Here is a 70,176-nt window from a genome sequence, read left to right as displayed (position 1 = left end):
CCATGCCACCCCCACGGCCTCCGAAACCTGGACAGATGGAGCCACGATGGGGCAGCCCACCCCAGCGACCCCAGCCCAGTGAAAGCTTAGGGTTGGCCCCCATGGCAGCCACCATTCCCCGGAGAAACACACTGCCAGCAGTGGAGAACAGCAGGCTGCACCGAGGTGAATTTGGGAACCGGGAGCAGGGTTGGCTTTCTCTTATCTTGAAACCTTGGACAAGGAGGTCCAACTGAGTCGCAACAGAGCCAGGGCAGATGTTGACAAAAGCCAATATGGGAGGCTAAACACAAAGAATCTTTCTCTGGCAAGGTTCTGGCCCTGCTTTTGATATGCAATAGGCTCATGGCATGGAGAGGCACCCCAGGGCTCTGCTCATCCAAGCTGCTCAGCAGGGTGTTATGCTTTGAACTAAAACCCCAAACCTGCTTGTACATGCAGTCCTTCACCAAGATTAGCCATTTTTAGCTTGCTTGTGGTTCAGTTCATAACCAGGGCTACCAGAGCAACACCACTTCAGCCTGGAGGTGTCTCTTCATTTTGCTCACCAGACAGGGAAGTAGTTTTGCATATCGCCCAGACCCAATACCCCCAGTGAGGAAGAGATGCCCTTTCCATTAGCCACCCATGGAAAGTGGAAACTTCTTTCCACCTCATGGGTGGGCCATGGATGAGTGTACCCTTTCTGAACTTTAGTCCTAGTCTTGCAGGGATCAGAGGAGTCTTGGAAAGAACAGTTTCTGCATCTCCTAACCTAGCCCAGTTCATGTAATCATTGGTGGTTCTCAAGCAGATGAGATAGTGCAAAGTAATTTAGAAGGGGAAGTTGGAAAGAAAACGTACAATAAATGATACACACAGCTTCCAGAATTGCATTTTTTATTTTCTTCTACCTAAATACAAACATTTAGACTGAGATCAGAGCCACACTCTACAACATGTAGACAGTAGGTATTCCAGTGCTTAGCACCCCATCTTCAGCCCATCCTCCCTTTAGCAGAAGCTGCCAGCCCTAATGTCTGCCAACGGAGCTGCAACAAAGCTCTCCCTTAACCCAGTTTTGTCTCCATGATCTACCTTTCCTGACATCTTCACCTCTGAGATTCTGCAGTGCTTTGACAGAACCAGGTTAGGTGCGGGCAGCACGGTGATTTGTTGGAGATGATAAATGGGAGAGAGTGCATCAGAGATTCAAAGGATCTGGGATGGCCTTCAAGTCACATCATCACACCAGTGTCTCTTGCCATGATCAGCAGAAATAGATACTGCCTTGCAGGGCCAAGTTGATTGGCAGCTGTGCTGGGATGCTTTGTACATTTGTGGTTGTCTTGCAGCTTCTTCTTGTGAGACGTACGACTACCCCCAGCACGGGGGCAGCAGTGCCATGCAGTCGGTGGAGTCCATGAATGATGGGTACAACTCCTACCTGGTGAGTTGGCTGTTGGGTTGGCCGTTGCTCTATAAGCACTGTTTGGGCCTTTATAGGTTAAGACAGTTCCAGGTGGAGCCTCACAGAAAGGCTTTGTGATCCTAAACCATGGTGACCAGGAGTTAGGCTTCTTCCTGAAAGCCAGGGGTGCTGCTGAGCTGCGTTTTGACACATTGCCAGAGCAGTCTCTTTCGTGATCTTTCTAAAACTTCCTGAGCTGGAAATTAGAGCAGTCTTTCATGTTTTGTTTTAGCCATGGTCAAAGCCCGGGGAAAAATAACTTCCCAGGTTGTTTGCTTTTGCAGATCACTGTGATCGTGAAAGTGCATGCTTGGGTGATGCAAGCCTTTCCCTAAATTTGGGATTCTGCAGTATCTTGAAAGCAGGGAAGGTAGGCCCTCGGTGCAAACTGATGGCCAAGGAGGAGAAAGGCTGTTCATTCCCTCTGTGCTGAGTTGTTAAGGCTGGTCCCACTGATGACTGGGGTGTTTGATGATAATGAAATGAAGGGGTTTGAAGGGTCTCTGAGTGGTGCCTGTTGCTCACAATGTGCTCCCACTTGTCCCACAGCAGGCCAAGGCTGTGGTGGCCCGTTCCCACAGTGCCGACTCCGAGGACAACTACGTCCCCATGAACCCTGGTTCCTCACCCCTGATCCACACTGAGAAAGCCAACGACAACGCCCAAAATCTCTACATCCCCATGAGCCCTGGGCCGCATCACTTCGACCTGGTGGGATTATCCTCAGCCACCCTCCCCATGCATAAAGGAGGGGCCATGGCCCAGTGCCACAGGAGGCTGAGTGAAATCCAGCCCCCACCAGTCAACCGCAACCTCAAACCCGACCGGAAAGGTAAGAATGGATGTTTGTGGGCAAAGCTTTCCCTGAACCCTTCTGGCTACATCTGTCTTCTTGTGCACACTCAACAAAGTCCTTTGCGAGGTCTCATTTGCTACCAGCAGCACAGTCAGATCTTTGGATCTCCCCTTTCCCCATTCCATTCCTCTTTCAAGGGGACTGTGGTGCAACGAAGCTCAAAATACCCATCTCACACCCTTCCTGGCCTTTAAAGGAGATGCACGTGGCAAGCACAACTCTTTCGCTGGCAGCTCTTTCTACACTCCACCCCAAAACCTTCGGGTGGTGGTGGAGTTACCATCCCTGGAGGTGTTGAAGAAACATTTAGATGTGTCATTTAGGGACATGGTTTAGTGGGCAATATTGGTGGTAAACAGACTAGACAATCTTAGAGGTCTTTTCTAACCTTCATAATTCAGTGATTCTATTCAGATCACTCACATTTCTCTTACTGTTTCCTACTGATGAGTTCTCAGCAGCTCTTCCCTCAGGGCTTTACCTGCACCCATATCACCACCTTGACCCTTGCTCAGCCCATTCAGGGTATTTTGGTCCCAGCTCAGGAGGAGGGCTCCCATCATTAGAATGTCAGCACCTAACTCAACCAGCACGCTAGATGAGGGCTGGGACCGCAGCACAGCATTCTTTTCTTCCACTTAATAACCCACCCATGATGAGGAAAGCTTTCAGGTTACTCTGTAGATTTCCTTTTCGAATGTCTGTGGGCAAGTGCTCTAGCCAGAAGTTGATCAGTGCTGGTGTTTTCCAGCTGTGTTGAGGCATCAGAACTCCCTTATGAGACACATTCCCCTTTTGGGGCCATCCATCCAGCTCTGAGCTGTGAGTTAGAGGGAGCAACTGACCTTTTCTCCCTGGTCTCAGCATAAATGACAGCAGAGGTCTTTGATTTGTCATCAGCAAGGAGGACTAATGTGCGAAATGGGAAACAACGAGTAAATTTTAGGAGATTATCCCCTCTCATGTTGGTTATGATCTGAATAAAAACTTTTATCCCAGCAAAGCCATCACCACTGGACCTGAGGAACAACACTGTCATCGATGAGCTTCCCTTCAAATCACCAGTGACAAAATCCTGGTCCAGACCAAGGTGAGTAGTGGTTGGGTATGGTGCATACTCAAGTTTCCCCAAAAGATGGGTGATCTTTCATCTTTATTTTTCCTTTGTTGATTTTAGAAACAGTGGCTGCAGAGCTGGGTCATGTCTTGAAAATAGACAAGCAGCTGTATTAAGCTGAAAGTCCACAGTGCACAACATCTTCATCCATCAGGGATCAGTAGGAGCTATCTGAGAAGAGGATTAAAATTGGGAATTTATTGAGTAATTATTTCCTAAAATCTCCTGCCACACCAGCTGATTTGGGGCTTGGGGATTTCTTTGGTCACATCATGGCCAAACTTTGGGACAGATTGAGGAAGAGGAGCTTCTCTCTTGGAGTCCTTGTGAACTCCATCCAAGTGTTGGGAGAGCCAGAGCCACATTCCCCACATCACAGCCAGTGACAGGAAGACAAATGGGTTTAGGTTAGGATTTCACATGAAAGCCCAGAATGTGGCTAATTAAGATCCCTTGGAAACATTTTGGGATCTGACATTGCCACCACAGCTCTGTGGCTCTGATGCAAGACCTGCAGTCCATCATGACTTGTGACATGGCCAAGCAACCCCAGCTCAACTGCAGTAGGGGCACAGAACCAATTTCAGATCCAGCTCATCCCCAGAAATTCTGCTTTGGTCTAAAAATGCAGGGTGAGACACACAGGGTTTGACTCAGTTGTGTTTTGATTGCCTTGAAAGCAAAGTCTAGCCTGGAGGAAGTCTGCAAAATGAAACCAAAGCACTTCATAGCAAAGTCTGCCAGCCAGAAATAACAGGATTCGCACAGCTCCAGTTCTGCTGCTAATTCTCAGTCTGATGTTGTCCAATGAAAGGAAGAAGCCAGGTTTGGCTGTTATGACTCTTGTAATAAATTGGATTGTGTGGAGACTGACTGCAGGGCATGAGCACTGTGTGCTGAAATCACTGCACCAGGAAACAGCACACAGACTTTGACTGACAAGATGCCTGACCCCGTAGAAGCTAATGGATTTTTCCCTTATCAGTTAATCATATGACCCTGCCTTTACTGCAAAGCAACAAATAGCTTTTTAAGACACGGGCTTCAGTGCCAGATGCTGATTGCATTATGTTATTCTCCATAATTAGATCTGGCCAATTGAAAACAAGGCAACGCCTTGCAGATTTTTTTCAGTCAAAAAATTCAGATGGGGCCCTGTATGGTCCTAAAGCCTGGAGCTGAAAAGGGGCTAGAGATGAGAAGCCTGCTGAGGATCTCCAGGGAGGCTGCCTGTGCATCCTCCCCAGTGAAATACTTCCCATGAGATGAAAGAGTTTATGGAGCCTGATTTGTGCAGCTGATTGCAGGAGAGTTATGGATGTATTCAGAGAGGTGGGGATGCCCCGTCCTCGGAGACATACAAGGTCAGGCTGAACTGGGCTCTGAGCATCTGATGGAGCTCTGGGTGTCCCTGTTCGTTGCAGGGGAGTTGGACCAGATGGCCTTTAATGGTCCTTTCCAACTCAAATGATTCTGTGATTCCCTGATATTTAAAAAGTTCTAGGAAGGGAAAAAAACAAGAAGATCAAACCCAGTGTTGAGTTGACCCATGGGACAGTCAGATTGGAAGACCCCCAATACGCCCAGCTCTTCTCCATCACCCACTGTGAGCCCTGGAAGAGAAGAGGTGCAGCTCTCTTCCACCTCTCCCCAGCCATGCTCCTGCAGCCATCATTAACACGTTGAACCTTGTCCTTACAGCCAGACCTTCAACGCCGGCTCTTTGCAATACTGTCGACCTGTCTCCTCCCAGAGCATCACCAGCACTGACTCAGGAGACAGTGAGGAGAACTACGTGGCAATGGTAAGGGCCTCCAGCTAGGATACGTGGTCCTGGCAGGACAGGACCATTCCCCAGTGCTGCAAACACATTCCTAGCTCATGACGTGGAAGCACCACAATGATTCCGATAGCATCATGATGGATGTAGTGTGCATCCTTACATAATCCCCACATGCACAAAACAGTGGCTTTTGTTCCTGATCTGATACATCCTACTGGGGTTTTAACTCCATATGAGAGCAGGAACACGCATTACCTACTCTGCAAGGAATTAAGAGGGGATAAAAACATCTAGGGCGTATTTTCCTAATTGAGTTCATTTTTTTTTTCAGGGTTTTTTTCCCCACTCACGTCATATTTGTGCGGAGGGCAGGGGCTATCAGAGCACAGCAGGGAGCGGCACTGCTCACAGGGAGGGGCTTTGTCTCTCTTAGCAAAGCTGCTGACTTGAAGCATATTTTTAAGGCTGTTGTAACTGAGGGGGCTGAGCAGAGATCCCAGCACTGTGTCCACTGAGGAGTGGCTCCCAGGAAATGCTGGAGCTGACTGTCTCATGTCTGGCACGTGAATAAAGTCAGCGTGGGGCAGCAGAACTGCCGTGATGCAACAAATCCACAGCACACATTTATATTTATTATCCCATACGTAACCCAGTCCCCAGCAGTTCTGCAGTTCTGGTTGCTGTAAGCAATGAGGGAGCATCTTCAATTTAGGACCTCTTTTGGAAGTGCCACTGAGGCATTTCTTTGCCAAATTTGTGTTAATTCCTTTATAATTATTATTATTTCTTCCCATTTTAATGCTTGTTATCTCTCCTGTCTCTTCCCTGCATTAGCAAAACCCCATTTCTGCTTCTCCTGTTCCTAGTGGCACCAACAGCCCAGCGCCTAAAAAGAGTTCGGGTAGTGTGGATTATCTGGCCCTGGACTTCCAGCCAAGCTCACCAGGGCCACACAGAAAGGTACTGGGGATTTTCTAAACTTCTGATTAAAAGCAATGCTAAGATTTTTCTGTGTCTCTGTAAGAATTCTTGAGATCTTACAAGAAAATGAGCAAGATGTGACCCACGCTCCAGAGTTGGTGAGAAGGCAGAAAACTGGGTGCTGGTTTGACCATCCCATCATCCCATCACACTGTGGTCTCGTGCAAGAAAGCTGCAGAACAGACCAAAATCTCTCACCCTAAACCATTCAGAGGGAGGGTGATGGTCTATTTGGGAGGATGGGAGTTGATGGCTGCTGATGGATAACCAGCCGGTGGCTGTCTTTCTCCTCCCCACAGCCCTCCACCTCATCGGTTGCCTCAGATGAGAAGGTTGACTATGTGCAAGTGGACAAGGAGAAGACACAGGCGCTGCAGAGCACCATGCAGGAGTGGACTGATGTGCGGCAGTCCTCAGAGGCCACCAAGAGCACCAAGCAATAGTGACAGGGCAGATACCTAACAGGCAAATGTCCCAGGGGTTCTTCCAGCTTGGGGCACCACCAGACTTCCAGCTCCATTTGGACTGGATTTCTCTAAAACTGCTGTCTGTGGAGGGGAGGGGTTCTTTATTATCGTTTTCTTTTAAGACAAAAGAAACTTAATTGCAGAGGAAGACTTGGCAGATACTGTTTGCCAGTGATAAAGGTCAACTATGTTAGTTGGCTGGGTTTGTGCTTTAGCTGCTGAATGCACCATCCAGGAACTTTGACGTAGCAATACCAGGTTCCACCTTACACATTTGTTGCTTAGAGTTATTAAAGCCACCTTTTATATGCTAATATCATCTTTCCCCTTCTTCTTCCATACAACGCCCATAAACCATGCCATTTAGGCTTGGCAGCATCTCTTCCAGGACATCATTCCCTAGCACCAGATCTCTCCTCTTTATGGTTGCCCTCTTGTCTGCCTCCTCTCAATCCCAAAACTGAGCAAAGACCATTCCTCTTTGACTTTATTTTCATCATGCCATCTGTTGTAAATAGTAATGTGTCCAAAACCTCTGATAGTTTTTCTCATAGTGGGACAGTCTCTGTGTTTCTGGTAGTGATTTGTAATTGTGACAAGCTCAAAGAGCTTCCAGACTGCCTTGTTGAGCTGGCTTTGCAGTCCAGGACTTGCCCCACCATGCATACATACACCAGCATGTGTTCACAGACATTTGCATGCATGCAGGAACACCCAGGTGTGATGGAGTGTCTTTTGTGGTTGACTCTCAAAGTCAGTGGGTTGGAGAGGTTGGCTTTGGATGGCAGAATGTCAGTCTTTCTGAAGCCAATTGCCTGTGAATCTGGCCCTAGAAACCAAAATCGACCTTTTGTGGCACGAAAATAAGCCTAGTGAAGATGAGTCCCCATCATGAGAAGCTCTGTATGAGGCATCCAGAAAGGCTATGGGATCCCTGTGTACCTGGGCTGATGTGAAGTTGAGTGATAAGTGGGAGGCAGGAGGAGATGTAGGGACCAGGAGAAGGCAGGTGCTGTACCTCAGAGGTCAGACTTGGGTGAAGTGCCCCTGTGGGCTGTAACTTGGGGGAAAGGAGTGGAATAACTGAAATGTTGGTCAGTGGTGAGGCCTTAGGCTTGGAAAGATGCTGATCAGAAGAAGCAGGACAGGGTGTTTCAGTATTAAATTTATCGCAGCATACAGCTGGTTCATGCTGGAAACAAAGGGTTGGTCTAAATATTTTTCTCCATCTTTGGTGATACCTCTTTGATACAAACAGGACTTTGTGATGGTAATGATCCCAGGCTCTGATAGTGGATGGGAAGCTGCTGTTCCACTGCCTGCATCTTTGACACATCCAGGCTTTGGGATTGCTCCCCAAGCAGCTGCCGCACACAGAGAGTAGAGAAGGAAGAGGCAGCTTATTGCAAAGATAATAACTCATGATCTCATGAAAACAGGAAGAACTAATGATTGCCATGGAGCTGCCTGATTGCCAGACAGCAAGCACTGACACAGATAAACAGACCGACTGCAAATTGAGAGCTAAACAAAAGGCACATTAGAAGGATTAGGTAATAGCATTTGCTAAACAGCTTGAGTTATTCTTTCTTCAAGATGAACCCCTCCCAGCAGCAGGGGCTCTACTTCCCACAACCACCACCAAGAAAAGCAATCATTTCTATTAATTATTGATGCTTAAGCATTAACACATTTGTTTAATCTTGGCCTGAGTTTGGAAAGGTCCAGATGCATCTCACATGGGTATAGGATGCCAGACCCTTAAAGGCTAGGCTCTGCCTGGTAAAATAAGCCTCCAGTTTCCAACACCAGTTGATATTTTCCTCTGCCTTGCCATGAAATGGGAGGATATCAAGGGAAAAGCTCTGATGACCCTTTTAAGACATTGCAGTGTTGGGCTTTTACAAGAATAATGGAGCAAATATCCTCATGCTTATGGTAAAAATAATGATCATCTAGGAGAGAGATGAGAGAAGTCCCAAAGGGGAAGATTAACACAGCCAGATGCTTTGTGAAGACCAGGGCCTGTGCCTCTCATTGAAGACTTGCACGCTTGCATGGTGAGATAATGAAATGAAGAGCAGAGTGCAGTGCTTCATCTTTCTATAGCCCCTTTCATCACCACTTCTCAGGGGAGACAAAACATTGGGTCTGGTCCAGAGCCCACTGAAGTCACTGTAAAGACTCCCATGGAGCTCAGTGAGCTCATTAAGAGGATATGGGGAGATCTTCTGGTCTTGGGTGCCTGAGACACGAAGGAAAAGCCAGTCCCATGGATCTGGTGTGCAGTGACCTGGCTGGAAGTGAGCTCTGCACAGTGCTGAAAGGCAAGGAACTTGGCTTTCCTATTTCATCCTCCAACCTGCCATATACAAAGGAAGATCAGGTTGAGGAGGAGGGGTTATGACGTACACTGAATGTACTTCCCTGTCAAAATCACGCTGTTTGCCTCCTAAAATGCAGCCATCTCTGGGTGGATTGCAGCTGAAACTTCAGAAATAGCCCTTCATGTTGCTTAGGATCTCTTGCAATTACGATTTAGATGAAACTGAGCCAGCTTCAGGCCAAAAAAATCTTGAGCCGCGCCAAAAGCATAAAAAAATCAAGTTGTAATTTGCATTCAGATCTTTTTCTTCACTTTTCTGACCCAGTGCATTAGATATGTATCCAGCTGTTTGGAGCTTGGTCAGAAATTTGTGTCTTCTACCTCATGTGAGGCTGGGAGATGGGGAGCTCAGCAAATCTTTCTGATGGTGCAGTTGTTTGAGAAGCAAACCAGGGTTGGGATGCAATTTTGCACTGGGACTAGGTGCATCTAGTGCCCACTTCCATGTTTAATCCGAGGTGTTAAGATTAGGAAAGCATAATCAGTACTAAACAGTACTGTAGAAAATAATCCTTTTTCTCCACGTCCCACAGATGCTGACATTTCTTCATGGGCAGACCAAAAGCAGCTATTTCACAACTGCTGCTTACTATCCCTACCTTGCTTTGAGGTCTTTATTTCTCCTGAAACAGAAATACTCCTACATTTTTTTCCTGCTGAGCATCGAGCAAGTGGCTCCTCCATACTAAGCAGCAACTCCTTGATTCCATCCATGCCTTGCCGTGTCGACGTGGCTGTGCCTGCCCCTGTGTAATCAATTGCTGTGGTGGAAATCATCATCCCTGCCTATTGCTGAGCTGATTACAGCAGTCCCTGATGATTAATGTTTGAGCAGTATTTAGTCTTAGACTGTATTGAAAAGCAGCTGGCTTAATTACACGGACTGCCAAGAACTTTGTCCCGAAGGCACTGAGTTTATCACATCCACTCTATACTTGGATGCTGAAGTACGACAGATTCTTTTGTTAGCAATAGGCATTTTAGGAAGCTGAGAACACTGCTAATGATTCATTTTAATTGCTGGCAAAAGATTTGACTTGAGTCCTTACGTCAGAGCCTCCTCTTCAGCTATACAATCTCATTTATGACAAGGGATGTGCTTTTATGCGTGTGTGTGCTCATGGAGGAGAGTTGACCGTAGGACAGGCATCATGATCTCAGTTTTTGGTTTTATGAAGTATCAGAGCCATGTCAGAAATCTTCCCAAGATTTAAAGCTACTAATTTGGTGGGTTTAGGGGCAGAAATTTCCAAAAACTGTGTATTTCTTTCTGTGAGTTTGCAACTGCTGTTCACAACCCCTCTGTCTCGTGAGATATACGAGTTGTCTTTGAACTGATTTGCAATGACTTGACATTTGAGTGTTCAGTGAGAAATAAATTTCCATCTCTAAATGGATGCCAGGATGAAATCTAGTTTCAAATATAAGAAAATATGTGTGTGTGCAGACTGTGCTGGGACAAAGCTGACTGACTGGCAGATGGGGCTACATCTGAAGCTGGCACCAGAAGGTGGCCAAGGCTTGGGTTGACTGGGAGATAACTGGGATGAGTTTGGAGCCAGGGCCACCAGCCACTGAAGAGGGTTGTACATGGGTTGAGAGGAGAGAAGGTAGGGGTGTTTGCCAGCAAGATTTGAGTCTTGGTCTCCAAAACTTCATTTGGCACGAGTCTCGTGTCAGATCAGCAGAGACCTGTGGGTTGTGAAGAGTTTTTCTCAGTAAAAGCCATGGGGAGCCATAAAAGCTCCCCTCCCACCACTCTCAGGAATTATTCAGGGCACTTCACCCTTGGGGGAGTCATCCTGCCCGACATTCAGGAATCCCAATCAGAATCACAACAAAAAGTGTGGTGGGGACCCAGCTGTGCTGGTGGACACCTGGTTCTGGGGATCCCTTGGTTCAATCATTGGGAAGCGATGCTGTGGCTTGACAGCACGTGAAGAGGATGTGCTGTCTCTGTCCTTGGAGACCAGAATGGATCAAGTCCTGAACAAATGGGTTGGACCTGACAGCTGCCCTTGCTCGAAGCAGGGAGTGGAACTGGAGATATCCATTCCCCTTGATTTACCTTGAGACCCTACTGCTGGAGCAGGGGCTCCTACATGTAAGGGAAAAGGAAAAACACCTAAATGCTATAGCATCCTCAACAGGGCCAGGACCTCTTCTCTGGGCATGAGTGACCTCAGTCCCTAAGGTCATATACAATGGTGAAGTGGCCTAACCCACACTGAGGCCATCCCTTGCACCTGGGATAAGGTTGACTAGATCAGGCCAAGTCATCTAGGATATGGATACACAGTCTGAGCCACTGGAAAACAGCTTGAAGCCAAAATTTGACATTGACATTGACCCTCCTGAGCCCCACCTGCATCCCTGCATCCCAGGATCCCACTCCCTTGAGTGTACAAGAAAGAGTTGGCTCCATCTGGCCACCCATGGTGCATTGGCTTGGATAGAGTTGATTGTTTTTGTAGTACCTTGAGTAGTTTTTCTTTCATAGTACCTGGAATGGTGCTATGCTCTTGATTCATGATGAAAACAGTATTGATAACACACTGATGCTGTTATCAGATGTTGCAGAGCAGTGCTTGCTCAGAGTTGAGGAGGACTTTTCAGCTGCTTGTGCTGCCTTACCAGTGAGGAACATGGAGGTGTACAAGAAGCTGGGAGGGGACACAGATGGGACAACTGGCCCAGAGTGGCCAAAGGGACTTTGCATACAGTATGATGCCATGCCCAGCAATAAAGCTTGGGGAGAAATTTGAATTTTCCAGAGCTGCCATTGCTCAGGGACCAGCTGGGCATTGGTCAGTTGATGGTGAGCAGCTGCATCATGCAAATTTTCTTCTCATCCTTTTTCAAAAAACTTGTTCAACTGTCTTTCACTTCTAACTTTTGCCCTTTCAATTATCTTTCTCCTTTCCACTGAGAATGAGTGAATGAGCAACTGTGTGGTGCTTAAATGCCTGCCAAGGTTAAACCATCACATGGGCTCTGATGGGAAGATGTTTAGATAAACTGAGTGCTGACAAGGGGACCCAGAGAGGGTTTGGCTCTCCTCCATGGGGATCTCCAGAAGCCCTTGGATGTAGGGCTGGACACCCTTTTCTGGGTGTCTCTGCTGGGGTAGGGATGGGCCAGAGGTACACAGAGACTCCTCCAGCACCATGATTCTAATACTGTGATTCTGTGAAATAGCTCCACAGGTCCTGGCTGATCTCCTTAGTCTAGGAAGGGAAGAAGTGGGTGTTTCTCTTAAGTCGTATTTATATTGCACTGACATTTCCCCAGGTGGCGATATTGCTTTTCCATGTAAAAGTTGATAGCTCCACTGTGTATCATACTGGAGGAATACTGTCAGTATGAGACCAGTGCAGTTGGACTGTGCCTATTAGAGAAGCCCTATTTGCAATGGGAAGGGCAAAAAAAAGAGCCTAACTCCAGTCAGATCTGGAGCCAAAGGACATGCATGGCTACCAAAAAGCCAAGCAAATCTGAGAGACCACTCCAGCAGCAAATCGCAAGGCGGAGGCAGGGCTGTGTACACTTATGAGTTCTGCACAGTCTGAAGCAGTCCATCCCTCTGTCCGCTCGTCCTTAGTGTCCAATCCTTGTTCACAGCTCCTTGAGAAGTGCTGTTAATCAGATTCCTGCCTCAGTGGTTTCTCTTGGAGAAGAGCCAATATGTAGCAAGGTGTCACCAGCCAACTTACCCTGAGCCTTGCTTAACACGCTGTGCCCAAATTTCAACATGTTCTGGAGCAGGAGCTGGGCCCCGTGGCTCCATCTCTTGAGCTGAAATTGCTTCTTGATGGGCTTGCTTGCAATCAGCAGACTCTTAATTTTCAATGCTGGCTATTTCTAAGATAACATGTGCATTTGTAGGCCACTGGATTGACTAGAAGGGCCATCCTTTTATTGTTGTCTTTCAGGTGACGCCGCATTTTATCTTCAGGTGGGCCCAGGAGGTTCATTTTAAACTAACTCCCACTTTCAGGCTGTAAAATGAAGATTACAATCTTAGTACTTATTTCCCCATCTCACAGGAGCATGGTGAGGTTTAATTAGTTGACATCACAATTGCCACGTCCAGCATCATACATGACGTTGCTCTGCAAAACTCACTGAGAACCTCATGTATAATTGCCAATGGGAAAAGGAACACTTGCTGGGGCTTTCTTCTGAGTGAGGGAATGGGAGAAAGAAACATTTGCACAGTTTTGGTGTTGTGCTCCCTCACAGTCCCCAAAAATACCACATTTAATTTGGGAGCCCATAGGACGCAGTGCCTGAAAGCATCGTGGAGAAAAGGGCTCCAAGGGAAACACGTTGATGAATCCCATAGGGCTAGGGCAAACCTTTAGCATTAGTGATGTCCCACTCAGCTCTTGGTGAAGTCAGCAGTGACTTTGAGCATCATTGGGTGGGAGTGGACCCAGCCAAAGTAGAATAGTTTTTGCCATTTGTATCTTAACCTGCAGCAAGGGCAGGTCAAAGCCCTGGCTTTGAAGCAGGGATGTGTTGTGTGTTTCAAAGCCTATGACTGTTCTGAAAATGGAGGATTGCTTTTTCATTTTGTAGAAGGAAGGACAAGAGTAATCTGTGGCAAACTGTACAGTACATGTCTTCTTGTGGTGTCGCTGTTGGAATGGTTATGAAGTTTTCAAATCACTGTGGACAGCTAATCACTTAAGTTAATTAATTTATTCTTTACGGTTTGTTGTCGTCTTTTTTTTTTTTTTAATGTAATTGGAAACAATTATTTATCCTGTAAATCAGTCTTGAGTGAAACCTAGATAATTCCTTTTTTTTTTTTGCTGTTAATAAACATGGTACATGACTGATGTGAAAGTGATCTCGTTTTTAAGTACTGTATATGCAGGGGAAAAGAAGCAAGAAAATAAAAGAATGATAATAAAATGATGTCTCTCATTGCTGACTGCCAGCACGGCTATGGAGTGGGATGGAAGTGGGATTGGTTTCAAGCTACGGCAGGGGAAATTCAGGCTGGACATGAGGAAGTATTACTTTTCAGAAAGGGTGGTCAGGCACTGGAATGGATGCCCAGGGAGGTGGTGGAGTCACCGACCCTGGGGGTGTTCAAGGAAAGGCTGGATGTTGTGTTGAGGGACATGGTTTAGTAGGAGCTATTGGGAATAGGTGAACGGTTGGACTGGATGAGCTTTTAGGTCTTTTCCAACCTTAGTGATTCTATGATTCTATGATTCTATGATTCTATGAAGGAGGAAACTGGATCAGTTTGAATTATGCAACACTTTGAAGCTCTCAAAACATTCTTCAGGTCATGTTTCTATGTATTTCCCACAGCTACACGTGTCCACTCTGTGAAGTGATGGACATGAGAATGAAGCTAGGGATTTTCATGATAAGAGAAACCCACGGAGATGTTTTTGGTTAATAAAGTGAATTACAACTACATCTATGCCTGCTTCAGGGGAACACTTTAGCACCTCACAGCCATGTATGCTCCATTTTTCTCAGCCCTCACTGATAAAGACTTTTTCCTTACATCTCACCTGAATCCACCCGCTTTGACCTTGAAACCATTTCCCCTTGTTCTGTCATCACAGACCCTGCCCAAAAGTCTGTCCCCATCTTTCCTGTAGCTCCTCTTTAGATACTGAAAGGCTGCTCTCAGGTCACCTCCCAGCCTCCTCCAGGCTGCACAGCCTCAGCTCTCAGCCTGTCCTCGTAGGAGGGATGTTCCATCCCTTGGATTATTTTTGTGGCCCTCCTCTGGATGCACTCCAACAGCTCCATGTCTCTCCTGTTCTGAGGACTCCACATCTGGACGCAGTACTCCAGCTGAGGCCTCGTCAGCACAGAATAGAGGGGCAGGATCACCTCCCTCGCCCTGCTGGCCATGCTGTCTTGGATGCAGCCCAGCATACGGTTGGCTTTCTGGGCTGCAAGGACACAGTGCTGGCTTCCAATCCAGCTTCCAATCCACCAGTACCCCTGGGTCCTTTTCTGCAGGGCTGCGCTCAATCCTTTCATCCCCCACCTTGTACTGGTAGCAGGGGTTGCCTCAACCCAGGTTCAAGATCTTGCATTTCGAGTTGTTCTGAACAACCTCAGGATGTTCAACTGCTCATCTTTTTCTAGTCCCTCTGGACAGCATTTCATCCCTCTGGTGCGTCAACCACACACCCCACAGCTTGGTGTCATCAGCAAATTTGTTGAGGGTGCCCTTGGCCCCGTTGTCAATGTCACTGATGAAGATACTAAAGAGTTTTGGTCCCAGCACTGACTCCTGAGGGTCACCACTCATCACCAACCTCCATCCAAACATGGAGTCATTGACCACCACTCTCTGGACTCAATCCTGCAGCCAGTTCCTCATGCACTGAACAGTTACCAAACCCATGTCTATCCAATTTGGAGAGAAGAATGTAGTGGGCTGCCATGTAAAAGGCCTTAATGAAGTCCAGATAGATGACACCACTGGCTCTTCCGCTGTCTGTTGATGCAGTAACACCATCATAGAAGTCCAGTAGGCTGTGGCCAGGGTACACTGAGAATCACAGGATCATAGAATCACAGAATTACAGGGGATGGAAGGGGCCTCTAAAGATCAACCCCCCTGCCAAAGCAAGCTCCCTAGACCAGGTTGCAACAGGAAGGCATCCAGACAGGTCTTGAACGTCTCCAGAAAAGGAGACTCCACAACCTCTCTGGCAGTTTGTTCCAGTGCTCTGTCACCCATACTGTGAAGTCCTTACACACATTTGTGTGGAACTTCCTATGCTTCAGTTTGTCCTGTCACCACTGTCATGGTTTTATGATTTTTGGTTATCAGTGTTCCACATCATAGCATCATGCAGTGCACTGGGAGTTAAAGAGTTAATGCTCCAGTTCTGGGTATCCGTCCCAGAAGAGAAGAACTACTACATTCCCTAGAAGACTGTTTGCTGTTCTGTTATCATTTCTGCTCAGGGGGAACAGATACAAGGCCTTGGTAGGTCATCTGACATCTGCACATCTCACCTCAGCCTTATGGTGAAGCCTTCAGTTCTCAGACACTCTTTCTCTCATTATATTTGATTAATTAGCTTCAATTCTAATTATATTGCATTAGAGTGTGCTATCTTGCATTCCGATACCATATTTAGTCAATTAGTTTGTTTCTCCTAAGATTGTTGCCTCTGTGTTTTAATAATTCAGTTCCTCTGTTTCCCCTTTTCAGAGGCACGGATTCACAAATCCCTCCTCTCCACTAGTGACAGAACTGGGCTGAACCACCCGTAAACCACTGACAACCATACACCACTGAAAAAAGTCTGGCCTTGTCCCTTTGCCTCCCACACCTTAGATTTTTCTAGACATTAATCAGATCCACTCTGAGTCTTCTTTTCTCAAGGCTGAACAGACCCAGGTCACTCTTTTCATAAGGGAGATGCTCCAGGAACTTTTATCATCTTCATGGTCCCCCACTGGACTTTTACCAGGAGATCCCTGTCTTTTTTGTAATGGGGAACCCAGAACTGGACACAGTACTCCAGGTGAGGCCTGACCAGGGCACAGTAGAGGGGGAAGATCACCTCCCTTGACCTGCTGGCCACACTCCTTTTAATGCACCCCGGGATGCCACAGGCATTCTCAGCCACCAGGGCACACTGCTGGCTCATGGCCAACCTGTTGTCCACCAACACGTCCATTTTCCCCAGGTCACTTCCCAACCTGTACTGGTGCATGTGATTATTCCTTCCTAGGAGCAAGACTCTGCACTTGCTCTTGTTAAACCTCATCTGGTTCCTCTCTGACCAACTCTTCAGCCTGTCCAGGTCTTGCTGAATTGGCAGCACAGCCTTCTGGTATGTCAGCCATTCCTTCCAGCTTTGTATTGTAAGCAAACTTGCTGAGGGTGGACAGCATCCCTTCATCAAGGACATTGATGAAGATGTTGAACAAGAGCAGACCCAGCACTGACCCCTGAGGGAAACTCCTAAATAAAGGCCTCCAACTGGACTTTGCACCACCAATCACAACCCTCTGAGCTCAGACAGTCAGCCAATTCTCAACCCACCTGACCGTCAACTCATCTATTCCACACATCCTCAGCTTCAATATAAGGATGCTGTGGGAAACAGAATCAAATGCCTTGTGGAAATCAAGGTAGACTACATCCACTACTCTCCCCCCATCCACCCAGCCAGTGATGACACAGAAGGCTACCAGGTTGGTCGAGTACGACCAGCCCCTGGTCAAACCATGCTGACTACTTCTGATAATCTTCTCACCCAACTGCCTGGAGATGGTATGAAAAATAAGTTGTTCCATGATCTTTCCAGGGATGGAGATGACGATGACTGGCAAAACGTCCATTGGGGAATCCTCCAGGGAATCCTATGGCAGGTGTGGGAGGAAGTGTTGATCTGCCAGAGTGGGGAAAAGCACTACAGAGAGACCTGGATAGGCTGGATCAATGGGTCAAGGTAAACTGTGTGAGTTTCAGTAGAGCCAAGTGTCAGGTCCTGCATTTTGGTCACAACAACTCCAGGCAGTCTTACAGGCTTGGGGATGAATGGCTGGAAATCTGCCTGATGGAAAGGGACCTTGGTACACTGATGGACGGTTGGCTGAATATGAGTCAGCAGTGTGCCCAGGTGGCCAAGAAGGCCAATGCATCCTGGTTTGTATAAGGAATGCTGTGGTGAGCAGGACTAGGGACGTCATCCTGCCCCTCTACTCGGCACTGGTGAGGCCCCATCTCGAGTATTGTGATCAGTTTCGGGCACCTCAGTACAGAAAGGACATGGAGGTGCTGGAGCAGGTGCAAAGAAGGGCAGCAAGGCTTGTGAATGGCTTGGAGAATATGGCCTATGAGGAGAGACTGAAGGAACTGGGGCTGTTTAGTCTGGGGAAGAGGAGGCTGGACATCATTAAGTCAAGTGAATGGCCCTTTGAATGGCCACTCAGTGACCCTAATTCTGCTATTGTAGGAGCTGGGGGCTTGCAGCAGCCCAAAGTGCCCAGGTTTTATCCGTTGCTCACACTGCTCCTCACATCTTGCTGGTTCTCTGTATTTTGTGGGGTAGTGATCTTTTAAGTCAATGGGGTGTGATTTTGCATACAAATTTTCAGTAAGGGCCATTGATTGGCAGCAACCTATACCCATAGCTTGGAAAACAGAACAACCTATTTGGGTAGATCACTGGCCCCTAACAAAGGAAAAGTTGCTGCATTTACATGAGCTAGTTTGAGAACAGCTTGCTGCTGGTCATAGTGCCTACTGCCAGCCCTTGGAATACTCCAGTCTTTGTTATCCTCAAGAAGAGAGGAAAGTGGAGGCTTTTACAGGACCTGCGTGCTGTCAACACTGTAATTGAGCCCATGGGGACATTGCAGCCTTATCTTCCTTTGCCTTCATTGTTATCTTTGAATTGGCCTATAGCAGTCACTGATTTGAAAGGCTGTTTTATTACCATTCAACTTCATCCAAAAGGTGCACCACCATCTGCTTTCTCAGTGCCCTCCATCAGCCAGCAAAGCCCTGTTCAGTGGTATCACTGGACTGTGTTACCACAAGGAATGCCTAACAGTCCGACAATATGCCAACCGATGGTAGCCAAAGCATTACAACCAGTACAAAAAATTCAGACCTCACATCCTTATTTATCATTGCATGGATGATATATTAACAGCAGAAGAACAGGAAGAGGGTCTGAAGGACATCTTACTGCTCATCTGGCAGGCAGTCCTGTCGGCTTACAAACAGCTGAAGACAAGTTGCAACTCAGTTCTCCCATCACTGCCAATTTTTGTTTGTTTGCTTGTTTATTTGTCCTGTGGGAGGTGGGTAGGGGGACAAGATGTCGCCTGCCTCTCTCTGGGAAAGTGCCAGTCCTCTCTGCATTACCGTGTTTTGTAATTTGTTGTATTGCAAACAACCTTAGCAATGGTATGACAAAGAGGGTGATTTTCCTGTGTTCCCAATGCAGTCTCAAGAATCAGAATTATTAGGCATTATCTACGATGTTGTGCGCGTCCTCTGCTTTAGTAGTAGGTCGAATGTGAATTGAGCAGGATTCTACCAACGCTGGAATCTGTGGGAATTGCTTTTTTAGTGAATTAGTAATGCTCGGTTATGATGTTATTAGCCTACTAATTAGCCTTTTTTTTTAATTTGCAAAGACAAAACCTGGAAAGGAATCTCAGGCAAAGGGATGTTAAAGAATGAAGAATCCCACTAATCAGGATTTTAAAAATATGACCATGCATCACTCGAGACAAAGGCTCACGCTACCTTACTTCGATTCAGCATATGATTCTGGTACAGGATTCTGGAATACAGATGTTTTAGTTTACCAATCCTTTCATTTAGCAGCATGTCAGGGACCTAAAGGCCCCTCACTGAAGAATGGTCTTGGGATGAAACAAAGCATTCTGACAGTTCTTAGTGAATTGATATTTGTGGCTATAGCTGCAAACGCTTTGTGTTGTAGAGAGAGCTAACCTTGGGAGTTCATTTTGTTTTACAAGCAGGTGTTCCACTTGGGCTCTGTATCACGCAGTGGCCACATGGATACGGTGTACAAATGGAAAAACCCTGCAGATCCTGAGAGGAATAAAAGCAGGAGACAATCTGTGATGGGTGAGAGAGGAACAGAGCACTTTGAAGCAGTGGATGACCTGCTGGCACTGCCTGTTGCACCCATCGTGGGCATGTTCCTCCTCTCTCCTTTTGGCAGTTTGCAGTCTCCCAAGGGTCAATAGGTAATAATGCACTGGCTGAGGGAGTTCCTGCTTCCTGCTCATGGGACTGCCTAAAATGGATGCCTCTGTGTGTGTGTGTGTCTGAATGTGCATGTGTTGACTAAAACTCATAACCCCCTGTGCTGCTCTGAATGCACTGTTTGCTGGCCTTCTGCTCCTGCGACATCCTGTCTCTCAGATCCAAATGTAACTTGAAACAGTACTGCTCAAGCTTTAGGCACACTCACCAAGTTAGGATATTAGCCAGCTAAGGAAACTAATGTCCCTAGTGATACTCTACTACACTTGCCCACGAATATTGATGCTATCTGACATGCCATTTCGTCAAGTTGTGCCACCATTAATTTTCTGTTAGCCCAGAGGCATGGTTGTGAGCACACTGAAAGTATGTGCTGTACAAATTTCAGTGATCATTCAAAATCAATATAGCAGAGTATACGAAAGTTGAAGATTTTTTCTAACCAGTTATAGATTAATACAGAATGGGACCCCCAGGGGTTTTTTCCAGCATGCAGAAACTTAGGCCGTAAGCCAAATGTGTGTTGTTCTTTTTAATGGGTTTAACAATTTTTCTTATCATTATGCTGTATTTCTCTTGTCTCTTTCCTTACGTTTAGAGTTCTGTCAATCAAGACCTTGCTTGAGTTATGATTATGTTATTAATACGATTAGTGTTACTATGTTATGCCAATAGTTTGCTAATAAAAAAGTGGGAATTGTGGGAATATGAGAAAGACTGTTCAAAGTGTCAACTGTGAAGCAAGATAAGCAATGCTGAGAACAAAGGACAACTCTAGAAGAAGAGAAAAAAACAAAAGGAAAGGCCCATGGCCCTGATTGGATAAACACCTGCATGCACGGTTATGGAGTGTTTGTGGAATACTCTGTTGACAAGTAAAGGTGGATGGGAAAGTTGTAAGGGTGGATGGGAAAGCTAAAAAAGGAAACTTGTGAATGTATATAAGTGATGTGAGAACTTGTAATAATGATTTGGATCATTCACATCTGACTCCATGCATCAGATGCTGCATCTTTTGGACACAGCAAGTCCAAAAGTATCGTAGAGTTGTAGAATCATAGAAACACAGAATGATTAGGGCTGGAAGGGACCTTCAAGATCATCTAGTTCCAGTCTCCTGCTACAGGTAGGGACACCTCCCTCTAGAGCACGTTGCTCACAGCCCCATCCATCCTGGCCTTGAATGCCTCTAGAGTGGGGCATTCACAGCCTCTCTGGTAACCCGTGCCAATGTCTCATCACCCTCACTGTAAAGAATGTCTTCTTAATATCTAGTCCAAAACTACCCTCTTCCAGATTAAAACCATTTCCCTTTATCCTGTCTCTACTTGCCTATTTAAAAAGTCCCTCCCCAGCTTTCCTGTAGGCCCCCTTCAGTTACTGGAAGGTCGCTATAAGGTCCCCTCAGAGCCTTCTCTTTCCAGGCCAAAGAGCCCCAGCTCCATCATCCTGTCCTCATAGGGAAGGTGCCCCAGCCCTCTGATCATCTTCATGGCACTCCCTGGACCCGCTCCAACAGCTCCGTGCCCTTTTTGTGTTGGGGCTCCAGAAGTGGATGCAATACGGCACGTGGGGGCTCACGACAGCAGAGCACAGGGGCAGAATCATCTCTCTGGCCCTGCTGGTCACTCTTCTCCTGATGCAACCCAGGATACAGTTGGCCTTCTGGGCTGCATGCGCACATTGACGGCTCATATTGAATCTTTCATCAACTGACACTCCCAAATCCTTGTCCTCAAGGCTGCTCTCAAGCACTGCCCATCCTATATCTTTGGCTGGGATTGCCCCAACCCAGGTACAGGACCTTGCTCTTGGCCTTGCTGAGCTCCACGAGGTTGGCATGGACCCGCCTCTCAAGCCTGTCCAGGTCCCTCTGGAGAGCATCGCTTCCCTCTAGCATGTCAGCTGCACCACTTGGTTTGGTGTTGTCTGCAAACTTGCTGAGGGTGCACTCCATCCCACTGCCCACGTTGTCTACAAAGATGTTAAACAACGACGATCCCAGCACCGATCCCTGAGGAACGCCACTCATCTCCAGTCTCCACATGGACATTGAGCAGCTGACTGCAATGCTCTGAGTGGGACCATCCAGCCAGTTCCTTATCCAGCGAGCGGTCCATTCATCAGATCCATTTTTCTCCAACTTGGTGACCACGATGTCATGCGGGACACTGTCAAACGCTTTGCTCAAGTCCCGGTAGGTGACATCAGCTGCTTTTCTTTAATCCACTGATGCTGTAGCTGCATCATGAAAGGCCACCAAATTTGTCAGGCAGGAGTTGCCTGGGGTAAATCCATCCATACTCCATGTGATTTTCATGAACACACAAGGTCGGGTTCTCCTCTCCCATCAGCTTCTCCTGTCCTTTTGTCCCCATCAACCCAACACAAATGAGTACTGCTGTAAGATACTAAGCCTCTATACTGAATTGATTTCCTTTATTTATATGTAGGGATGAAAATAAAACAATATATAAGAGTATACACCAAGATATTCGATCCTTTGCTTGCATCCCCTGTAGCAATGCCTGTGCTTTGTCTTCTCCTCCACAGCAATACAGTGTTCCCCCCCTGACACCCCACATTCAAGATTAGGCCTCACACACAGCACTGAAGGCACACACTTCTGCCACTTGAGCTCAAGCAACCTTTACTAGAAACACAAGTAAGAAGCAGGTTGGGACAATGGGTGGGGAACATTGTGGGCTGGAGCTACAATCCTACAGACACAATGCCCAGGGCTTGCGTTGGCTCCTGCCACCAAAATCAGCCCCTGTTCTGTGACTGATTATGTAGAAAGCTCTGCTTTACATAGGCTGCACTTATATGGGGTGCATACAGTGCATCTGGTTGGGTTACTTTCCTAGCAAATCAGTATTTTAAGAAATAGCTGGTGGGTTTAGGGGTCTTAGCTCAGGGCATCCTAAAAGAATGCCCAGTTGTCTGGTCTGGCAGATCTGACCAGAATCCAGGAAACGCCAGAGTAACCAAGTCCTAATGACACATCTGGACAAACAGCTGGGTCTGCCTTGTACATTCTCAGCATCCAGAGGTCACGAGTGACACAAGGACCCAATGGAGCCCAAAGAACCAACCAGAGCTGCTCAGTCTCTTGTAGCTGGGGGCAGTTTGTGACCCTCAGCATCGTCCAGGTCAACCTGCTGCTGCTCAGTGCCACCAAGCAAGCTTGCAGACCCACCACCTTGGAATACTGGCATTGCAGTGTTGGCTGCTGGGCCTTATTCAGCCTTTTCCCACCATTAGATGTGCCTCAAGGTGGGCTGGCAAAAGCGCACTACAATAAAACAACCCAGGAAAGGTCCCCTGGAACTCAGTGCCGCAGAAAGGACCGCAGATGGCATGCGCGGGAGCGGTCTCCATCCCCTGGGCATTGCTGGGTCCATCCTCACCCCTATCCCCATCCCCACCCAGGCTGGTGGCAGCAGCCAAGACAGTGCTATGCTGAAGCAGAAGGGCACTTCTTCAAGCTGTTGGCAGACGCTTGTCTCTCAGGTGCTTAGCTGCAGGGGTTAATTTAAGGCGTTAAGTGCATAGAAAGCAGTAGAAACCTCCAGGTGCCAATAATAGTCTCCAAATCAGCCCCTGAGTCTTCTTCCATTGCATTGTTCCCCAAATTCTCTCCTGAGTTGCTCACTGACACCGAGGTGAGAAAGAGAAGCCTTCAGCTTTGGGTCCGCCCAATGGACAAGGGCTGTCTGATAGACACTGGTTGCTAGAAGACAAGTCCATGAAAAGAGCCAGATCCACCTCCACCCCCTCCAGGACTGCATCCTCCTGGTGAGCTGTCATCATCCTTGTCCCTCTCAAAGTCTCTCCACCACAGAGGGGATTTTGGCAAGGTGGAAATGTAGGCAGCTCTGTTCCTCGCCTCTTTTTCCTGCTCCTGTAGGGAAAATGACCAAGAATATTGCTATCATTTGCATGGAAATGAGCCTTGGGAACTGCTCTCTCCTTCCCTGTGCTGTCCCGTTTGCCTCTGGGAATTTTCCCAAAATTAATCTGGGGTTGCTATGGCACGTACTCATCTCTAGAACTTGGTTGGAGAGATGCATCTAAGTGTCTCATCTCTCTAGCCACACGGGCCAGCCCCCCGACAGCCACCATGGGAGAAGAGGGAGCCGGGTAAAAAATGCTGTGAAACTTCTGGGAAGGAGAAATGAGAGGGAAGCTGCCCTGCAGCCACCCAGGTCACAGCAGAAGGAGGGCAGGAGGTGTTTATGGTGCAGCAGGGCAGAGAATGACCATGGAGAAGCATCAGAGACAAAGCGTTATCGACTGACCACAGCCCCCATTCCATGTTCCCCTGCTCTGCTTGGAGGGGAGAAGGTAGAAGAAGGTGGATGGGGAGGAAGTGTTTCTTGTTTGCTTTTAGTTCTCATTATTCTACTCTTACTGACTGGCATCAAATTCAATTTATCTTCCCTGAGTTGAGCTTGTTTTGCCCAGGATGGTAAATAAACAGTGAGCCATCTCTCTGTACTTATCTTGACCCACGTGAGCTTTGTCATCTTATGTTCCTTCTCCTGCTAAGGAGGGGGAGTGAGAGAGCAGGTAGATGGGCACCTGACTGGCAGCTGTGCTCCACTCACCACACCTGGACACTAGGAAAAATGTGATGCAGAGCTGCCCAGGACAGACGTCACTCAGTCAGTCTCTTGTGCCTGGTGTTGGCTGCCTCACTGATGCCATACATCAAGCTCAACACCCAATCTCAGGGGGAAAGTGCAGTGTGTGCACAGCTGGGATCTACCTGCAAGTAGAGGATGTTGTCTTTGGAGATGGCTTCCATCAAGTCCTTATTGAGGGACAGTTCGCTGTGCAGGTGGCTGGCTTCTGCCACAGCCTCATGCAGTGGAGAGCTTGGCCTGCCCTCCCGCTGCCTGTAGAAGAGCACGTAGGCAGTGTCCTTGGGGAAGAAAGAAGTCACATTGCTGACAGATTCAAAGGAGGAGAAGGAAACCCTGGTGTCGTTGAAGAGGTACCACGGGATTTCAAAGTCCAACTGCTTGCCAGAAGCCGGTTTTGGTGTCCCGTCGCGGGGCGGTGCGTGGGGCACGGTGTCGGTGCACTCTCTGGAGTAGCAGTAGTAGTGGCCGCTCTCGGAGGAGATGCCCGAATGCACCACCACGCTGCAGAGATCGTACACGGCGGGCACAAAGGTGCTGCCCCGGCCAGCCCTGTCCTCCCCATGCCGGCAAACGCCCTCAGTCTCCTCTGAGCTGACAAGGATGGGCAGTTTAAGCACCACAGGGATGGAGACGTTGTCCAGAATCTTCCTCCTCTTCATGGTCTGCGGGTCGAAGGAGAACCGCAGCAGTGTGAGGATGAGGTAGTGTGGGCCCTCTGTCAGCTCTGCCACCTTCTCAGCATCCTGCAAGGAAGCACACTGCTCGCAGTGGTATTGATTCTCTGCTGTCAGCCTCTCTGGAGACAGAAAATAGTTGATTAAATCTGGGACGGATCGGGAGTCCTTAGGAGCGCATGTCTGCTCCGCAAAAGCCAAGTGAGAATCTTTGGCTGTATCCACACCAACAGCACTGTTGCTTAAGGGATGTGCTGGTTCTCTGGGCTCCTGAAAACCCAGTGATTCCACCGGCACCGGCTGGGCTTCAGGATCTCCAGGCACAGGGGGCTTCCTCCGGACCCAGGGAGACCCTGTTGGCTGGCTTGGGTTTCTATGGGGCTCAATAAACTGTGGGCTGACTTCTGCCACGGGCAAAACAGAGGTGCTTCCTGGTCCACGTATGGGCCTATCCGGAGGGGGAAAGGCCAACGACAGGTCTGTGAAGGCTTCTTCTCTACAGGAGATGTTCCAACACTTCAAGCAACGAATCTTTGTCGTCATTTTCCCCCCAAACATCCTCTCGATCAACGTCTTGTTTAAGGAATGATGCTCCGTGGCTTGGGACGTCAAGCTGGATTCCTTGAGCTTCTGGTAGATCCTCTTTCCAGTTTTTTCTTCTTCATGCAATCTTTGGCAGAAGAAAAAAGATGGCAGCATAGAGCAATAAAACCTAAAGAACGAGCTTCTACAATATGGTGTCTGTTCTCTGCTCCTCGCAGCTAACGTGTGATAACCTGTCTGTGCACAGGGCTCTGATGCCAAGTGTGGTGGTGCAGAAAGCAGAGATGGTCAGTGTGCATTGAGCCCACTTCCAGGGGCATCGTGAGGACTCTGGGGATTCGGGATTTTTAGGTGGAAGAAAGGCAAAATCAGCATTTTAAAGAGGAGGCTTGTCAGGCAAACACTTCTCTGAACTTGGTGCAATTTCAGAAATTTTCAAACTGAATGCATTTCTTACCCCAGCTCAGCACATAGTTCTACTAAGAAGCCCCAGACTGGTTTTCCCATTTTTACACCAAATCTCTCAGATCTCAGCCACTCGCACCACTCCCATGGGAGTCAGCATTTCATATTACACCAAGTCTTGGGGCCTCATCATGTCTGGGCTCCAAAATTGGAGTGCTTGCCACATACCGATCCAGGAGGTACTTGAGATACTCCGAGCAGTCCTGCTGAGCACCAGGGGTGAACCAGGGTGGCCAGGAGGCAGAGAGGAAGCTCTCGGGTGAGATGGCAGGTCGCTGGAACCGAGAGGAAAAAACACGTCTTAAGCAAGTGGATCTCAATTCATACAGAAGAGTTGCTTTCTTTGCTGCATCCAGCACTGGAGGGATGAACTTCAGTCCTGCTGAACGTCCTTTTGCAGACTGTCATGAGGATAAGAGCTTTGTATGCTCACTTTTACCAGCATGTATCACCTAGGTACTCATATGAGCTATCCATGCATTTCTTCATTCAGTTTCAAAATGGTTTGTGTTCCTGACCCTAAGACTTCTACTTAATTCAGCCTGAACTTAATTTGATCCTTAATTTGATACCAAGTCCATTTAAGAAAGAAAAAAAAATCCATTAAACTTCCACCCATCCTTCTGATCACTGCAGGCAGCTAATCTGCATTACTGGATAATGTAATCAGTGCCATTAGGCAACTGTTGTCTAATTAATATGCTGAAAGACCCATCATTGGCTGGAGAAACGACTTTAAGTACTGGCCCAAAAGAAAAATAACTAGAATGATTACAGGAAATAACTGGGAAATTATTAACTATGAGCTATGCAACAAGCAAGTATGCTAATGCACATCAAACACACCATAACCTGCTTTGAACAAACAGGCTCTTTTATGACCAGATGTTAAGATGTTCTCTGTGTTACCCCCTGTTCAAGGAACGTTTGGATGTTGTGTTGAGGGACACAGTTTAGTGAGAACTATTGGTGATTAGTGGATGGTTGGACTGGGTGATCCTGTGGGTCTTTTCCAACCTTGGTGATTCTGTGATTCTGTGATTCTATGCAAGTGATCTATAATGAATCTGTAATGCTGTAGCACCACAATGTAGCAAGCCAAAGCTGTCAGTCGTGTTTTGGGAAATTGAGAGGTACAAGTAAATGGGTCCACAGCAAGTGAAAATTCAAAACTGTGTCTTTGGGGGACAGATGGGTGTTTTCACAAATGGACCCAGATATGACCCACCTGGAGTCACTTGTTAAATTTCAGGTTGGTGAAGAAACCACTCAATTAATTTGTTTATGGGTTATTTTTTTTACTTTCCCTCAGATGTAAAAGATTCATAACATCTGGAATCCAAAGGTTTGTTGCTGTTGTAGTTTTTTGTCTTTGTTTTTTTGGTCTGCCAAAGCTAATTTTAAGGCATTTTCTACTGACTGACTGCAGTTTGCAGTGAGGCAAGGGGACAAACAGCTTGCTCCAGTCTTCTTCCTTGCTGCACAGCAAGAAACAGAAAGTGCTGTTTTACACCAACAGGCTTTTCAGTTGGCCACGCATATAAACTATTACCAAATGGATTTCGTTGTCAAAACTATTAGTTATTGCATTCATCAAAGCCAGGATGGCCAGAGGCAGCCTGGTGTGAACACAGCTCACTTTCACAGATGAAAGGAGCTCAAGATTCACTTTGCTTCCTCCACCCCCAAAATCAGCCTCTTTCCTGTCAACAAAATTTGTCCCGTCACAAAAATGCACCCAGATCCACAACTCCTTATCAGCACATTGGAGTTGGCAGGAAGCAACTTGGAGACGAGCCGTTCCACAGCCAACAGTCCAAACAAATAACTGGAACATGAAATAATTACCTGACTGTGCTCCAAAAATGCAAAGAGCCACTGCAGTTTTGTCATCAGGGGCTGGGAGATGCCCTCAGTTAAATTCAACACCGAATGCCGAAAGCTGCAAAAGACAACAAGAGATACAAACCAAGATGGAAAATCAGCGTGGAAAGCACGATGCCAGTGCACAAAGCAGCCCTGGAGCTGTCCTAAGTGGGAACAAGGGAGCAACAACTCACTCCGAAGCCATGAAAAGAGACTGGATGACACTGTTCATGTAGCAAGTGTTTCCCAAGTTAATTAAGCCGATCTTCCCTGTCTCTGATTTGGAGGCCAGGCGTGGGTAGAAGCAGGCCAGCTCATTCTTCTGGGAGGTCCAAGCATTTTGTCCCAAGAGATGTTTAATCCGGTCTTCGTTTGGAATTGGAAGAGCCTTGGAAAGAGAGATCAGTGACACCAACCGTTATCTTTCTGATGGGCAAATGCAGAACTCCTCTGCAGGAGGTGCTCGTGTTCGTGGCACAGCTCGTCCTCGTGCTCTTCACATGGATGTGTTTTTTAGCTACTGCTATTACTGTTTTAGAGGCACCCAAGACTAAAACTACAGATAAAACCCACAGTCATGACAAGGACTTCTGCACGCCTACCATAAGAGAAGTCTATTCCCAAAATGCAGCCAACTAGCCTACGTGGGGCTCAACCTCAGAACTGTAAACACTTTCTTCTGCCACAGTTTGAAGTGTTGAGGTTAGGACATTTCTACCAGTAGAATGGCCCCTCTGCACAATGCTGCAAATTGAGATGTCGTTTATATAGGGGGAGCTGTAAGAAAGAAAGGGACAGACACTTCAGCCAGGACAGGAAAAGAAGAAATGGTTTCAACTAAAAGAAGGGAGATTTAGATTGGATTTAAGGAAAAAAGTTTTTAATATAAGGGTAGTGAAGTACTGGAGCAGGTTGTCAGAGAGGCGGAGGTGCCCCATCCCTGGAGACGTTCAAGATCAGGCTGGATGGGCTCTGAGCACCTGATCGAGGTGCAGCCATCCCTGTTCACTGCAAGGGAGTTGGACCAAATGGCATCTGAAAAGTCCCTTTCAACTCAAATGATTCTGTGATTGCATATGAAGTACAGAAAAACAGCCAAGAAGCAAATAGCTTACTTTTATAGCTTCCAACACTGGTTCATAGAGATCTGGATATCCTGAGAAGCGGAAGAACATGCAGTGGATGAGCTCAGCCAGCTGCTCCAGGGAGCTGGTGGCAGAGTTGGAATCCTCCTTCTTCAGCGAGGCCACCAGCCTGGGGATGTGAGGGAGCAGCTGGAAAAGGAGAGTTCACTATGTCAAAAATGGTTCCAAGTAATTCACAAAGCTTTAACAGAATGACATTCAGACCCGGGCAGAAAAGACAGTCAATAGAAGCTGACTTCAATCCCGTGCCAGACTTCATCATTCACCCTATGAACTCAACAGCAAATCCTCCATCAAATTTAGCAGTTCAAATTCAGGGCTACCAGTTTTGAAGGTTTTCACTGTACAGCACCTGCAAGGTTGTGCTGTCATTTCAATTCTTTGTGAAGATCGATATCTGCTAAAACATACACTGGAAAGGATTGTTATATGCTGAATACTGAGTTCAGGAATTCAGACCAACAGAACAGGTGAACTAATGTACAAAAAGTGCTACCTGGTACATTATATTTTATCCCATGCTGCATAAAATAAACTGGAATTGGCATCACCAATCACCAAAGTTGGAAAAGACTTACAAGATTATCCAGTCCAACCATCCACCAATCACCAGTAGTACTCATTATGTATGAGTTGGATGGGTAGTGAAAGGCCCATAAAAAGCACATTTGTTATTTTGCATTCATCTAGAAAACTTAAACACGAGCAAACAGATCAAAAGGAGAATGATAAATTGCTCACGGGCACCCTCTGCTGACCCCAGAGCCACACAGAAAATTAAAAACAGGATTCCGATGTAGCAGATGCACTGGAGTAACCCTGAAATCACACTGCATTCATCGTGTTTCTGCTGTGCTTCATTTTACTCCAGAACAGTTCTGGACTGAAGGCTCAGAATCCTCAGTCCACCCATTTCTGTCCCACTGTAACAGTGGAACAAGTCCGAATCCTCCTCATGAAACTGAACATGTATAAGTGCATGGGGCTGAGTGATATCCATCCTAGGGTTCTGAAAGAGATGGCTGATGTGGTTGCCAAGCCACTCTCCATCATATTTGAAAAATCATGGCTGTCTGGTGAAGTCCTCAGTGACTGGAAAAGCAGAAACATTACTCCCATTTTTAAGAAAGGGAGAAAGGAAGAGCTGGGGAGCCAAAAGCCAGTGAGCCTCACCTCTGTGCCCGGGAAGATCGTGGAGCAGATCCTCCTAGAAGCTGTGTTAAGGCACATATGAGATAAAGAGGTGATTCACGACAGCCAGCATGGCTTCACCAAGGGCAGATCGTGCCTGGCCAATCTGGTGGCCTTCTGTGATGGAGTGACAGATTCAGTGGATGGGGGAAGGGTGATGGTTGTCATCTGCCTGGACTTCTGCAAGGCCTTTGACATGGTCCCTCAACACATTCTTCTCTCTACATTGGAGAGGTGTGGATTTGAAGGATGGACTGTTCAGTGGATTAAGAACTGGCTGGCTGGACACAGCCAAAGGGCTGTGATGAATGGTTCTGTGTCAGGGTGGAGGCCAGTCACAAGCAGTGTCCCTCAGGGTCGGTCTTGGGACCGGTGCTCTTCAACATCTTCATCACTGACAGACGATGGCATCGAGTGCAGCCTCAGCAAGGTTGTGGATGACACCAAGCTGAGCGGTGCAGTCGATACACTGGAAGGAAGGGAAGCCATCCAGAGGGACCTGGACAGCCTGGAGAAGTGGGCAAATGAAAACCTAATGAGGTTCAACAAGGCCAAGTGCAGGGTGTTGCATCGGGTCAGGGCAATCCCTGTATTGATACAGACTGGGGGAAGATCTTGAGAGCAGCTCTGCAGAGAAGGACTTGGGGGTTCGGGTGGATGAAAAGCTGGGCATGAGCCAGCAGTGTGCGCCTGCAGCCCGGAATGCAGCCAACGTGTTCTGGGCTGCATTAAAAAGGGGTGGCCAGCAGGAGAGGGAGGTGATCGTCCCCCTCTATCGGCTCTTGTAAGGCCCCATCTGCTCCTGTGGGGCCCCAGCACAGGAAGGACGTGGAGCTCTTGGAGCGGGTCCAGAGGAGGCACTGAGATGAGCAGAGGGCTGGAGCAGCTCTGATGTGAGGAAAGGTTTGTTTAGCTGGGCTTGTTTAGCTTGGAAAAGAGAAGGCTGCAGGGAGACTTCATTGTGGCCTTCCAGTACTTGAAGGAAGGGGGAACGGCTGTTTGTGAGGGTGGATAGTGATAGAACAAGGGGGAATGGTTTTAAACTGAGATGGGAAGGTTTAGGTTGGATATTAGGAAGAAGTTTTTCCCCCAGAGGGTGGTGAAGCACTGAAACTGATTGCCCAAGGAGGCTGTGGATGCCCCATCCCTGCAGGCATTCAAGGCCAGGCTGGATGTGGCTCTGGGCAGCCTGGGCTGCTGGTTGGTGACCCTGTACACAGCAGGGGGTTGGAACTGGATGAGCACTGTGCTCCTTTGCAACCCAGGCCATTCTGTGATTCCATGATTCTATGATTCCTGATCTTCCCCTTTTCTCTCTTCTGCTCTTCTTTTCTCTCTTTCTTTTCTTCTCCTCGAAATGTTGCAGATTTTAACTATTTCCTTTCCAATGGGAAAGTTTTGGAGAGGGCAATGAATGAAGCCCAGTACCATGGCATGCACCAACATTTTGCCAAGCTGTGATTGGAACAATTCTCAAAACTCTTCCAAAGTGCTCCAGCAAACACGGAGATAAGAAGCATGACAAGCTTGTGTCTTCTTGTAGGCTCTTTCATTTTGAATAGGGAAGAAAATCCGTGCTCAGTGGGCCACAGATGGAAACATCAGGCCAAGAGTGACTGATGGCTTTTGGAGTCTTTCAAATTTTGGACACTCAGCTGAAGATCATTCATTGGAACATCTGTTTTTAGAAACTGAGGGGTTTCTCAAGAAATTGGGCTCAATTAAAGTGTCTCCTGCTCAAAAACAAAAAAACACCTGCTGACGACGTTGGTTAGCTCCACCATTTTCCAACTTTATCTGTTCATCCTATGAAATTTAGGTAAAAAGTAAAAAATAAGGGCTTAAATGCAAAAGTATAATATCAGGCATTATTAGCAGTAATTTTCCATTACTTCTAGCAGTTCAATCTCTGCAAGCATGCCTTTGTCCTCAGCCCTGCTTTTCAATTATAGCATTCCAGGGGCAATATTGGTGGGAATCAGAGCTGCGCCTCGGTTTCAACTGTAAATATATACATACATATATATGAATTATCATTGTGGAAATGAAAAGAGGAGATAAAATGCTGCTGGAAGTGGCTATTGAGTGTGTGATTTGGGGTTTTTTTGTTGGATTACTGCTGCTGGAATTGGGGATTGTTTGGGTTTTTTGTGCCTTTGAACAGTGGGGAATTTGTGATTAGAAGTGTTCTGATCCTGCCTTCAAGTCTTACTACATTGATGGTGTGTGGTGCTTGGGAAGGTGCCTCAGGACTTCAATAAATGGTGATGGGTGGCACATATTGGTAGGATTTGCTTCTACAATACCAGCTCCATAGGACCAAAAAGCTGGTTGGGCTGCAGAAGAGGGTGAAATATGCAGTATGCAGAAGAGTGGGAAATATTCAATACTCAACAGCATTATTCAGCCTCTTAGGCTCCCTCCCAGCCATGTTGTCCTACAACTTAGGGCAGTGAGTTCATCCAAGGGTTGGATGCATTTCCTTACCAAATGAAATGCTTCATGGGAGTGCTGGAAGCTCAAGAGCATGTACTGTAGGACAGACAAAGCCCCCTCCCTCACAATGGGGTACAGCAGCTTGGAGAAGACCTGGTGGGGAGAGAAAAGCAAGTGAGCAGGCAGGATGGCATCAAAACATGCATGTAAAGGGCCTTCAGGAAATGCAGGCCATGGGCATCTACTACATCTACTTGTGTGTTCCTACACTTATCTGGATGTCAAAGCACACAGCCTGAAGCTAGGCCTCCAGAGACATCTCCTGTCCAGTGATGTATGGCCTTGAAGCACCATAAAAACACCATGTGAGTTGTCCTCACTCTTTCAGACCTGCACAGTGAGGCACAGGGCTTTGGGCTGTTGTAACATAACTCCACTCTGCTTGATAGAAGAGGCCTTACAAGAACAGAGGGCAGCTACATTTTCTATTATGAGCTTCTTCTGTTTATTGTTATATTTGAAATCTTACCACCAACCTTCCAAGGCAAAGGGATAGAAATCAAAGTCCTTTCAGAGTCTCTCAGTGCTTTCAAAGGCTAAGTAATGACATTTGTCCCAATCTACAGAAAGTAACAGTGCTCTTTACTGCTTTCAGACCCTTCTGAGATTTTCCAACAATCACGCAGCATTTTAAGTGCTGTCCTTTTCCTATGCTTTAACAATGAAAGGAAAGATAAAGAGAAGTTGAGGAAATTCAGTGACCATCTCATTGCTTGATGCACAAGAGGGATCACAGGTGCAAATTCAGTTACTAACAATGTTCTGGTATAGACAATTATGGTATTGATAACTTCATGGTGGAGAGACTCAGTCAGGCCTTATGACCATCTTACAAAGGAAGGAACTGTGGGACCATAAATTGGAGAATATTTTTGAAGTGGCCACCAATTTGATCTCATGGTTTTCAGACAGTAGCAAGTACTCATTGCCAAAGCAGGGATTGGCAATGGCAGTGAGGCTTTGTCTGTGCTGCTAAATTAAATAAAGCCAAGGCACTGGCTTTAAAACTGCCCTGTGACTGTATGGATTGTTAACCTACAAGGTGGTGTGTGCTTTGGCCAAGCCAACCAGCATGGACCTAGGCACATTTGATTGAGAGTGTTTTACAGTCCCAACGATGTGTTGTACAAGACCTCCATGTTTGATTGGCTTTAAATTCTTTGGCTTGATATATTTCATAACTTTTAAGACATCAGTGCCTCTGCAAACCAAGCTCTAAATGACATTGGATTGGGCTTTCAGTTGCTGCAGGACCCAAAATTTTTATGCAAGATACTCAAGCAAGAACCAGCTTGACTCCCAGTACCCAGCTCCTTTTATTAGGAGCTACACTAAATGGCTAAAATGGGCATTACTGGAGAACATCATTCCTAGATGCAAAACTACCCCATACACAGTAACACAGCATACACAGTGTGCAGTGGGCACTATGGTTCCTGCAAAACTCCTTGGTATAGAACAATCTTCCCTATACATCTGAAGTTGCATCTCACCCTCATTCAGTTGAAGGGCAGGAAGGTAGCCCAGGTACAAGAAATTTGTGTTTTGTGATCATATTTAAGATGCCCACTGACCTTTTCAATTTTTGAAAGAGTAACTTCAATCAAGATGCTGAACTTTTTCACTGCAGCCAAACCCTTCAGCAGAGCAATGATCCACTTGTCTATGTTCTTCCCCAGGGGCCATGACACCCAGTCGATCATCCTGAAATGAAAATCAAACTCTTGAAGCAAGTGTAATGCACATATTGTGGAAGTTAAACTCCACTTTGGGTTAAATTTTCTCCAAGTTCCTACCAGTCAATGGGATGGCCAAGTCAAAGATAGGGTGCACATGTGGTGTTTAGAGAGCAGACCTTTGAACTCTTCAGGGAACTGCTTGGCAGGATGACATGTGAGAAAGCCCTGGAGGGAAGAGGGGCCCAAGAAAGCTGGTTGATGTTCAAAAACCATCCCATCCAAGCCCAGAAGGCAGTGCATCCCAAGAAAAAGGAAGGCAGACAGAATGCCAGGAGATCTCCGTGGATCAGCAAGGAGCTCCTGGGCTAGTGAAGCGCAAAAAGAAAGTCTACAGGGAGTGGAAGCACGGACAGGTTACCAGACCTGGGAGGACTACAAAGTCCAAGCATCCAGGGATCAGGTTAGAAAAGCTAAGAGACAGAATTAAATCTAGCCAGGGACATAAAGGGGAACAAGAAGAAATTCTATAGATATATCAGTGATAAAAAGAAAGTCAGGGAGGATGTGGGCCCTCTCTGGAAGGAAACTGGAAACCTGGTCATGAGGGATACAGAGAAGGATTTTCTAATACATCTTTCACAGGGTTCCCTAGAAGGTCAGTCTTCTTTTTTCAAGAACCATAATGCAGATCTAAAGAGTTGGTGCTGTTAGATAGCAAATGGGATCTGGATCTTTATCTTCCCTGTACAGGAAACATTCATTCCCCAAATCACATTAAAGCAAGAAAATAGCCTCATAGAAATCAGGTACTACTGAATAGAATAGCTAATCAATTCCTACTACAGCCACTGAGCCAACGAGATGTCAAGTTTCTGCAATACTTTATAGAAGAGCCACTTGTAAAAAAATGGTACCACTGAGTGATGACAGGTTGTTTAAGTATTCATTTAAACATCTTTTAAAATCATGTTTGAATTAAATGCTAAGCAGAACCTCAAGGTAATCAAGGCTTGGGAGCTTCAAAGGTCAAACTTTGCTAATCATTTTCATTCCAGTTTCCATCTGTTTGAAGATACCAGTCCAGCCTTCTTACCCAATCAGCCCCTTTTGTTTACAAGCCTGCATCTTGTGAAATAATGCATAAAGGCAAATAACCAACCAAGGCAAACAGCAAGGATAAATCAAGTCTACAAAAAATTGGGGAAAAAAAGAAATGCTAGCCAATAAATAAAGCTTGAAGTGCAGAATATGTTGGGATATTGAGAAATAACAAAAATCAAGCCAAGCTGGATCATAAAACAAACACCAGAAAAACTTCTGGAGAGAGTTGCATCAAAGTACAGTAAGGATAGATATGACACTGTGCATGGGGGGTGTGATGGTAATTGAAGATATCACATGGCCTTTAGATGCAACTTGCAAACTAAATGCATCCTCTTGTTTTCAACAAGATGAAGGAACTGGTCAGCAACAAGGAGGAGGCAGAGAAAAGAAACAGGAGTAATAGAAACAGGAGCAGTGAGGGCTGATGTGAAAGAGAAACATGAAGAGCTCATACACTACCAAGAGGAGCTGAATCAAGTAGAAAAAAAAAAAGTATCAAGTAAAATTCAACTCTGGTGGTTTTCATGACTGTTAACATTGGAGTAGTGCTTTGTGTGGGAAGAATAGGAAGAAAGTTCCAGAAATTAAGCAAGCAATGAGGGAATGAGTGGGAAGAAGGGCCACAGGGGTTTACTGAGGTGGCAAAAGTAAGATTTGCCAGGATATCTAATTTTCTAGTCAAAGGATATAAGCTCATATCTGACTGTATCTGCGGGGATACAGAACAAGCAGTGTACTTCAGGACCTGATGGTGTTGGCACAAACATCCTGAATGTGGTGGTGAAACTTGTGATGATGCAAAGCTGGGAGGCATCATCAACACAGGAGGATCAAAGCATCACGAGGAAGACCCCAAGGATTAGAGATGCAGAACAAGGACGAAATGCTTTCATTCAAAACAAAGGCAAGGCACATGGGAAAGAAATAACAAGAAACGGCTGCTGATGGAAATTCACCAGCTTGAAGATGAGAAGTCAGATATTTGAGGATCTCTCGTGCTGCCATCTAAAGCCAGGGTGAACCTCACTGGGAACATGGTGCGCAAATTCAACATCCATATCCAAGACCAATGAACTGAAGTGGGAACAGGTGTTGAAAAAGCCTGATGATCTGGGCAAGAAAACGAAGAACCTCTCCTGACAGGTTCCTTTCCTATACTCTCTCCTGAGAGAAAAGCTTGAAATAATATGGCTCATCCAGCATAGCCACTGGACAGCAGAGAGGGGATGAGGAAGCTCTCTGAGCATACACTGAACAAATAAACACCAGGGAAGGAAAAGAGACACTGCAGCTATTTATGCTGGCATAAAATCAAAAGAGCTGCAAGAATACCAGAAATAAATATAAGCTGCCTATTAGAAGAGAAATCTAAACCACTAAAGCAATCAAATGGTGGAACAGCTACGAAAGAAAGCAGTGGGAGCAAAAACCCTTCTTGCTTTGAAGATTATGGTTGAGCACTCATAAAAGGGATGTAATATCAATACCTATAAAGCAGGAAGATGGATTCAGGGATCTAAAGGCCTTCCTTCATCTCTCTCTTTTCACACTGGCATAAAATAACCTTGTCCACTATAAGCTATTTTTTACCAACATTAATGGCCAAATTATAACCCTGCCCCATTAGCAGCCAGTGGGAACAAAAAGCTTTTTAAATTCACACTGCACTTTCCACATTGCAAGATTCACATTGTTTGAACCAGGGCCTTAGTTTTCCAAAGGAGCCATTGGCGTGGCATGCTCAGCTTTCAAATTCAAATTCTGATTTCTAGAGATAGCAAGTGCTTGCATCTCTTTGTGATGGTAGAAGCTCTATGCAGCTGAAGTTGGGCCCTTTGAAACACATGCGCCATAATGGGGAAAAAAAAGAAAAATACAAGCAAAAATACAAATGAGTACTTCTGAAGTCATGGATACATATTAATAGGCTCTACCTGAGCTATGACAAAGGATACTAAGAGATTATGATGTGCAACTACACCAGCAGATGCCAGGCTTGTTTTTGTTTTTTTTTAACCACTATTTGCTCTCTAAATGCCTGGTCAAAAGCTCCACCCCATGTCCAGTCCATTCCCCTGCCATGAACTCCCAAATCCAATATTTGGAAGAAGAAACTTCTGCGTATGTCTGCTCTTCTAGGGATCCTGACCAAAAAGACCCTTTCAAGCTGTACATTTTTCTCTATTTTCCTATTGATGCAGCACGCACTCGTCCAAAGGCCAACCATGGTGCAGTTTTCTGGGGCATCTGCTGGCTATAAACACGCCACCAAAACTTCTGCATTCCTCCTAAGTGATCTTAATTACACTGTGCATACTCTGCTTACAGATCTGGGCTGAGTAATCGTTTACTCGTCCCTCGGCATGACAAAGAATTTTTTAAGGAATGATGCAATTGATTTTGCAAGCACTATATTTAGACACCAGTAGAGGATTTATTGCCTGGAGCTGGGAACCAGATCCCAGAAGGAGAAAAAGACGGAGAAGGTTGAGAACTGAACCAGTAACTTTAACATTTGTCCTGGCTTGCTCTGGATCCTATGAAAACCATGCAAGTCAGAGATCCTTTTCTTTGTGCATCAAGTTACTATTGGGAATAATGTGGGCTTCTGTCATGAAACCTACTTGAGGGGGAACAATCCTAGTAGGAACAGTGAGAAGAAGATATTTCCACCTCCCCCGGGCTAAGTGCATGCCAACATCACCCACTTAAGTGGAGACCTCTTGTGGACGAAAGCATGGTTTGGAGATGCCAAATGTGGAGCAATATGCTGGGGCGAAGTGAAGCTGTATGATTTGGACAAAGGTGTGCAAGGAAGATCAGGACCCCAGCTCTGTGAGGACCAAGTCCAGCATGACAAGTGATATTTCACCCACTGCCTTTTCATCATGCCTTGATGTCACCATCAACTCTTCTTGCACAGAGGATAAAAATCACACAGCACCAAGACGCAGACCAGCAGCACTGCACCCATCTGGTGGAGGTCGAGATGTGCTCATTCAGACAGCTGAACATTGAAAAATTTCTGCTGGTCTTTTAGCTGTGGCTAACGATTTAGGGCAATACCCATCTGAAGGGATACAGGGGCCAAAAAAACATTATTTAAAGGAGACTTTGTGAAGAAAAATCTCTTAATAACCTCTGGAGGAAAAAAATCAGTTGTGTTCAAAGTATCTCATGCTCGGTATCCCATAACACTACTTATTTCTAAGAAAAAAAGAAACCAAATTCATTGTCATTGTCATCATCATCATCATCATCATCATCATCATCATCATCATCATCATCATCAGTAGTTTTAATTCTAGTTCTCCAAGCCCTCAGGGATGGAAGAAATGATCCTGGAATTCCCCTTTTCTCTATACCTTGCAAGACAACACCAGCCAAAATGGCTTTCGCTGCAATCTGGGGATAAAACTATGCATAGTAACCCAATGCAGCTTTGGGACAGTTTTTTTTTCTCCAGATTGAGAATGACATTCATTAATGCAGCTTAGCCTACCTGCCAATGGCCATCATCATTTGCACATCCGTGATGCTGTCATCATTGGTTAGGTTTCTTATGACACCATCCATGAGCTCCAGAGGGACAAATTGGACCACGCTGGCTAAGGCATTGGATGGCACCTCCTGCTCCTCTGCAAGACATGGATGAGTGCCAGTAATTAAGATGTTAGTCACCAGAGAAACCAGGCACGTGAGGTCATTCCTCAGCTGTAAAAGCCAAATCGTTCCCACCTTCATAAATGGAACTGACATAAACCAGCCATGAGGAGTCCGTGCTCAGCAGCACTAGGACAATTCCCCAAGTCCCAGTGTAGCACAGAATGAGGTTGGGTGGCAGCCAGTGAACTGTTGCATGATGTCATACATGGCCCAAAGGGAGTCAGGAACCATAGACACAAGAACATTATTCCTAAAACACAGAATTCCTTCTGGGTGCTTTCTTTATACTAATTACTGCAATTACTGCAATGAGATGTGACTGCGGGTTTGCCTGCCTGGAGCACATTCCAAAAGATGAGGTTTCCATGGAGGGAACACTGGAATGCCCATCTCCTCAAGGGCTTAGAAATAGTCGGTCTGGGTGCTCACTTACATGCAGAGACTCTGATCTTTCAAGGCACTGGTATCTCCAAAAACCTTCTGAGCCCTTCTGCAATGATCTAAAGGTGTCAGAAGCTGGATTAACATCTTATCTCCCACCTTCAGACCTAACCACCTTCCAGAAAGATGGCAGGGCCTCCCACCTCTAGATTGCAGACAAATAAGCCCTTAGCTTCACTCTTACTTTCTTCTAACAAGCAGGCTGAGAGGTCCCATTGAGTCAGCCATTGGAGAGAGATATTTCTGAAAGCTTCTGGGTCCCACTCTAGCCTTCTGCAAAGAAGTTTCTCTCCATTAAGCCCAGCTGATGCTGAAAAATGCCAAGCACTCAAATTTTACAACATGGCATTTCAAACCAGGTAAAAAATCCTTTGTAGAGATCCAGTGTGGCTTCACAAGATATTTATTTCTCATCCTAAAGCTTTGAGTAACAGTTAGATGCACAAGAATATTTCAGCTGTGATTGCATTTCTAGGGGGGGGGGAATCATAAGATCATAATCAAGCAAGACTAATTAAAGCATTTTGCTCCTCATCAAAGCCAATATCTACATTTGCACCCTCATTTTTTTCTTATTCTTACCTGTTGAAGAAATGATAGTGAACAGCTCCTTCAGCGAGGGCAGGATGGCCGAGGTCTGGGTCCTCCAGATCCTCTGCAGCAGACCGCTCACCTTGTTCACCTGCTCCAAAAACTCCATGATGTCATCTTCCCCCTCAGAGACACACTGAAACTGCCCAATGCACCGTATCAGCTGCTGACAAAACAGGACCTGGTGTTTGCCTGTGGGGATGCACTGAGGATGCTGCGTTAGGAGTTTGCTGATCTTTGCACACTGCTTGGGGCTGGGCCTCTCACAGACTTTGCGGAGCACCTCGATCCTCAGTAAGCTGAAAATGCTGTTTGCTGATGGACTTTCCAAGACAAACTGCAGTCCTAACTGGATATAATCAAGTACATAATGGCTTCTCTTCCCCAGAGGCCCATAGCCTTCCTGGAGGAGACTCAGCAGGAAGCGGACATTGAAGAACTCCTCAAATTCCTCTGGGTGGTAGTGGCCATAGACCTCCAAAACCTCTTTCCCGATCTCTCTTTTATATTTTGTGTCCCCCACGAGATACAGCTTGGTGCACAGCTCCAGCATGGACCAGCATTGCTCGCTGTCCATGGGCTGCTTTGATGCCTCAATGACGCGCCTCACGAGCCCTTGCTTCACATTGTTGGGGTATGAGGACATCACCACAGCTTCCAGTATCTTATCCATCTTTGTTTCCAGCTGAAAGAAAAGAACAAGCAGCAGGTTAGTTCAGGCAAGGACTATTGAGCATTCAAGACCAAGTTTGCAAGAAAAGCCAAAGAAACAGAGCTTGGGAGTTGTCTGGAACACTAGAAAGGTGATAATTCTTGTGACTTTTTGGTGGTGGTTTTCTAAAAAATTTCCTTTTTTGGTGATGCTTGATGGAGACCAAAGCTGCAAAACTGGAACAAACGCATAAAAACAGAACTTCTTCAGACTTGTCACATACTTGAGCACAGTGGTCTTGTAAATCTCTTACAACCTTACACTTGACCCCTTCTCTTTGAGGGGTACAGCAGCTGAAGATGTGTCCCAGTGCTCACAAAATCCAATTCCCCCAAGAAACAGGCTGCCACGGACCTGTAAGAGGGGCTGAATTTGGGATCAGGAAGCAAACAGTGGGGTCAAACTTCAACTGATGTCTGCTGGCCCAGGTGCTTCCCAGAGGCAATGACGTTCCCAGTGATTGCTTTCACAGTCGGGGGAGAAAAACCCTGGGAAGGAGAGGCACGCAGTAGAAGGAATGTACATTTGACATTTACACCGTGCTGTTATCCACCCCAGCTCAGAGCAGAGGGAGAGCTGCAGTCCTGGCTGTCCTCCAGGGACTTTCCACATTTGTATGCAGGTCCAAAGCAAGGAAGAGAAACTGCAGAGTCAGGCAAAGCTTCCCATTCGTCACAGCCTGGATTCAACAGCAGTAAAGTATTAGAGAGTACTGAAAAAATCCCCAAGGTTTTCCTTGGAACAGTTCGGAACATTTACAGCCAAGGTACTGGATGCACTGCTGCACAAGAAACTCTGTTACAGATGATATAATCAGATAGACAGAATTTCCTAAATCATATTACAGGAAAAAACAGCAGGTCACCCCTGGTGCTATATGCTGCCCAAATGCACTGTGAGACCATCCCTTCCTGCATACAGCCTGAAACCATACATAGGAGAGGAAAAAGGGAAGCATGTTTCATCTTCAGATGAAAAGAGATCGAGGCAGCAAAAGTCCATCCATACTCATCTGTGTCTGAGTGCAAGGAAAGTCTCTTCTTTGTTTCTCATCTTCCCAGTCTGCAAAACAAGGACAATACCAGTGCTTTTCTAGTGCAGTCCTTTCAGTGATTGACTGAAATTTCATGGACATTACAAAGCATTTGAAGCTCCTCACGTGGGTAGCATTATATTAATCAAAAGTATACATGCAGATGGTATATACCTGCAGCCTAATCTAGTGACTGGGGACTCTGTCCAAAGTAGAGTTGGAACCTGATCATCTTTAAGGTCCCTTTCATCCCAAGCCATTCCACGATTCTACGATTCTATACCTCGACTTTGATTTTCACAGATGAAAAGCAGAAGGAACCTCAGAGGATGCAATACAAGGATCATCTGAATCCTGGAATAAGCCTGTGTCTGAACCACAGATTGTCTGCTCTGGTAGGCATCTTCATGCTGGTAGAGAAAAAACTAGGCCAGATGCAAACCAGAAATGGAGGGACACAGCTGTCCTGTCTGTAGCTCACTGATCAACAAACACCACAATGGTCACCAGCTGTAACGTTACCAAACTTCACCCAATTTTTTAATGTGTAGAGTCTGCTTCCAACTACATTTTTAGAGGAAGCTGCAGCTCTGGGCTGGTGCCCGGAGGAAGTATGAGGATGGGTCACCCCAGCCTGCTGTGGTCTGACGTAGTGTGGAGCACATAAGACTGAAGTAGGGCTCTGCCCACAGTCAAAGCACATGAACAAGTGGAGAGTGTCTAACAGTTGTCAAGGAAGACCATCTTCCTCGCTAAGAAAGATTGTAGTGGCTCATACTGACTTTAGGAGCTCGTATTTACACACAGAGGACCATCTGAATTGACCTTGTGGTGGTCCATGGTTTCTGCAGCAACACAAGACTTCACAACTCAAGGTTGTGAACTGCCCTGAAGTAACCAGAGGTGGTTGAACAATCCCACATTTCTATCGTGTATCAGGATGCACCAAGCTAGACATGGGCCAGATAATGCCAGGACAGAAGATGCCAGCCAGGCAGCCCTTAAAAAGGTGGCATTTACAATGCATGTTGCAATCTTAAAACTGTATTAAAACAACACTCAGGATGCATTGCAATATATAATAATAAACACTACAGTTTTCAAACTACATTAAGAGAGCGTTCAAGTGGCAAATGTTGGGAATTAGGATGGCTAATTCAGACCCACGGCCTCTGCAGATGCTATCAGAGATAGTACTAAAGGATCTTGTACTGACTTGATTTTTTCCAGGGCCTTCCCAGAGAATGAATCAGGGTTTGCAGTTAAGGACTGCTGCCTGCAAGAGCACTGTCTCATTTGTTGCAGGAATTGGAACTGTGTCATAAGTAACCCCAGGAACTGCAGGAGGAGGAAGGATAGGTTCATTGCTGGGCATCTGCATGCCACCTGGAGATTTGCTTCCTGGTCCTCTTCTGTTAAATACTAAAACAAAGAGAATAAATACTCAGGAAATGAGGCAACTATTCCTGAAGTGGGAGAACTTCAACATTTCTGCACTTTATCATCCTGACAGGGAATAATAACTCACAGAAAAGCTGGGAGGATTGGCTCATTCCTGCTTGTAAAGAGAACCGAGTTCCTGAAGCACATGAAGTTGCTGTAGAAGGTTAAAGTGTTAATTATTAATCTAAAGAGCCATTTTGAGGTTCCATCTGTTATGTAGCTCAAATAAAACAGAAAGTACACAACAGAAGATCTGCACTTGAAAAAGAAATCCCATGAGAGCATGAAACTGGCAGAAGAAACATGGGTAAAGTCAAAGCGCTGGGTGAGAAAGGACCTTGAGAGCTCTCTGGTCCAATGGTTGCACAAAGCTGAAATTAAACCAAGTTCCTTGGGGCTTCCTGCATTCAGACACAGCTTCCTAAAGAGCGTGCCCAATGATTTTCCCAAAGGGAGACTGACAAGACCAGCTTCCCAGCATCATCCTTCTAGTGAAATGGAATATAAGCAAAGAACTGCATCCACCATCTTAGTTTCACACACTGAACTGAGCAAAATGCAACCAAAAACGTAACAAAAAGCAGAGCTCAGGATGAAAAGTCACCTTGGGCTCTACTTGAATCTAATCTTCATAATCTGTACTGCTCAGAGGTGTCCTAACATATTTCTCTTCTGTTTTTTGTTGGTTTTTTTTTTTTTCTTTAATTAGGACTCAATTCAATTGAATTCTATCCAATTACTTCTAAATCAATTCATTCCCCTATCCCTGCCAGCAGCAGATTTTCAGTAAAGGCTCCTTGGTATTTTTGCAGTATCAGACCCTACATCCCAGATCATACAAAGCCATGAAAACACAGATCTGAGATGCACCTTACCTCTAGGGAATCTTGGTAATAAATTCAGCACGTTCTCTGCAGTAACTTTTGGATTATTTCATGCTATATAGCTTGATAAATACCACTGGAGGAGGAAAAAAATCCCACCATCCAAAGGAAGGCTGATTAATGAAGTGATTTCTTCTTAATTAAAAAGAAATAATGATCTACTTTTCTAAATTCTCCGGAGGTCTGGAAGTACAGAAACAAAAGTCACCTTTTACTGACCTTAACTCCTGCTCAAACTGTTCCTTTTATGTCAGCCAAGACATTGCTATTCTTCTTGCTGCATCCTCCAGGCAGCCAGGCAATTAGAGTTCAATCCTGCAGGATGCTGAGCTGCTGCAGGATGAAAGTGACTGCACACAGTAGCTTCCTAGAGCACAACACTCTGCTCAACAGTACTCTGTGAAATTTCTGTGAAATTTGCCATGATTTGGTATATTTTTTCAAAGAAACTGCTGTCACACACCTTCTTGAGTCTGTACTTCAGGACATCAAAGCAGTTTTCAGTTCTAATGATTTTTTTTTTTAATTATTTCCCTGCAGGGACCACATGTATCCTTAGTCAGAGATGTAATGGAGATACTTTTGGTCTGAAGTACCTGCCCATCCATCCTGTCAAAGAGGAGGAACAGGCTGCAACTCATCAACATCATATCCAACAGATATTAACAGACCAGCAGGTATTAAATAGACACAGAAAATCCCTCTTGTCATTTCCCTATGACTTTTTTATTTTTAAGGCTCTCTAAATCATAGAATCAGAGTGGCCTAGGTTGGAGGAGACTTTAAAGATGATCTAGTTCCAATCCCCTGCTGTGGACAGGGTTGCTGACAACCAGCCCAGGCTGCCCAGGGTCCCATCCAACCTGGCCTTGAGCAACTTCAAGGATGGGGCATCCACAGCCCTCTGGGCAGCCTGTGTCAGTGAATAGCTGTGGTCCAGTGAATAACTGCAAAGAAACTGCAATTTCCCTACAGAGCTGGAAATCTTCAAACAAAGGCCCCCAACACAGCTACCATATCCCCAACTCCAATGTCAACATGATTGTGGCTTACACATCCACTTATACTCTTAATTTAGCCAGGATCTAGTTATTCTGCTAAATCACCTGAGTTAAAGGAATTGACGTGACTCCAGAGCTGTCTGTGCACAGCTGAAGCACTCCCAATGACTTAATGCTGCAGTTGCTTTCTACAGTCCACTCAATGACATGATTGCTGCTTCCCTCTTTACTGCTTTCTTAATTATTCTACATCCTGCTACTCATTACCTGAAGCCTTAGCCTTCCTTCTTTATTTGCATTATAATAACTTCTGGAGGCTTCAGCTGAAATTGTTTTGATAGGACAAGAGCTCACGGCTTTAAGTTGTGCCAGGAGAGGTTCAGGTTGGATATTAGGAATAATTTCTCCTCCAAAACAGTGGTAATGCAGTGGCACAGGCTGCCCAGGGGAGTGGAAGAGTCACCATCTCTGGAGCTGTTCAAGAACTGTTGGGATATGGCATTTGGGGACATGGGGCATGGTGGGGTGGGCTGGGCTTGGGAATCTTACTGGTCTTTCCAACCTTAATGATTCTATGATTCCGTGTCCAACAGCCAACAGATTGTATATATATAGGAATGTATAGAGAGGAACCTATGCTGTATTCAAAGCAGATAGCATTCATGCGATTGCAAGACTACAACATAAACTCAGAGCTAATAACTTCCCAGAAATGCAGCTAAATAGCCCTTTAGGAACCAAAGTGAGACTCTGCCCACCTGTGGTTATAGCAAGGAAAGCTGTCAGTGCAGAAACCTGGCCAACTTTTTGCATGTAATGGCAGTCGGCGTCTCTAAATTCACCTTCTCTTCTCAAGGAGATCACATTTTCTTCACTTCCCATCCCAAAGTGCTCTTCAGTGACAGCTTGCACTTGTGCTGTATGTCTCCAACTCGCTAAAGCTAATTAATTCTGTCTCATCCCAGCGGAGGGCCCTTGGTTTGTTTGGTCCACAGCAGAGGAGGCTGAGGGGAGGCGTCATGGTGGCTGCAGCTCCTTACAGCGCAGTGGAAGGGCAGAGCTGATCTGTGCTCTTTGGTGACAGTGACAGGGCCCAAGGGAACAACATGGAGCTGTGTCAGGGGAGGGCCAGGGTGTGAGGAAAAGGCCGTGCTCCAGAGGGTGGCGGGCATGGAACAGCCTGCCCAGGGCAGTGGGCACGGCCCTGAGCTGATGGGAGTCCAGGGAGCTTTGGGACACCTCTCTCAGACATTGGGTTTGGGCAGTGCTGTGTGGGGACTCAGTGATCCTTTGACAAGGGGAAATGGTTTGAAGTTGAGGGAGGGAAGATTTAGGTTGGATGTCAGGGGGAAGTTCTTTACTATGAGAGTGGTGAGGTGCTGGAACAGCTGCCCAGAGAGGCTGTGGATGCCCCATCCCTGGAGGTGTTCGAGGCCAGATTGGATGGGACCCTGGGCAGCCTGGTCTGGTATTAAATGTGGAAGTTGGTAACCCTGCATGTGGTGGGGGGATTGGAGATTCCAACCCTGGCCATTCTGTGATTCTGTGATCCTTGTGGGTCCGTTCCAACTCAGGACTTTCTATGATTCTATCTAAGTGCATCTGTGTACATTACCAAATAGTTGCCCATACCTTTACCAAAATCTGCTGCTTCTCCTGCAGTGACAGGTTGGGAGAGCTGGAATCTTTTACTCTAGGGAAGAGAAGGCTCCAGGAAGAACTTGCGGTGGCCTTGCAGTACCTAAAGAGGGTCTTCATGAAAGATAGTGAGGTGCTTTATCAAAGATTTTAGTGATAGAGTAAGGAAGAATCTTAAACAAAAAGATTTACGTTGGATGTTAGGAGGAAATTCTTTGCTCAGAGGGCAGTGAGGCACAGGCACAGACTGTGTGGGTTCCCAGATTACTGTGGGTGCCCCATTTGTTGCAGTGCTCAGGCTGGATGGGGCCCTGGGCAGCCTGTGCTGGTGGGAGATGTCCCTGCTCTGGCAAGGGGTTGGAACTGGGTGGGCTTTAAGATCCCTTCCAACTCAAACCAGTCTGTGATTTTGTGATTCTAAATCTGCAGACCACTTTCCTTTCTGATGCAATACAGTTCTTTATCCTTTTTTTTTTTCCTCTAAAACACTCTTACATACTTATGACCACAGTATATGATTCTCTCAGCCTTCTGTAGCTGACTCACCTTGGCCTTAATGGATGGACACCACTGCTGGCCTGGCTGCCCTCCCTGGGAGCCGCTGTCTCAGCCACCCCACCCCTTATTTCTCCCATGCTGCTCCTTCAGTCCCTGTGATGCATACAGACTCCCAGGTCTCTCCTCTTGCTTTATGTTTCCTGCTGTGAGGCACTCAGTAGTCAGATTAAAAAAAGGCTTTGGCTCAATGTCAAAGTGATCAGTGCAGTAATGCCAAATAAAGCCGAAGGCCCTGACATTTTATCCTCTCTGTCTCCAGACTCCTCCCAGCTCCATTCCTCCCCTCAAGACAACAGACACACACACATCTCTAATAGATGCCAGCATCCTTTTCCGATAAAGCATCTCAAAATGCATGTCATCAGCCTTCATCCCCCGGGGTGACTGCAGGAAACGAGGCACAAGGAATTACATTTCTCTATCCCATGGCATCAAAAAACAGCAGCAAAGGCATAGAAAGCAGGACTTGGACCACCACTGACGAGTCACTGGATTTATGGCTAAGCCAGCACCCATCACAGACAAAAAAATAACTCACACTAGCTGCTTTTCAATTTTCTGAATATATTGGACAACATATGCTGAAAAGCTTTGTCCTGCCTGCATTAGGCAAAGTTTCCCCTGTTCTGTCTCTCCTGTTCATGTCCCCCTGATGAACATATCTCTTTTTTCTTGCCACCAAAGACTTCTGCTTTCCTCTCTAGCCAGAGCTCTCAGCCAGGGCACAGCTCTGCATACAGAAGCACCCAGATCCCTCACTGACCTTCAGCCCGGTGTCCTTCCTATTATCATCCCCAGAGACTGTAAACACATTCACTCCGGAGGCTTGTTGGGTTTTTTTTTTTTGAGGTATTTATAGCATAAACATCACTCTTCTTTCATCACATTTTTGTCTGCATTTCTGCGTATGGAAACAGATACCCTGGAAGTAGCCCAAACAAAAGACATGTCCTCTTCACTAAAGCATACCAGACCAACAGCTACCAACACTGGCTGAGAATCATCAAACACTGCCTAGCTACTCGGAGATACACCGACCTCCAATCTTTCTGGCACTGCCTTCAGGAAATAAGGAATATGTCCCTCATTTTAGACATCAATTTCTCCTGCATCCTGAGCCCTGAGCATCCCTCCTTTGAGCACTCCTCCTGTGTTCTGCCCCCTGAACATCCTCCTGCTGAGCAACCCAACCCCCAAACAACCCTCTCTCTTCCTGCATCTGAAGCCCTGGGCATACCAACTCCTGAACAAACTCCTGCATTCTGAACTCCAAGCATCTTTCCCACTGGGCATCCCTCTTTGGAGCATCCCTCCTGCATCCCAAGCCCTGAACACTCCTCCAGCATCCTGATTGCAAATATCCCTCTCTCTAAGCATGCTGACCTCTGAACATCCTTCCTTAGTCTATCATCCCTATATCCTGATACACTGAGCATCCTGACCCCCAAGCATCCTTCCCTCTGAGTAGCCTAACCTGCAAATAACACCTTTGCAGCTAGACCCCCAAGTATTCTCTCACATGAGCATACCTATTTCTGAGCATCTTGACTCCTGAACACCCCTACTGCATCCCTCCCTCTTGCATCCCTTTCTTTGAAACATCCTAAAATATCCCTCCCTCTTAGCTTCCCAGCCCCTGAGCATCCCTCTTTCAAGTATCCTTCCTGTATCCTGAAGCCCCAAGCATGCCAACTTTCAAACATCCCTCTCTCTGAGCAGCCCGACCACCAGACAACTGTCTCACATCCCAAGCATCCCTCCTGCATCCCTCTCTAAGTATCCCTTCTCCCAGGCAACTCTTGAGCAACCCAGTTCCCCAGCATTTCAGCCCCTGACCATCCCTCCTTCAAGTATCCTTACCTTTGAGCAGCTCGAGCCCTGAACATCATTCCTGTATCCAGACTCTTGAGGATCCCTCCTGCATCCCTTCCCTGGAGCATCCCTCTCTGAGCACCCCGACCCCCATACACCAATCCTGCATCCTGATCCCCCAAAACTCTCCTCCTGTATTCCTTCCCTCTGAACATCCCTCCTGTATCCCTCCCCACAGCAACGCTTTCTGAGCATCCCACTCCCCAAGCATTCCAATCCCATTCGAGCATCTTGTGCCTTGAAGCTGTGAGCATCCCAACCCCCAAGCATCCTTCTCTCTGAGAAGCCTGAACCCCGAACCCCCCTCCCGCATCCTGACCCCTGAGGCATCCTTCCCTATGAGCATCCCGACCCCAAACACCATCCAACATCCCAATCACCGAGCACTCCTCCTGCATCCCTTCCCCGGAGCACCCCGCGCATCCCTTCCCTCTCATCATCCCGCACACCCCAACCCCTCCATCCCCTCCTACCCTTCTTTACCTCACTCCGGAGCCGTGCCCGGTCCTTCCCCTATCGCTCCGGGCGGGCAGAAAGCCGCAGCCCCGCGGGCAGCTCCGGGGGCAGGGCGAAGAGAAAGGAACTACAACTCCCAGCGCTGGCCGCACCGGGATCCTGCGTTCGCCGCGCCCCCGCTTCCTCCTCCGCCTCCTGCGGGTCCGGGCGGGGACGGGGCGCGGGGCTCCGGGACCGCAGGTGGGTGCGGGGCTGCGGGGCTGCGGGGCGGGGGGAGCGGCGGGGAAGGGCTGGGGTCAACCCGTCCCCGCCCAGAGAGGGGGAAGTGAGGCACGGGGTAGCGGGAGAAAGGCTTTGGGATGTTCAGGTTTTGTGTAAATCGGACTAACCTAGTTATTAACAATGACATCGTTACTGGTACTGTTAGGATTATATATTATTATTATTTTAGTATGTCGTGCTGCTTGCCGATGATTTGGGGTATTTCTCTGGTTCTGTCACCAGTTCAGGCTGCCCAGGGCCTCATGCAGCCTGGCCTTGGGCACCTCCAGGGATGGGGCACCCACGGCTCTTTGGGCAGCAGTGCAGGTTTGGCAAGTGATGTGGACATTTAAATGGGATATTAGAAATCAGTGCAAAGCTTTACAGGGCTGGCATGACCTGGGAACAGGCTCCCTCCCTGCTGGCTATCTGCTTGTCAGCACAGCTTGTGGGTTTTGGTATCATGAGTGCCTCATTTCAGCTTTTATCCTCTGGCTCTTCACTCTGTGTTCCCCTCTGTCTTGTCCTCTAGGTCCTCCTTCAGCAGCTGTTACCTTCATTTCTTCTTTCTCCCCAACACCTGTGAATACTGTCATTCCTCATATCTCAGTATGAGCCTGACCTTTATTTTATATTTTCTTCCCCGCACTGTTTGCCCATCAGCCATATTTCCATCTCCCTACCTCCTTCTCTTTGTCCCAGACTGTTCACTGCTTAAACCTAGAGGGCCACATCTGTTTGCATTCACCTGCAACTCTTTGCCAGCAGTACCAGCCTGAAGCATCTGCCAGGAGATGCTCAGAGCATCAGGGAGGTCCCCACGCATCACTCAGAGCAAGCCAGGGATGTTAGAAAGCTGACATTCATGCTTCCCTTTTCATCTCGTTGGCAGAGTATTTCAATGCTAATACAGCACGGTTAGACAATAAAATCCAAGTCACTGTTGCCTGGCACTGCCACAGGCAGCAGATCGATAGGGATGCTTCCTGTAAGGAGGGGTGAGCTGGCATTTCCTGCCCTGTGCCTGCTGGGAGTTGGAGTCCTCTCCTGCAGCTCGCTGACAGAGCACTGTGATGCCTCAGCCAAGTGTCCACAATGAGGTGGGATAGACTTCCATCTTGGAGCCGTGGGAAAACATGGGGTTTTCCTCTATAGGATTGCTATAAAGAAGCACAAAGTGTGTAGAGTCCACACTGCAGAGAGCTGAGGATCAGCTGGGATTGGTGAGAGTGCATCAGTGGTACACTAAGGGAGGGTTAAGCATCTTGTCACAACATGGTTTGTCCCACATCCTTCTTTAGATCCAGCTCTCACGTGATGCCTGCCCACTGACTCTCACTATGGAAGCACTGAACTGAGGTTCTTAATTCAATTTTTCTTTTCTAAATACTTTCTATTTTATTTCCACCCTCCGTATGCTGTTCTTATGTTGTTTTTTTTTTTCTCCTATCATGACTTCTAGACATCAAGCTACCTTTGTGCCCATAACACAAATTTCCAGCTGGTGGTCTTTTTTTCTCTGCAGAACCATCCCTTTGAGAAGGGGCTGGGAAGAAAATGGCTCTCCAGATACGGCCATAGCGAGTGCTATGACACTGCTGCCTCCATCTGTGCCCAGACCCAGATTTTGCAGCTTAATGATAATTTTTACCAGGGCGTTTTGTGGAAATTGAGATTTTTTTTACCTCAAACCAAAATGCTCTGCTGTAGTCAGATGTGCTGGAGCAAAGCAGTTGTAGGGAGCTGGGAACAGAGCCCAGCACCGACGGAGCACTGCCTGTGGCTGATTATCTATGTGACATTAATGCACTCTAACAAAGCAGTGGGGCCCAGTGCTGGGAACAACCATCTTCTCTGATCAGACTCTACCTACCGTCTCTCACAACCACACAGGTGCTTGGATACTTTTTTCCCCATCCCTCCTTTTTTAGCTGAAATCAGTCGGGCTGCTCACAATGCAAAATCGCTTCCTGCAGCGCATGACCTGGCCAGATCCGCTGACATTTATCCAGACACCACGGCTCTCAGCAGCTCTCCTGGGCAATGCTCAGAAACAGCGAGGTTTTTAGTCTGGCTCCTCTTCCTGATGCTTAGCAGAAATAGTCCCTGTCATGCTTGAATGTTCTTGCCATTTAGGCTCTCTTCCTTGTGCCCACCTGAATAATTCATCTCCTGGTTTTGCTGTACGTGTGCTTTGCCGCTTGCTGTTACTCCGCAGCTCTTTCTTAACTAAGCTGCATGTTTCACTGTCTTAAAGATGAGTTTCCAAAGTTTTGGTCTGAAAGGATGTTTTAGATGTTGGGTATTGAAGGGGACACTGTACCCGTGACCAACTGCTGCTGCTTTTCCTTCCTCACTCCCAATAAATACTTGTGCTTAGGTTTACTTCTCAAGGAAATCAAGGCTTTGCTGCACGTTCTCCCAAATAAAAACTTCATTTTGTTTTCTATTTAGTATCTTTTGTATCTTTTCTCTGCCCTGCCAGTAATTACAGTTTTGGCTAAATGAGTGTTATCTTCATTTTGTTAATGCAGAGACAGCTTTCTTCAAATCTTCAGTGAGGCTCTTAAACAGAAATGGACATGCAATCTCTTCCACGTTCCATCAAATTGTTGTTTTGGGGTAGATTGTTTTTAATGGGAGTGACCAAAATTAACAATTTTGATCTGGTAAGCAACAGAAAGGCTCACGTTAAATAATGACTTGACTTTATATATATCAGCATATGTCAGTAAGTGAAAATGAATGGATTTTGTCATTTCCCACACTGTTTCAGAGCTGCAATCTGGTGTTATATTATGTGCTTTCAGAGTGATTTGTATCCAAATACATTTGAATACAGATGTAACTTGGTGTTCAGATGTACTGGAACACAAATCACTCTAACAGCACATAATACCAGTGCTATTGGCCAAATTCACGTCTTTAAATCTCAGATTAAATCTCAAAGTGATCTAATCTGAAACGGACTTCAGGTTCTGCTTTGGGAGCAGCTACACAGAGGTCTTTACTGTAACTCTCTGCTTCCAAGAACCATAACCCATTTTGTACTTCCACCAGTGACTGCAGGTTGTGGCCACCTATGTTCATATTTTTGGATCAGAATAAACTTTAGAGCGTATTGAGTTTGAAATGAAAGTCTGCATCTGACCACTGAACTTCTGGGCCATCCAGTGGCCTTCAGGTGGCATCCAAAGGAGGGGAACATCTGCCTGCAGGTGGCAGAGAGCCGGAGAAAACTCCTGTGGCGCAGCTAAGCAGGCTTAGGCTCAGTAATCTGAAAATATGATCTGTGAAGAAAGAATGGAAAGAAAAAAAAATGGGTCACTGAGTCTGAAACAGCAGAGGAAAGAAGAAATGAGCGTGGCCTTTGGGGTCACTGTCAGTACTGCTTCTACAGCTTGCATTATCTGCAGGGCGACGCTTCTGTTCTTGTGTGAAACTTGCAAAGAAATCCACGTGGGGCTGTTTCTTGTGTCATACTGTGTTTGCACTTTCACAGGTACATTGCAAGTTCTTAGGGGAAACACTTGCCACTTGTACCACAGAATAAGATCCACTGAAGCCTACATATGACCTGTTTAAACAGCTCTTGACTCTACATTGGGTAGAAGCCTTCAAGAATGGGAAGTGTGCTGAGAACAGAGTGCCGTAGGGAGTTCAACACTGCAACGAGGTTTTTTTCCACAGTATTTTTGGCTCAGCTTAGTAACAAGGATGGTCTTTGGTCTGAGGTGGAGGGGGTGCTGTGTTGGTCTACGTGTGCACCTTTGTCAATTGTACTGGTTACAAGGGGTTAAGACTCACACAGGCAAAGCACACAAAGGATTTAGGGAGTTGATTATTTCCCTTAATCACTATGCACTGACATACACACAGTGTGCTAAGGACTAACACAGGCTAAAGAAGAGAGGGGAATGTTAAAGTAGAAGTGAAATAAAGATTCTCCTTTGACTCGTTCATTAGCTGATTTAGTGTGGATGAGTTTTTCATAGCAAAATGGGTTTGCTGTCTGAAGGTGCAGTTGTTCTGGCCGTTACCACCATTACTCAGGTTTTAGCAGCCGTAAAGGAATCAATATCACAGCACAAGATGATGTTCTTCCAGTCTGTATTCTGCTGTGACTGTTGAACTGATAATAGTCTTATCCTGTCTATGATTAATCTATAACCAGTTAGGAAAATGCCTGCATGTAAACTTCATTTTAAGAGAGCTGTTGGGCTGCTTTCTGTGAAATGACCATAGCTAATAAGGCAGGAGCTAACTCATATCTCTGCAAGCAAGCACTGATGGGCTTCCTGTTGTTTTTAGTCAATTGTCAACAGTAAAACTGGGAAGGAACTGTTGATGGGTTTGGATTCAGTGAGCAAGGAGAAACATGTGAAATGGAACAGCTGCATTTGCAGGTCTTCAGCTAACAGGAATGAGAGCACAGCTTCTCAGTACAGCTAAGCTGGCTTGCAGTAGAAAAGTGCCTCCCTCCTCTTCCTTTGCATCAGTCCTGGTATTCATCTGGTTCCAAGATGTAACAGAAGTGTATTCTGAATAGAAAATGAGTGAGATTGCTCTCTGAACGGGTTCAGTGTTGGGTCAGATAAGTGCCAGAGATGATTTAAGAGATAAGGGAAGTATGGTGGAGGGCAAAGGGAGGTGTGTTGTTTCCAGAAGCAGTGATGCTTAACTGCATCATAAAAACACATCCTCAGTTTGTCTCAGCTGACTGCAGAGGAGCTGCACAGAAGCTACATCAACTAAGGATGCAGTCCAAATTAATTAAGAGGTGTTTTCTAAGGTAAAGCACATTGGAAGGAGAAAGCTTGGTGTGTTTATTTTTTACTGAATAGAACTGCAAAGAACCAGGGAGCTCGCTGGCTCCTTGGTAAGATGATTGCACACCAGTGTGTGTTTGGGGATTCTGCTGCAACAATTTGTTGCTTTAATTAAATCTTGAGATGCCATGGAAGATGTTGGGATGTGTCTGGTTCTTATCCTGCCCTTATTTTCTCCATTGTCACGAGGGAGATGGGAATGGTTGAGTCCAGGATACAACTCTGGAAATCAGTCGTTTTCTGCTGTAGGCACCTGTGGGAGGGATTTCACATTTAGCACGACTGTAAAGCTACAGAAAACTCATGATTTCTGGCAGTAAACTGAATGAAACAAAGCCCTGATAAAAACTATTAGGAGAAGAGATGCTTATTCTCACGACACAGCCTCCAAAAATGTTCCCCCACTTCTATTTTCAAAGATAAATTATTGCCATGTAGTTACCCATATATATACCGAAACCTTTTTTCCCTGTAGTTTAATCTTTTCAACCATGTTGGATGTTTTTTATTTTTTTATTATTTTTTTTTAGCCTTAGTCGCAGCATCGTGACTTTTCCATCATGTCAGAACCCATCACGCTCAATGTTGGAGGAAAACTTTATACCACCTCTCTGTCCACCTTGACTAGCTTTCCAGACTCCATGCTGGGGGCCATGTTTAGTGGGAAGATGCCAACCAAGAAGGACAGCCAAGGCAACTGCTTTATTGACAGAGATGGAAAAATCTTCCGCTATATCCTGAACTTCTTGAGAACTTCTCACTTGGATCTCCCCGAAGACTTTCAGGAAATGGGTTTACTTCGACGGGAGGCAGATTTCTATCAAATTCAGCCTCTGATTGAAGCCTTGCAGGAGAAGGAGGTGGAGCTTTCTAAAGCAGAGAAGAATGCCATGCTCAACATCAGCCTCGATCAGAAGACCCAGACTGTTCACTTCACCGTTCGAGAAGCACCCCAGATTTACAGCCTGTCTTCCTCCAACATGGAAGTGTTCAGTGCTCATATCTTCTCCACTTCGTGTTTGTTCCTGAAGCTTCTTGGTTCCAAACTTTATTATTGCTTCAACGGAAACCTCTCTTCAATATCCAGCTACCTGCAGGACCCCAACCATTTGACCTTAGATTGGGTTGCAAGTGTGGAAGGTCTTCCCGAAGAGGAGTACACGAAGCAGAACTTAAAGAGACTCTGGGTGGTGCCAGATAATAAGCAAATCAATAGTTTCCAGGTATTTGTGGAAGAAATGCTAAAAATAGCTGTCAGTGATGGTTTCTGCATAGATTCTTCTCATCCACATACTTCAGATTTCATGAATAATAAGATTATTCGCCTAATTCGATACAAGTAGGAATGTTTTTTTCTTACGATGCCATCATGGAGATAACACAGGTTAAGTGTTTCCCTTTAAAACACACACTTACAGCCTAATTCAGAATCATGCTTACCTGGATTAAGAGTCACTAACAGGGAGATGATTTTCCTTTAATGTATTTACCAATACAGTCTTTCAGAATATGTCTATATTCTAAATAGAAGGAATATTGTCTAGCACCTGAATTAAGGATTGGTTCTGTCTCAGCCTCCACCTCTAACCTGCCATACAAATGTGGGGAAAATCACTTATCTTCTTACTACATTTTCCAGATGAAAAATGGGAATGATCCTTAACCTGTAATGTAGGGAATGCTCAGTTATCAGGGTTTGGAAAGTGTCTGGAGATCAGATGTGGCGAAGGAAGCCCGGAGACATAGTGAGATCAGCTGTACAGAAGGAAGCCACAGAGTCACAGTGCAGCAGAAGACAGTTCAGAAAGGCACGTTTTCCTTGTCTTTGCCATGTAACCTGAGCAGAGGACCCAAGAAGCTTGTTTCAATTCGTGGAGAAGCCGCCTTTCCACATGGACACGTTGAATCTAGATGTAAAGGAAGGTGCACATTGCCAGTGAGTAGAGGATCCTGTCTGTTCTGTCGCCATCTGAAGATGACTTAGTTTTTTTTTCCTGAACTGTGTGAGGAAACCACTGCTGTGTTCTGCTTTCAGGGAAGCCATGGTTGAATGATGTGACTGACTCTGGGAACAACCAAGAAAGCCGTAACAGAGAGAAAGATGTCTTTACAAACTGACAAGATTGTGTCTGTTGGAGAACCTTGCTTTGGATGCTCTTACACCTTGACATTTTCATTCCGAAGGCATCCAAGACAACTATTCCTTTTCTTTCTCTTACAATGCTGTATTTGTCTCGAGGATGCTCCCAGAAACACTCTCTGAGGTGATGACAGCTTTAGAGGGAAGACGTCCCCAAATATCATCTGAATGGTTGGGTTTCTTCTGACTGGACATGACCTTCCCTTGGGAGGTCTCCCTTCAGCAGTGTCTGGAGCTTATGGGATGGCTTTTGGGTAGGATGGATTCCATCTGAAAGGACTACTTTTCCATCATCGTCTCTACTACTTTTAATTACAAAACTAGAGGCTCAGTTTTTCTACCTCTATACACTGAGCCATTTTTTTATACCACTGTGAAATGTCAGACTGCTAAAGGCACCATTTTACCTTCTTGCTTGGCTTTAGTGTCCAGTTGTCAGAGAGATAAGGCAGTGGGAAACAAAGGGTGATGACAGTGGTCAAGCCCTTTCCTAAAAGCCTGATCCTTGCTATGATGAAGATCACAGTCCCCTAGCTGCATGTTAGCTCTAGATGCCACTTTTGCCACGTTCAAGGTGGTTCATTCTTCAGCTGACTATTTTTAAGAGTATCTTAGCTGTCTTTCCCTAGTCAGATCTCTATGCATGCATGAGAGACCCTCCAGAACTTTTCCCATTCCCTCACGTGAGATACAAGGGAAACTGCAATAACCAACTTTAGTGTTTATAATTTTATTGCTTCTTAGCACAGAGGTACAAAGCTCAATATTGGTCTTGTTCTTTCTTTTCCCGGAGCAGCTAGGCTGTTCTTACGTTAAGCTGATCCATGAGGAGCAAAAAAAACCTCATTAATATTGTTCTAAAAAAACTGTGAGATAAATATATTCCCACTGTCCCAAGCTGTATTGCATGAATAACACAAATCAGCATGCTGATGGTAAAAGTGTTCATTCACTCTGTAGCTACTGGCAGCCTGTTATAAATCTCTTTCCCTGTCTGCCTCGGTGCAAGACTCACCAGCATGATGGTGGAAATGAGACCATGTTGTTAGGCCGTACTGACTGGGACTGAAGTCCAAAGAACCATTAAGCCTCGCCACTTCTTGTGAATTTTGAGGATTAGAAGCAGAATGCTGTGGCCAAATTTCAACTTTCAACTTTTCTGCCTTCAGTTGCATTAGGAAGAACTCTCTTTTTCCTGTTCCTGTCCTGAATTATGAAGCAGGAGTAACATACTCCAGAAGATGCAGCGTGCCATTGACAAAGCAGAGCAACACAGATGTGAATCCTGTTTCTGCTGAGAGATTGCCAGTCAGTTGGACATTCATAGTTATCATCTATGCAGATGCTATTATTATGATCTGTAAAATACCATTCGTGAACTCTCTTTCATCAAATCTATGCCTTCAAACAGATATGCCTCTGCTGAACTTATGATAAAAGCTTTGGGGAGATGTCAATGGTAATATTTTTTTTTTAACTCAAGCCTTTGAGAGTATTTTTTAAATGATTTGTAACAGCAGTTTTTGAATGTCAGGACTAAATGAATAATAATCTGTAATAATTAGTTTGCTCTTAGCTTGAGTTTATCCAGGGGCAAGAGCAGTGGGCTTAAAAGGGGAGGAAGTCTGTTCCAGAATTCTTGAACCCATCAGCTTATTACACAAACAATGGACCACTTGAATCCACGTTTGTCTGTGCTCAGGTCACTAAAGTAGGCAAAGGTATTACTGACTACAAATCTCTGTCATTTATTAATATGCAGAGAGATGCAGAATTTCCAGCCAGTGTAAAGACACCAATGAAAACAGGCCTTGGGAGGAATAGAAGAGCTTCAAATACTTCTTTTTGTTGAGGAGAATAAATGTCTTTGAGAATGAGATACTATGTATAGTACCACAGCAGTTCTGCGTGCTACTGAGTGAAATAAGTGGTAAGTGAATCAGCTGGGATAGCAATCAAACATATGTTATATAAATACAGCTGCTACTTCAGACAACATGCTAAGCGAAATTTATAGCTGTACCCTAATTCTGCACTCTGTGAGTTATGCTGTAATGACTGTTTATAGGAATGCTCTCTCTCTAAAGCATTTCTTTGCCTGTTATCTAGATAGCAAGCTTTTGTTTACCTTCTGTTTCAAAGCCCTGGAGGTAACTTGCTTTTCTGTCACCAGTCAACAGCACTGATGATTCTTGTTCTCAAGCTGTCCTGGCTTAAAGAAGAGTGAACATGCACAAAGCCATTTTGTGTGCTTAGGGTACATCACAACCCCATCGCTTAGTCATGAAAAGCACTCGAAACGTATTAGCAGTAACAACTACAAATCATTTCACTGTTGGAGTGGAATACTTTCTCTTGGAACAGACTTCTGATTTTTTCCAGTAAGCGCCTTAAAACAAGGAAAGAATCTAGCAAGCTTTTTTTCCTGTCTAGATTGAAGTGAGTTTTTTTCCACATCTCAGATCCTATCTCCTGTTCTGATTCTGCTATCAGCCTGTGTCTGACCTCCATCTACAAAATGAGGCTGACCTGCACTTCATTATTTTATTTTAATGGCCTAAATGCTGGCAGAACCACTGGATAGAGAGATCAATTGTTTTCAGAGCAGAAAAACACCAGACTTAGGGCAGACAATAAATAAGTTACTGGCTCGAATGTAATGGCAGTTACAGACATGGGCATGTACATGGCACAGTGGGATTTCTTAGATGACAGAAAGAATATTCTAAAGTATCTTAGTGGAATCCAGACAGAATCACTCACGGGTTTTTTGGCTTGATATCTCTAACCTGTCTACTAATATCTAATAATAATGAAGGGACTGAAACCACGCCTAAAGACTGAAATGGCTGATGAATGCTGCTGTTGTTAAGAATCATTAGAAGACTGTGAGATGAATGTTTGTTCCTACGGGTGATGGTAGGGGAATAAAAGAAATTGGTGCAGAAAGTTAGATTTGGAAGAATTCCTAAGTTAACAAGAAATTCAGGATTTAGAAGGAGAGCATAGAAACTCTAGATGTGTTGCCCACATTTCAACTTGGTTGCTGAATATAAGTTTCTGCTTGAGCTCACTTAGTAAATCTCTGCAGTCAATCAGACAGATTCCCATTCTAGAAAAGAAAAGGCTGGAGGAGTCTGTATGTAATGTTCAATGGAGTAATAAATACTGCCTTCAGCCCTTGCCAGGAACTGTGTAAAATAAATCTATGACCTTCTGACACTTTACAGATAAATGGAGAAGTTATGAAGAGTACTTTATGTGAGAATTTCATTTTCATCCCATACCACTGAACTTGAACTTGGTATCTCAGAATTGCAGTGTTTTTGGAAATATTTAACTGTCCTGGTTGGTAGCCATTCTGTAACAGTTCCCTTATCCACACACTGGATAGAAACCACATGCTGGCCAGAAACAGGAAACAAGCACTGGTAATGGGACCCTCCCATTAGAAGTCTTATGTGTGAGTTAGTATCTGAGGTGATGTAGGTATTCCATGTGATAAGAGCTGGATCCAGCATAAATGTGCAGATCATGCTCTCAAATTCACTCAGGATAATAAGAGGGATGGTTTTCCTATGGATTCAGAAAAAAATGGGAAAAAAAAAAGAAAAAGGAGCTATATGAATGCATAATTTCTTTTCTTTTCCTCCTCTTGCCACTCTCCCTCCTCTTATGTTCTTATTATTCCCACTCCTAGCTGTTGGATTTCTCTGTTGAACAGAACTTGGTTCTTGAATCACTAAAAAGCCAAACTTTTGAATGAATGGTTTTAGAAAGGCATCAGAAGATGGGTTTTGTTTCTTACCATTTTCACAGACAACCCATGGGATATCACATTTTAATATCTGGTTGCATTTCTCTGCCTGTAGCTCTTCTGGGAACTGTTAATAATATATGTTTTAGAAGACAATAAATAAAATGTGAATGAAGCAGTAGATGGTCTGCCTGACATACATTTTCATGCAGCAACATCTGCTGAATCTGCATTTTTTACTCTTAAGACTTTTAACAGTTTGTCAATGCAATGCTTACCAAGAAGCCTCTATGACTGAGAATCACAGGAAGCTCACAAAAAATATGAGAGCTGATGTAGAATAGACCAGATCAACGTACTTCTTCAATAATCCAAGCCATTCTTAATGCCACTCGTCTTCAAATGTCTACAATGCAGAGATTCAAAAAATGCATTTTTGAACAAATCCTCATACATTCGCACAGCCCCACTGTGGCCTCATCACACAACATTACATCCCCCAGGCCCAACGCCACCCAAATCACTGCTGCTCCCACACCACCCAACCTCACATCAGTCAGGTCTACCACCACCCAACATCACTGCTGGAGCCACAGAATCACAGAATGGCCAGAGTTGGGAGGGACCTCAAGGATCATGAATCTCCAACCCCGCTGCCACATGCAGGGCCACCAACCTCCCCATTTAATACCAGACCAAGCTGCCCAGGGCCCCATCCAACCTGGCCTTGAACACCTCCAGGGACGGGGCACCACAACCTCTCTGGGCAGCTGTTCCAGCACCTCACCATTCTCTCTGTGAAGAAATTCTGACATCCAACCTAAATCTTCCCTCCCTCAACTTCAAACCATTTCCCTTTGTCCTGCTGCTATCTACCCCTTTCAAAGAGTTGATTTCCCTCCTGTTTGTAGGCTCCCTTTAGGTACTGAAAGGCTGCAAGAGGAAAGCCACAAGAGTCAACCCCGTGCCAAGCTCCACACCATCCAATGCCATACCTGACCTCATAACACCTAGCACAAATCTGACACAACATTCAATGTCCCTCTCAAATTCAATGGAGCAGGATGCATGAGGAGCTGCTGAGTTCCCTTGGTTTTTTCAGCCCAGGGAATCATAGAATAACCGAATGGCTTAGGTTGGAAGGGACCTTAAAGATTATCCAGTTCCAACGTGCCATGTGCTGGCTTCCACCCACCAGCTCATGCCATCCAGCCTGGCCTTAAGCACCTCCAGGAATGGGGCACCCACAGTTCTCTGGTCAGCAGTGCCAGGGCCTCAACGATCTCTGAGTACAGATTTTCCTATCCTTTCTCTCCTTTAGTTTAAAGCCATTCCCCCCTGTCCTGTCACTGTGAGGAAAAGGCTGTGCCCCAAAGTTCTTTACTATAAGAGTGGTGAGGTGCTGGGACAGCTGCCCAGAGAGACTGCAGATGCCCCATCCATAGAAGTGTTCAAGGCCAGACTGGATGGGGCCCTGGGCAGCCTGGTCTGGTATTAAACTGAGAGGTTGGTGGCCCTGCGTGTGGCAGGGGATTGTAGCTTGATGATGCTTGAGGTCCCTTCCAACCCTGGCCATTCTGTGATTCAGAGGACGGTGGCCATGGAACAGCCTGCCCAGGGCACTGCACCCTCAGGGCAGCGTCTGGACATTGCTGTTACATATCGGGTTCGGATGGTACTGCGTAGAACCAGAACTTAGCCTCATTCCTTGGTGGTGACCACGCCAAACAACACGGAGCTCTCACAGCTCACAGCCGCCTCCTACCACCTCACACTGCCCAGGGAGGTGGTGGAATCACCGACCCTGGGGGTGTTCAAGGAAAGACTGGATGTTGCGTTGAGGGACATGGTTTAGTAGGAGCTATTGGGAATAGGTGAACGGTTGGACTGGGTGATCTTTTAGGTCTTTTCCAACCTTAGTGATTCTATGATTCTATGATACACAGCTCCGGCGCAACGCCGCATCAGAGGCAGGCGCCGGCGTGACGTCGCTACTGCGCATGCGCACTCAGCGCCGAGGCGGGGCTGCGCGCTTCAAACCGTGCGGGCGGGCTGCGTCGTTGGTACTGCGCATGCGCGGGGCGTCTGTGAGGCGCGTAATGGCGGCGGGTGGCTGGAGCTGGTTCCGCGCCTTGGCGCTCGGCGTCTCCTTCCTCAAGTGCCTCCTCATCCCCACGTAGTAAGGATCTGCTCGGGGCTGGGGAGCAGCGGAACGGCCTCAGCTTTTCCCATGGGTGGGGATGGGGCGGTGTGTGTGGGAGGGGCGGTCCTCGTTTCTCTCAGGGCTTTGGTTGCTGAGCTGTTGTGCTGCCGTCTCCTCGTCCTCTTGCACGTATAAAAGGGCTTTGCTTTTGGGTCTGAAGGTGCTTACAGCCCGTTCCTTCTGGCTGCTTTTCAGGGTCTTGAAGTATGCTAAAACTGTTATGCTTTTCAGTTAAAAAAAAAAAAAAAAAACAGATTTTTCCCTCAAAAATATTACATTTGCTTTAAAAGAAGCCACTAAAACCCCAGGACGTTAGCATTAATTGAAAGAAAAGCCTGAGCTACGAGTCATCCTGCCCTGCAGTTACATGCATGTGTCTTTGGTACAGGTTCTGTGTGACTGTTCAGGCTTGGTTTTACTGCTGTATTCTGAAGTGTTTCGCCTTTAAGTGTAAATGTGTCTCTTAAGCCAAACCTTCTGTAGTCATTCCACAGACTTTGAAGTGCACCGGAACTGGTTGGCCATCACGCACAACTTGCCTCTGTCTCGTTGGTACTATGAAGTAAGTTTGGGGGTTACGTTTGGTTCTTTGGCTTGGTGTTCTTAGCTACACATAAGGTATAGAAGTGTTGGTTATGTCAGTCAGATGCTACAGGAGAAAACCCTTTCTTTTCAGAAGGTATGAGGGCCACTTTAAAAGTAATGCTTCTTATTTGAATCATAGAATGGGATGGGTTGGAAGGGACTCTAAAGATCATCGAGTACCATCTCCCAGCCGTGGGCTGGTTGTCATCCACCAGTTCAGGCTGCCCGTGCTCCATCCAGTGTAGCCTTTGGCACCTCCAGGGACACAGCACCCGTGGAAACTACAGCAGATTTTAAAAATGCACAGTACTGCTGTCTGATGGAGCAAATTCTCAGCTGCAAAACACTGCTTTTCAACATAATCACCACTATATATGCATAGTGGTGCATTCCTATATGCCTAGGAATGGGCTGCCCAGGGAGGCGGTGGAGTCACCGACCCTGGAGCCGTTCAAGGAACGTTTGGATGTTGTGTTGAGGGATATGGCTTGGTGAGAACTGTTGGAGATAGCTGGATGGTTGGACTGGATGATCTTGAAGGTCTTTTCCAATCTTGGTGTTTGTGTGATTTTTGTGAAGAGCCTTTGTGCCGTGCTTGTAAGAAATCTGCACCTGTGGAGGTGACGTGCTGTTTCTCAGCTGCTATTTTGGTATTGTTGCTAAGAAAAGGCTACACATGCGGTCTGACTTTATCTGTTTGGTCTCTATAAACATTCAGCAAGCACTGACGAATGGCAGTGGGTGCATTTTTTTTTTCCATGTGGAGAAATTCAGTGACACTCCTTTGCTTTAGGTGCCGTCTGCTCCTCTACTGCCGTACCACCAACATCCACCCCTAATGTCATGGGCCATAAAGTAGAAGGGCTAGATTGAGAGTAACAAGACTGTGCTGATGATTCCTCTATTGTAGACAACAAAATGTTATTCATCTTTTTGAATGCTGGCACTATTCCAAGTAGAGGTTTAAGGAGTAGGTGATTCTATATGAGTTAAGTAGAGGTTATCAAAATAATGTTCAGCCTTCTGCCAATAGAAAGGTGTCCTATTCCTCTATCAGTACAGCAGAACAGCTGAAGTCATGTCTGGCACCCTACAGCTGGCTACTTTGTTGTGAAGTAGCCTCTGTTATATGGAGACTACCAAGATTAAATGATCAACTGATTTGTTGTGATGAGCAGCACTTGAGAGACTGCAAACAGCCTATATTGTATTAAATTGGTTAATCTCATTTTGTCTTTAGGCAACTTCAGAATGGACCCTGGATTATCCACCTTTTTTTGCTTGGTTTGAATATGCATTGTCACATATTGCCAAGTACTTTGACCCGAAGATGTTGGTTATTGGAAATCTGAATTACACCAGTCCTGCAACCATCTTCTTCCAAAGATTTTCTGTCATCTTCACAGATGTTCTCTTCATATATGCAGTTCGTGAGTAAGTCTTAATGTTCTAATTTTAGGGAGAGTGGGCAGTCTCTTACATTGTTGAGTAACAACTACATTATTTGTACATAGAAGCTTGTTTAAAAAAAAAAAAAAGCCAACAGCAGAGCTGCTTTAGCTTTGAAGGAGAAATATGGAGCCTGCTGCTCAATGCAAGATAGCATTGCCAAGAAGAACAAAAGTTACAGCTGTACATGTGATTGTTTTTTTTCTATATACTAAGGTATCAGCAGCCTTTTCACACGCTCTTGATGTTTTGTTTCTGTCACTGGGTTGCTTTGCAGGGCTTGTGGGTCCACTTGGGTAAGCTCGACTGCTTTTTTCCTATTATTGCTCTGCTCCTAAGGAGTAGAGACATGAAAAAAACTTGTGATGAGGTGCCAGTATGATCAAAGATTCTAAGTCACTCCTGTGGTTTTGGTATCTAGATGATAAACCAATTATTCCAAGTGTAACTTAACAAAATTAAGTTTATATTTTTAGTGTGCCTTGCTTTTGCAAGAGAGAAGAATGGTGCTACCAAAAGCAATGCAGCATAATCATAGAATGGCTTTGGTTGGAAGGGACCTCAAGGATCATCAAGCTCCAATCCCCCCAGCATAGGAGGGCATTCAACTTCCACATTTAATGCTAGACCAGGCTGCCCAGGGCCCCATCCAACCTGGCCTTGAGCAGCTCCAGGGATGGACGGGGCATCACAGCCTCTCTGGGCAGCTGTTCCAGCACCTCACCACTTTCTGTAAAGAATTTCCCCCTGACATCCAACCTAAATCTTCCCTCCCTCAACTTCAAACCATTTCCCCTTGTCCTGCTGTTATCTGCCCTTTCAAAGAGTCGATTCCCCTCCTGTTTGTAGGCTCCCTTTAGGTACTGAAAGGCTGCAATGAGGTCACCCCGCAGCCTTCTTTTGTCCAGGCTGAACAAGCCCAGCTCCCTCAGCCTGTCTTCATAGGGGAGCTGCTCCAACCCTGTAATAATCTTTATGGCCCTCTGGATGCTCTCCAACAGCTCCCAAATTGATCACAATTGTTTTTAATCTGATCTAACCTTAACTTCAACACATTTCGACCGTATGACTTCATATGAGAAATTGCAAGATATTCTTGACCAGCAGGCTGCTGGTATTGGTGAGAGAGGGAGGGCTAGAATCGAGGGTGATTACTTGAAATGCAGTACTTCTGGTTCCAAAATCAGCAGCAAACAGTGGTAGCTGTAGTGGTGTTATTGAAGATGAGACTTGAGCCTGTGACAGTTCCTTAATGAAGTTTAACATGTGGGAATTGCTACAGCAGCTTCTGAATATTAATTCTGTTTTCCTACTCAACGGTATTTGTGGCACTCCTCTTGATGAGTTTAGCAAGAATTCTATCGTTGCCTTCCATCCAAATAAGATTTACTTAAATGCAGTTTTTAGCTTCCAGAAGCAAAGAGGTTTTCATTTGTTGTTTCAACTAAGACTTTTGTTTCTTTTGTTGTTGTTCAGATGCTGCAGATGTGTGAATGGGAAGCGAGCTGCAAAGGATATTCTGGAAAAACCAACCTTTATTCTCGCTGTTCTGCTCTTGTGGAACTTTGGGCTGTTAATTGTGGATCGTATCCTTCCAAACCACACCAGTTATTTGTGTTGGTGGTCTTTTTATTTTAACTCATGAAAAAGCCACAAGTATGATCGTTATGGAGCTGATTAATGTTGTGTGGGAGATAGCAAGGTGTCTTCAACCTTGGATATAAAAATAACTGTAGAAAGTCCAATTGCTGTCGGTCGGTTTGGACGTCATGTTCATTGATCTGGCTAAAGAGAGAACAGGAAAAAGCAGCAGTCATTCCTTCTTGTGGGCAGGACTAGTTCTGTCCTTCCTGTCCTTGTCTGAGTTGCATGCTTACAGGTGACGTGATGAGCGAGGGCTGCCATCTCCATCCATTGATCAATGTGAGGCAGAAACTAATATTTAAAATTCAGAAAGTGGAGAGTTAACCTTTTGTTTGTTTTGTGATGCAGTTCCATATTAGGTATGCAGTCAAATTACTTTGTTTCCTTGCACTCAATAGCATTCTAAGTTTAGTAGACCCTGTGTTCTTAGTTAAGGTTAGGAATGTCTTTGTGTCTATATGGAGTGTATTAAAGGCTGCTTTCTTGATTTAAGCTCCATTTTAGTTTGCTTATATGTTTGAGCCTATACAGGAGACTGATAGTTGTGGAGAAAGCTTCCTGTATTCCTTTCCTGACTCAAGTTCAGACATTCACTTTCAGTACAATGGCTTTCTGTTTGGCCTGATGCTTCTCTCTGTTGCCCGACTGTGTCAGGTAAACTTAAGTTGTTCTGTGTTTTGTTTTTTGCTTTTAATTACTATTATTCTTGCATATTTCTTTTAGGTACATCAGTTGACCTCTTCTAGTTTCAGTGGGAGGAGCCCATGGGGGTGGCTCAGAGTTGTGTGTCTAATTATTTCTTGAGCCTCAGGGTAAGAGGACAACCTGAATATCACTGCAGCTGCTTATTGATGCTGCAGCATTTCAGTTTGCTGTCAGAAAGCTGATTTCTGTTATACCTGAGCAACATGATGTGGCTTTCTGCCATCTCATCTCCAAGTCACCAGTTCTTAGAAGCTGCAAGGTAGTGAGGCCTATCTTAGTATCATCTGACAGCATAGTTTCCTTGTCTGCACTGATTGTGCATAACAATATAGGTTGTAATTTGAAGTAAAAAATCCATTTGGTTGTATGCTTCTGATAAATGTCTTGTCAGGAATATGCTAGGGAACTATTTAAAGTTAATATGCAGGGAGAACAAGTAGAAAAGCGTGCATTTTTTGTTTTCTTCTGTTATTCTTTTTCCTTTAGAGGAGATATCTGGAAGGTGCTCTTCTTTTTGCTGTTCTTCTGCATTTCAAACACATCTACTTGTATGTGGCCCCAGCTTATGGCGTTTATCTGCTGCGCTCCTATTGTTTTACTGCAAGTAATGCAGGTGAGGTGGGGATTCGCACTTGCTTTTTTGAGGACTGTGTTTGGTGAGATATGAGGAAGGTGGAAGATTTGCTGGTGCCATTGGAACAGGATGGCTGTGGGTCAGACGAAGATTCTTATGGGGAACAGAGTTGGGAACCTTTCCATTTGTTTGAGAAGTAAAAAGAGTTTTGTATTCCTCACGTGAAACAAAGGAGGTGCCTTTCTTTAAAGGGGAAAAACAAAAGGCTATATAATGTAGGAGCCATGTGGAAAAAGTAAATGGGCAAAGGTTATTGAAGAACACAAGCCTCCTTTTAACCCAAACAGGCAGAAAGTACAGTGATTGATGATTGCCCTCTCTGGGCTTAAATTCAGAACAAACTAAAAGCACTGCTGGCTTCTTCTCACCTCTATGAAAATGCTATATACATTGCTTTGCATGCCTTGAATTAGCTAAAAAGTCAAGGAAACAATTGAATATATTGATATCGAGGGCTTTGTACTTGTAGTTAGTGCTAGGAGATCACTGATAGCGTGGAGTGTTTTGTCTGCCTCTCCACCTGCTGCAGTAACTGCATTCACAATCTGTCTGCTTCTTGTAGATGGATCTGTGAAGTGGAGGAGTTTCAGCTTTCTTCGTATAACCCTTCTGGCATTGATTGTCTGCCTTGTTTCTGCCGTTTCATTGGGCCCCTTCATAGTATTGGTAATAACCCACCTGCTGTTCACCTGTACTGTTAGAACAATGTATAAAAATGTCAACTATGTCTCATTTATTTTCTTCCATTCTCTTACTTTCCTGTAGGGCCAGCTGCCTCAAGTGGTTTCACGCCTCTTTCCTTTCAAGCGAGGCCTGTGCCATGCTTATTGGGCCCCGAACTTCTGGGCTTTGTACAGTGCTGTGGATAAAGCACTCACACTTGTTGGTACAGTATGCAGATCTCGCTACTTGGTGCTTCTTTGAGTCCTCCTTCCCCATGCAGGGGGAAGGAGGTTTTCAGTTTGCCTGAAATCAGCTGATGATCCATGTAACTCATTCCATGTCATGTTTCCAGTGAGAGATCTGAAGTCAGTCTTCCCTCTTTATCTTTTTTTCAAAGAAAACAATCTTATCCATATACTTCAATCCTGTTCTGTACAACAGTTTGGTTTTAGTTCGGTTCTGCAGCTGCTTTTTCTTTATTAATAATCAGTTTGTACTTTGCTTTCAGGCTTGAAGTATAACTTTCTCGATCCCACAAAAATTCCTAAAGCCTCAATGACAGGAGGGCTGGTTCAAGAATTTCAGCACACTGTCCTTCCTTCTGTGACTCCACTGGCAACATTAATCTGTACTTTCATATCGATATTGGTAAGAAGAAATCACAGCTTTGGAAATGTGTTGTGTCCCCAGTGGTTTTTGTTTAATTAACGTACACTTCATAAATTTTCATTGCAGGGCAAAAATACACTTCATTAAACTATTAATAATAAATTATCAGAGTAAATGTGAAGTTAATATCTTTTTTTATATGCAGTATTATTCAAGTATGAATAAGATTACAGTCTATGGCTCTAGAACAGTGAAGAGATCAGAAGCAGTCTTGCACTCTGTGCATGTTGTGTGATAGAAGGCAGCTGAAGTAGGATTTGAGCAGAGATAATGATGGAGTGGTGTGGGCAGCTTGCTGTGTTCCTGTCAGCATGACCTGCATGTCATGTAAGAACATCATGCTTGCAGGGATAGAGTTGAAGGTTCAGTAAGTAATGACCTGCCTACGGAGTTTTCAACTCTAATGGAGGTATGTATGAGCCTTTAACTGGAATGCTTTGTTTCAACACTAGTGGGCAGTAATTTCTATATCAAGAGCTTAGCAGCCTGGCCTCAAAAGTGACAGTGGAGTTGCCTGTGTGATTGGGGTTTTTATCAATATATGGCGTGAGGGGAAAAGTTGAAGTTGTTCAGGTTCTACATCCAGAAACTGCATCCAAGTAGATTCTGTTCCTCCAGTGCCGTATGATTCTTGTGCCGTATAATCAGAGCTGTGTAATGTTGAAAAGCTTTTGGACAATGGCTTGCATTCAGAATTGCAAAACTTCACTGAAGTCCTGTTTTTGCCTGTTGTT

At 45.7% G+C, this 70,176-nt stretch overlaps 4 protein-coding genes across 5 annotated transcripts in view; 3 read left to right on the top strand and 1 right to left on the bottom strand.

The window, feature by feature from the left end:
• Positions 1 to 13,960, top strand: part of GAB2 (GRB2 associated binding protein 2) — a 92,327-nt gene extending 78,367 nt beyond the window's left edge. Inside the window, exons 4-10 of one of the 2 annotated variants that reach the window (XM_042862488.1) lie at positions 1 to 165; positions 1,335 to 1,429; positions 2,003 to 2,282; positions 3,306 to 3,396; positions 5,125 to 5,227; positions 6,041 to 6,166; positions 6,487 to 13,960. The exon at positions 1 to 165 is cut by the window's left edge and continues 422 nt beyond it. In XM_042862488.1, the coding sequence (XP_042718422.1) occupies positions 1 to 165; positions 1,335 to 1,429; positions 2,003 to 2,282; positions 3,306 to 3,396; positions 5,125 to 5,227; positions 6,041 to 6,166; positions 6,487 to 6,630 (1,004 nt within the window). In that variant the 3' untranslated portion in view covers positions 6,631 to 13,960. Of the gene's footprint in view, positions 166 to 1,334; positions 1,430 to 1,999; positions 2,283 to 3,305; positions 3,397 to 5,124; positions 5,228 to 6,040; positions 6,167 to 6,486 lie in introns of both variants that reach the window. The other variant, XM_042862487.1, reaches the window with a different exon arrangement.
• An 8,313-nt stretch (positions 13,961 to 22,273) lies between these two features.
• USP35 (ubiquitin specific peptidase 35) lies at positions 22,274 to 40,985 on the bottom strand. Its single transcript, XM_042862550.1, has 10 exons — positions 40,298 to 40,985; positions 39,111 to 39,246; positions 34,400 to 34,529; positions 32,817 to 32,918; positions 29,109 to 29,267; positions 28,188 to 28,381; positions 27,976 to 28,069; positions 26,296 to 26,402; positions 24,568 to 25,789; positions 22,274 to 23,700 (listed from the first exon to the last, which is right to left on the bottom strand). Exons 1-10 carry the CDS (start codon positions 40,977 to 40,979, stop codon positions 23,530 to 23,532), a joined length of 2,997 nt encoding a protein of 998 aa, XP_042718484.1. The 5' UTR covers positions 40,980 to 40,985; the 3' UTR covers positions 22,274 to 23,529.
• A 9,091-nt stretch (positions 40,986 to 50,076) lies between these two features.
• KCTD21 (potassium channel tetramerization domain containing 21) lies at positions 50,077 to 58,697 on the top strand. Its single transcript, XM_042862476.1, has 2 exons — positions 50,077 to 50,143; positions 55,524 to 58,697. The coding sequence occupies exon 2, from the start codon at positions 55,554 to 55,556 to the stop codon at positions 56,334 to 56,336; it is 783 nt and encodes a 260-aa protein (XP_042718410.1). The 5' UTR covers positions 50,077 to 50,143; positions 55,524 to 55,553; the 3' UTR covers positions 56,337 to 58,697.
• A 4,268-nt stretch (positions 58,698 to 62,965) lies between these two features.
• ALG8 (ALG8 alpha-1,3-glucosyltransferase) overlaps positions 62,966 to 70,176 on the top strand; it is a 10,847-nt gene continuing 3,636 nt past the window's right edge. The window contains exons 1-9 of the mRNA XM_042862474.1: positions 62,966 to 63,069; positions 63,577 to 63,655; positions 64,919 to 65,112; positions 66,604 to 66,713; positions 67,358 to 67,425; positions 67,963 to 68,089; positions 68,673 to 68,776; positions 68,876 to 68,996; positions 69,282 to 69,421. Of these exons, the coding sequence (XP_042718408.1) occupies positions 62,990 to 63,069; positions 63,577 to 63,655; positions 64,919 to 65,112; positions 66,604 to 66,713; positions 67,358 to 67,425; positions 67,963 to 68,089; positions 68,673 to 68,776; positions 68,876 to 68,996; positions 69,282 to 69,421 (1,023 nt within the window). The 5' untranslated portion in view covers positions 62,966 to 62,989. The remainder of the gene's footprint in view (positions 63,070 to 63,576; positions 63,656 to 64,918; positions 65,113 to 66,603; positions 66,714 to 67,357; positions 67,426 to 67,962; positions 68,090 to 68,672; positions 68,777 to 68,875; positions 68,997 to 69,281; positions 69,422 to 70,176) is intronic.

Source organism: Lagopus leucura, unplaced genomic scaffold, assembly GCF_019238085.1.
Source record: "Lagopus leucura isolate 7727_CA_CO unplaced genomic scaffold, USGS_WTPT01 Super-Scaffold_702, whole genome shotgun sequence".
Taxonomy (NCBI): domain Eukaryota; kingdom Metazoa; phylum Chordata; class Aves; order Galliformes; family Phasianidae; genus Lagopus; species Lagopus leucura.
Note: the sequence above shows the minus strand (reverse complement) of the source record. Positions and strands in the feature narration are given on the sequence as shown.

Excerpts from the sequence above, each read along its gene's own strand:
- USP35 (XM_042862550.1), bottom strand. The coding sequence starts at position 40,979 with ATGGATAAGATACTGGAAGCTGTGGTGATGTCCTCATACCCCAACAAT. Across the intron at positions 39,247-40,297 it reads CACTATCATTTCTTCAACAG|AGGAGCAGGAGGTGCCATCC; the intron begins GTAAGAATAAGA and ends CATGTCTTGCAG. Across the intron at positions 28,382-29,108 it reads CAGTGTTGGAAGCTATAAAA|GCTCTTCCAATTCCAAACGA; the intron begins GTAAGCTATTTG and ends TCTCTTTCCAAG.
- KCTD21 (XM_042862476.1), top strand. The coding sequence starts at position 55,554 with ATGTCAGAACCCATCACGCTCAATGTTGGAGGAAAACTTTATACCACC.